Source organism: Epinephelus lanceolatus, chromosome 22, assembly GCF_041903045.1.
Source record: "Epinephelus lanceolatus isolate andai-2023 chromosome 22, ASM4190304v1, whole genome shotgun sequence".
NCBI lineage: Eukaryota > Metazoa > Chordata > Actinopteri > Perciformes > Serranidae > Epinephelus > Epinephelus lanceolatus.
Window position 1 is genome coordinate 13,066,739 of NC_135755.1, and position 72,089 is coordinate 13,138,827.

General features: G+C 40.8%; 1 long non-coding RNA gene across 1 annotated transcript; it reads left to right on the top strand.

Moving 5' to 3' along the window:
* Positions 1–26,529: 26,529 nt before the first annotated feature.
* Positions 26,530–42,186, top strand: LOC144459752 (uncharacterized). Its single transcript, XR_013488560.1, has 3 exons — positions 26,530–26,624; positions 33,031–33,125; positions 42,082–42,186. It is a non-coding gene; the product is annotated as an uncharacterized LOC144459752 (long non-coding RNA).
* Positions 42,187–72,089: the final 29,903 nt, after the last annotated feature.

Genomic DNA, 72,089 nt, shown 5'->3' on the forward strand with positions numbered 1-72,089 from the left:
CAATCAAATAATAATAGTTTGTAAGGACGGGGCTATGACTGAATAGATTAATAGATAAATGACTAAATAAACTAAATGACTTTTTTAGTCAGCTGTTGGGGAAAAAAAACACGCAATGTCACCTTTCTATTGCAGTCAACTATGGGTAATTAAATCAGTGAAGTCTGCTGGAGTCTGCACCCCAAGCAACTCTCTGGAAGTCTGCAGAAAGTCCGCTTCAGGCTCCTTGCAGACTGGATGAATTGTAGATTTGGACAGCCCTAAGCACTCGCAGACTTTCTGGGAACACGCCCGCAAAGTCTGCAAGTCTGCAAGGCCGAACATTTGGATTCAGCCAATGATTTAATCGTATGGCTCTTCTAGACTTTCCAAATGTTATCAGACTGAATGACTCAATCCTGATAGTCAAACGAGTCATTTCGAGAGGGTTGTGACACTAAGAAAAATGTAGCTGTCAATTTACAGACATCTCTAATGGCCGGTATACACTGTGCGATTTTGGGCTGTCCCAGACAAAAGATGACCATCGTGGGAGAAATGTGGCGATATCTTTGGTCGTGGCTCTAAAACAGTGGTCTTACGTCGCACTGTGAGACAGGTTCAAGGACGGCCGCTGTCAACATCTTGCGACCAAAGATAACCTGAGATAAAATTCTGACAGTGTCAGAAATTTAGGATGACTATCTCACAGTGTGACAGCAGCTACGACCTACGTCTACGAATCAACCAATAGAAATGCAGCACGAAATGACACAATGGTCACCGCAACACCGGCGCTAAACCCAAACAGATGATGTCTTGCCATGGAGGTAAAATGAACAAAATTAAGTCTGTGGAACTCCCAGAAAGAGGAAAGTTTGGTGGAGCTGTGGCAGCAGAAGCCTTGTTGATTTGATGTTTCCTCCAGCTGCTATCATGACCACGAGAAAAAAGACGCTGCATAGAAGGAAATTGCGGAGGAACTGCAACTTCCAGGTGAGCAAGCTACGTATGGTGGCGCAGATGGATGACTTACGCTGATGTGGTGCACGCTGATGACGTTGCATATTGACGTACATCGTAACCTGCGATTCAGTAGTAAACGGCCATCGTACAATCTGCACACATCAAACTTGACGTCATACCAAAGTTTATTAGATCCACGTCTCACAGTGTGTCATGCAATGGTCTTATAAGATTGCTAAAATCGCACAGTGTATAGAGGGCATTACCCAGTGTAAGTCTATAGGAAAAGTCTTCTGGGTCCACTGGCATCACTTGACGGACCTGGAAGTTTAAATTCCATGGTTTAGGCATTATTTTGTCTATCATTGTTCCTGGGGACTGGAGATGCTTTTCCTAAACCTAGACTAACCGGTGGAGGTGCTAATTTCGGGAACACCGCGTGGGTCATATAAGACGTAAGGTGCATACAATGTATGGGTTAGAGCAGTGGTTCCCAACTGGTTGGTCCCGGGTCCATTCTGAATGGATCAGTAGTAGTAAAAAACACACTTTATTTTGATGTACAATGAATTTCCAACACAAAGCTTTTATTTTGAAGTGCCGTTTCCTGCCGTAGGATGAGTGACTTACAGAGAGCTGCTTGACTAAGACAGCAGACTAGGTCGATGACATGGCCAAACACAAGTATGATGGTGCATATATTAAACTGTGTGGACCTTGAACTGATGACTAAGAAGAAATCTGGACCCTGTGGGTGGACCAGTTGGAAACCAATGAATTAGAGGACTCTTTGAATACTTACCAATGTCACCATTGTACTGTGCTAGCATGCTAACAGTTGCTAATCAGCACTAAAAACAAAGTACTACACAGGGCTGAATGGAATGTCATTAGTTTTGCAGGTATTAGATCATAAATGTTGAACAAATTAGCATTTTGACTGCATCATGGTTCCAGATTGAAAGTCCGGGGATCAACAGATCATTTGGATACATTATTTGGGAACATCTGTACCACATTTTGTGTTAGCACGGCTAAAAAGATGGATGTTCTGACTAAGTTCATTGACAGTTTTAATAAAGTTTCGGCTAAATATATCTTTTGTGGATGTAGATGATTGAAAGCAACAGTCAGTGAGTGTAGAAACACTTCCTGCTCATCCAACTCTACACACTGTACATCGTGACAGGAACACTTTTCAGCTTTTCTCTTCACTCAGCGAGCCTGAAATAACATCTGGTCCAATGTGCAGTCTCTGATATGAAAACAATCAATTTGGCCACAATGAAATAAAAAATAAAAGGGACATTTGAACAAAAGCAAATTTGCTGTGATAGATTATCCAGCTCAGGAAATTTAAAAGCTGTGGTAGCAGCAGCATGAAACAGCATCAAGCAGTTTCTTCTGAAGGGAAGAAAACAAGCCCTGATTTCTCCAACTATGCTGACTGCATGAAGACAAAGTGGAAACCACGACAACTTGCAGAAGCATCAATATTATCCTTGTTATCCTTTAGTGGCATTGCAAGTGATTGACACAGGCAGACAGCAGAGCGACCTTCACTTTGACAGACTGGAATGTGAAACCATTCTAGTTTGTCTCGTGGCGACTCGTACCGTATGCAGCACCACCTGAATATATCACACGTTGTCATCACCTTCACCTGCCACTGGCGTGCGTGACAAAACACATACGTAGACAGTACATACAGCACACGTGCACACGCACAAGCCGAGCTCATTTCATGGCAGAGCAGAGGCCCATCTGTGTGGCACAGCCGGCAGCTGCTGAGGTGAACGGCAGCAGGATGGATGGCGGTGTGAGGGGCTGTAACGGTCGCATTGTGCTTCATCGAAGGAGGAATTGATTATGTTCACTTGGATGGTTGCATGGCTTCTCGCTGGAGCAGTGGTAGACGTCTGATGGAGCCGGGTGATAGGGATGAGCAGGCACTGAAGAGGTTTGTAAGGGGAGGGTGCAGGGGGTGCTGGAGGGACAGATGGGTGCAGATTGATAGATAGATATGAGAGATGAAGTCTACCTTATGTCTTTCTTATGTCTTTCTGTGTACTTTGGGATTTTTACTCAGTGAATTTAATTTTATTTCTTTTTTAAATTTAGATCGATCGATAAGATTTTACAATTATTTCTGTTATTAAAGGCCTGGTCTTGCAACTCAGTCGGCCGAATAAATGTTGGCATTGTAAGTGTCTTCAAACCACAGATATATAACACTTTTACGTTATTGTGTAGCGGATATGTTAAAGCTTAACATTTCAACAACACATTGATGAATGTGTGGTTATGTTTAGGCACAAAGACCACTTAGTAATGGTTCGGAAAAGAACCATTACTTGGTTTGGCTTTATATATCCAGATTTGGTTCACAATCAAGGCTGGAAATGTCGCCCATGTCTCGCTTACTAAACACTTCTTTTGGTGGCACAGTCACAATTGTAAATGTTGCCAATGTCTTGCCAAAAAACACCCGGTCTCTTGGAACCCTTACGGCTGGAAATGTTGCTGGTGTCTTGCCAAAAAATGCCCAGTTGTGGTAGCATAACCATGGCTAGAAATGCTGTTGTTGTCACATTAAAGAAAACAGTTTGGGCAGCACAATCGCCACTGGAAATGCAGCCAATGTCTCAGTAGAAAACACCAGGATTTGGTAGCACAATCAGAGCTGGAAATGCTGCCAATGTCATGCTAAGTAACACCCACTTTTGGTGGCACAGTCGCCCCTAGAAATGCACTGTTGTCTCGTTAAAAAACGACCACTTTTGGTGGCACATTGACAACAGGAAATGACACCAATGTCTCACTATAAAACACCGAGATTTGGTGGCACAGTTGCAGCTGGAGATGCAGCTGATGTCTTGCTAAAAAAAAAACAGCAGGTTTTGTTGGTACCAATTACTGCTTGAAAACACCCACTTTGGCAGCACAGTCGCCCCTAGAAATGCCGCAATTGTCTATCTAAAACACAACCACTTTTGTTGGAACAGTTACAGCTGGAAACGCTGCCAATGTCTTGCTAAAAATGCTTTGTTTTCTTGGAACCATTATGGCTGGAAATGCCGCTGATGTCTTGCCAAAAAGGCCTAGTTGTGTGGTGGCACAGTCATGGCTGGAAATACTGTTGTCTTGTTAAAAAAAACACCCGCTCTTGGCAGCACAATCACAGCTGGAAAGGCTGCCAATGTCTTGGTAGAAAACAGTCTGTTTTGTTGGAACCATAATGGCTGAAAATGCTGCTGTAGTTTTGCTAAAAAACAAACACTTTTGGTGGCACAATTGCAACTGGAAATGCCAGCAATGTCATGCTAAAAACACCCGGAATTGGTGGCAGAATTATGGCTGGAAATGTCGCTGATGTCTTGCTAGAAAACAGCTGGTTTGTTGGAACCATTACGGCTGGAAATGCCACCACATGTTTCGTTAAAATCGTTGCTGGAAATGCAGCCATTGTCTCATTATAAAACAACCATTTTTGGTGGCATAGTTACGGCTGGAAATACCACCAATACCTTGCTAGAAAACACCCGGATTTGTTAGCCTTATCAGGGCTGGAAATGCTGCCAATGTCATGCTTAGTAACACCCACTTTTGGCGGCACAGTTTGCCCTAGAAATGGCTGTTGTCTCGCTAAAGGACAGCCACTTTTGGTGGCACAGTTACAGCTGTAAATGCTACAAATATCTGACTTAAAAACATCTGGTCTTTTTAGAGCCATTATGTCTGGGAATGCTGCCAGTGTCTCGCTAAAAAACAGTTGGATTTGGTAGCAGTCACAGCTTGAAATGCCGCCGTTATCTCACTATAAAACACTCAGTCCTGGTGGCACAATTACTGGAAATGCCATGATGAAAACCTCCAACTCCCAAAGACAACTCTTCTCATATACATGTCATCAGAACTACATCACTTCAGAAACATACAAAGGTAACATCTGGTTTTCAGAATCATACAATGCCAACATTTACTCCTGATGATGCGTCTGTGGAATTTAAAAATTTCGCAACACAGTCTGTTCAGTCCGTCCTGATCAGTGGATTCATATGTCAAGCAAGATAGATCTGACGTATTCTGGTTTCATTGTTAATGGTGGAATTCACCATTCCCACATGCAGTACTCATGAACATATATTTATGAAGGCAGTGTGAATATGATTACTGTTCTGGTACACATGAGATCACTGCTGAGGCATTTTGTTAACCTCATATTGAGAAACTAACACTGTATTTTCTGTCTGCTGAGCTGCTCTAAAAGCATTTTGAATTTAAAGTCATGAGCTGTGCATCATCTGAAAGGTTAAACTCACAGCTGGGTGTGAAGCAACGGAATATAAAAAATGTAATTCTAGAAACTTAATAAATTGTACAGAAATTGTCATTTTCTTATTCAGAATCATGTACTGTACTTCCCAGAAACACACCCAGGCTCAGTGCACGTAATTCAAATTCAGCTGTCTTGTGCCACAAGTTTCAGTCATACATGGCAATCAAACATTTCTTAAGTTGAATCTTCTATTTGTTCGATTATTTTCAATATGCTCCTTTTCTTGTATAATATTCAGTGTGTTCTCCAGTCACTCTGTTTTATCCTTTTGCTAGCGCATCGACCCATTTTCCCGACAGGGATCATTAAAGTTTCATCTAATCTTAATAAATTGTTAGACTCCTAATAGAAAGATGAGGATTATGGATGGAAAAATGGAGCAACTACTCACAAGCCGTCTGCAGAGAATCCTTGAACTGAAGTCAAGCACCTCCCCTGTCTACAGGCTGTGCATAGTGAATGGAGAATGGATTTCCATCTCTGACTTTATCCTTTTTACTGTCTGCTTTTGTGCCGTTTGATTGAAGGTAGCATAGTTTCGGGGGCTGAAAGAAAGAGACAGCTGCCGCTGTGTCACACAGACTTCTCTACTCCCTGTGCGTTCGTAGAGTGAAAGAAGAGTTTTAATAAACATACTGGGAGCAATGAAGACGGTGCAGCTCTCATTTTTTTTCTTCCCTTTTTCATTAGTGCTTTTATCCATTTTTCAGCAGCTCCTCTAACCTCAGCGTGGATGAGTGCTTCTTCTGAATATGCTTAAAGAAAAAAATGACATGCCATACTATCAAACACTCCAAACATGTCAACATGTTTCATGACTTCTGTCTGTCTGACAGAAAGGGATGAGACAAACATACGGGAGCCTTTCATTGTCCAGAGGAGCTGAGTGTGAGGCTTAGGGAGACAAAGAGGGTCAGTGTGCGTGACAAAATGCAATGGAGCAGAGCCTGTCTGCTGACAACAGAGAAGATAGCACACAGACACCTGTGGGATCATCACCTCTCCTCATGCTATTTGTGCGTATGTGTGCGTGTGTGTGTGTGACTTCAAACATGTCGGATTGCTCGTGCAACGCACAAAAAGCCAGTCAGATCGTAGCAAAGTGCCTGCAGCGTTTTATCATATACCAGCCCCTGTAGAGCTGCAGAAGGCTGTAATTGTTTGGAAATTGGAAGCAGGATTTCAAAGTCAGGTTTTAAAGTGGAAGCAGACATGATGTTTTTGCTTTAACTTATTACAGAGTAAATGTTGAGTGCGGAATCTAATGGCTGTGGAATAATGACACCATCTCGCTGTCAACATGCAGGCTGTTCTCATGCACTGTTCGCACTGCAAAAAGTACCCATATTTGTACATATCCCACATTATCATGAGCCAGTAATTTGTGCATAACTCTCATATTTTGGAGGGGTGTGATCACATGATCAATGCACTGTCCCGAGCAGTCTAGTTAGGCAGGTCAGGGTGGTGGATTGGTCACAAAACACAGGACTTTCCCCAGGAGACCTGTGTCCTGAACCGTGTCAACTTTGAGTCATTTTAAGGTATGTCCTTATCATGTTTCATTTCTGAAACCTAACCACAGTAACGACCAGTCCCCCAAACGTTTATGATATTAATTTAATTAGTAAATTATATATTTTGGGTGGGGCAACACAATGGTTTGAAGTGAAAGCCTCAAGCCTAGGAGTTGATCTTGCTGTGTTTTACTTGCCAGTTTGTCCTGTGTGTTTGCAAGTGGTTTATTTAAGCAATTAGCCCCGTGAGGCCGTGGTTTGCCGGCAATTTTAGCTGTGGTAAAATCAAGGCAAACCACGGCCTCACGGGGCTAATTGCTTTTATAAAACGGTTACTGCATATACCTGGCTAGGTTTCATAAAATAAACAAACATTAATAAGAGCTGCAATAATTTATTAATGAGAAATAATCATTCTTTCACTCTTCTGCCAAAGAAATAGTTCCTCAACAAGCAACAGACGGACGCAAAAACACACAGGAGCTACAGAAACACAGTGGAAAGCATGCTTAAAGCTTATTAACATTTATCTGGGTTGACTATTTAGCTATATTTATCTAGATATCTCCATTAATTGTGCAATTGCTGAAGTAGTGTTCAATTATGTTTGCACTCCTCTTTGCGCTGCGCTGTGCCAGAAGCAAGGATGTTGCTCCAGGATTTTCTGTCATCGTAGTTTGGGCACCAGTATGACTGCAGGGAGGATTCACATTTATGCCCCGTTACTGACATGATTTCTCTCACCTCTAAGCCAGCGTCAGAGAGTTTTTGTACAGTGGTGCTTCGCAGGCAGTGGTTGGTGTAGATGGTCTCAGTGCCGGCTGCTTTACAGATCCGTGGCAACATAGAGCCGAGAAAGTTCAACCCCATGGGCTCTCTAGTATTAGGAGAGAGAGAAACAAGTCCCCTAAACGTTTCAAAGTAACTAAGCTACACTGTAACAAAACAGACGTTACATGTTAACTTACCATACATCGTCAGTGTAGTTTCTCCGCTTTGGATGGAGATAAAAGGACGGTGGATTGGGTGGCAGCAGTGACAGATATTTCTCCAGTGAAGCAACAGGACACAGTGGGGTCCCTGGCTGCTCGAACATAAATCCCCGCAGACTCTCTTTGTTTTGTTCGCCGGCATCCTGGTGGTTTTTGGTGCATTCATTGAATGACAGCATTGCATATTTCTGTCCGTTTTCGTCCTGTTGGATGATAAATGAGTCAGGCTTCATTTGGCGGTTGCCCTCCTTAGCTCAGCTGCACATCAAACCAAACTTTTTTTGACAAGACCCTCAGGTGTGTTTGGATTCAGTGCCTGAGAGAGCTTGATTTTCTGAAAGTCGGCCTGTGGTGGGATGTTTTGTCGCGACCTTCTTGGCGAAGTTTCTTCACTAGTCCAATGAAGACGTTGTTGCTGGTGGTGAACTCGGTATCGTTCATCAGACACCAGGATCGACTGATGGGCGGATCATTAATGTGACGGTTAAGCCCCGCACGAAGGCCAACATAACTGCTGAAACCGTAAGCTTCACCTTTCCCGTTTTTCACAGTGGCATAAAACTAGCGGAGAACCTGGTTTTAGCTCAATCTTGGTGACTGTTTTAAAATCAATAGCCACCTCCTTCTCGGCACACCAGGTCTGAAAACAGTGAACTGACCACAGAGTCTGTTTAACGGTCCCAGCTCCACTTCTTGCGTTTTCCAGCTCTTTCAGTCTCTCTTTCATTAATTTCAGCGTGTCTCCTTTCTTTTTTCTCTTCCTTCTCGATCCCGTCCATCTCCTCCAGCCACTCATCCATGCTTAATCCACCCAGTAAATCAAAGTTCACAACAAAGTCCGACATTGTGATAGGTAACAAAACAGGTAACAGCTGCAAACGGTTTAACAATTAAGTAGGGGGAGTAATACGGTGATGCGGTCACAGGTGTATGGTCACAGTGGTTTTACAACGGCTTCCAGCCAATCACAATCAAGGCTTGGATCGACCCGTTTTATAATAAAGGTCATTACAAACTATCGTGTCTACCTTTGGTGCAATTGGGCTCAAACCTCACCATGAAACCCTGCCTCAGTCAGAATCAGGATGCAACCGTTCTTTGTCCCTCGCTGTGTGACCTTCCATCTTGGCTCATCCATGTTGTTGTAAAGGGATTGTACTTTTATGAGAAACATGGTCGGGGCAGTAGTTTTTGCAATGTGGCCTTTAGCTCAGCTTGTAGCCCCACTTGCTTCTTCCGCTTCTGTTTTTACTATCCCTGCTGCCGCTGGTGTCAATATATTCACGTCAAGCCTGAGGCAAACCTCTCTGCCCTTCCATGTGCCTACATGGACAGCCTAAGGCGGGGAGAGCAGCAGCAAAGACAAACAGAAATGACATAGATAAATCTGACACAGCATGAAAAGGAGGAGCTGGGGTGGAGGCAGGTTGCGAAGCAGCTTGCAGAGGAAGCAGCAACAGTAGGCAGGTCAGAGCAGTTTAAATAAGGCGTCTTGAATGAGATTCACCAATTGGTTGCATAGAAAGGAATCATGTGATCTATCAGCTGACTCCCTTCCATCAATCAGATGTGAGCTGAGCTTGACATCATGTCCTGCCTGAACTAACGCTATGCTCCATTTTTGGTGCAAAAATATTTGCAGGAAAGTATTTAATATTTCATTCATTCGTATCGCTCCCAGTGTGTAAACGTCTTAACCTTGGAAACTCTTCCTGGCCTAAGAAAAAAAGCCCCGTTGCTAGGCGCTAAGGAAAAGTGATTTGGTTATTTTTGTGACAGCAGTGCTGAGAATAATACCATCCGGAAATTCTATGAGGGGGAAAGTTAAAGTTATCTGTTTCTACTTTCACTTGTGGAATTTATCATGTAGAAATAATGTGTAGGTTGGATAAAACAATATCAGTCCAGTAGTATGCGCCACTGTGTTTGACGCTAATTTTATATACCTGATAGTGATATGTTTTTTTTAAAACATGGCAGAAAGCCTGTTAATGTGAGGTGTGGGATTTACACTTCCTAGGTGTAATTCCACCCAGGTGTAAATGCAATGCAATGCAAAGTAAAACACCTGGGATTAAGGTGTTTAATTGAGTTTCATTCAGAGAAACTTAACTTTATTGTCACTATACTGTAGTTACTTTTTACTTTAATGGCTCCCTAGACAACGGAGATCTGTAACGTAGCTAATAAAATGCAATAAAACTGACTTTCTGGAGACTAAGTGAAGGTCAGTGTTGGGACATGGGACAGTGGCATGTCCCGCAGGTGTGTGGGCTTCTAGAGAAAACAACAGGTAAGGAATGTGTTTGTGTTGCCTTAAAGTAGATATGAGCCTAAGAAGGCCAAGAAGATGATGAACTCCATTCTGAAACTCTTATATGACATGGTTCATACAGTGCCTTTGTCAACGTGCTGCGCATATTTATTTTACAGTAGAAGAACATCAGCTTGGTTCATACAGAGGTTTAACTCCACTGCAGCTGCCTCCTCACTGCTGTCTCCAATGTAATCAATCTGAAGAGGTAACTTAAATAAGGTTTTTATTTAATGCATTGAGTGGTGTCCATGGCAACAAGCATCATTAGCTAGCCCAGCAAGGCACAGGAGTATACCTACATGTGAGGAGGTTATAGAAGTAATTCAGCCAAACCATGTAATTTTATACAGATGGTTTTTAAGCTGCTTTGCTAATTTGGTGCATGTTAATGGCTGATTAAATGCAGTATGCATTGTCCTGTCAGGTCCAAACACAACTCATAATCAGACCTGTATCAGTAAAGCTGGAACTGACAGCACAGGCTGTTCTCATGCACTGATAGTGTGTATATCAGCGAAGAGTAATACACCAGGATTTGTGTATAACCATCTAATCAGGAAGGCTGCTATGACGTGACAGGAGTAATGAGAGTAGTGTCAGGGCTGAATGTCTGCGTAAGGAGGCAGGTTGGGATTGTGGAACAAACACATGACATTCCCCCAGGATACTGGTGATCATGTCCTGTGTGAAACAACGTGAACTTTTAGTTATTATAAGGTTTGTCATTAGTAACTCCACGTGCCTAAACGCAAACTACGTAACTTAACTCACCTAAACCTATACCTTTACTTGCCTAAAACCTACCTATATAACTTACGTAAAACTTTCTTACGTAACTTAACTTACCTAAAACTCACCTACATAATTTTACTTACCTAAAACTCACCTACGTAACTTTATTTGCCTAAAACTTACTTAGGTAACTTAACTTATCTAAAACTTACTTTCATAACTTAATTTACCTAAAACTCACCTACGTAACTTTACTTGCCTAAATCTCACCTACGGAACTTAACTTGCCTAAAACTCACCTATGTAACTTTACATGCCTAAAACTCACCTACGTAACTTAACTTGCCTAAAACTTAGTTACGTAACTTAACTTAACTAAAACTTACCTACATGACTTTACTTACCGACATGACTTTACTTACCTAAAACTTATCTACGGAACTTTACTTACCTACATAACTTTCCTTTCAGAAACCTAACCTTCGTAATTTTACTTACCTAAAACTTAACTACGTAACTTTACATGCCTAAAACTAACCTATGTAACTTTATTTACCTAAACCTAACCTAGATAGCTTTACTAGCCTAAAACGTACCTATGTAACATTACTTTTGTAAACCTACATTACAACCGTACATTCAGTACGTAATGTGAAGACACCCAACCATGTTTTTTTCCCCTAAACCTAACCGACGTAACTTCATTTGCCTAAAACTAACCTATGTAACTTTACATTAAGCACATAATGTGACTATGCCCAACCATGATTCTTTTTCTAAAATTAACATATGTAACTTTACTTTGATAATCCTAACCTATGTTTCTTTACTTGCCAAACCTAACCTACATATCTTTCCTTTACTAAACCTAACCTACGTAACTTTACGTTAAATAAGTAACGTGATGACAGCCAACTGTGATTCTTTTCCTGAACCTACCTAAATAACTTTGCTTCCCGTAACCTAACCTACATAACTGCATATTAAGTACATAATGTGACAATACCCAACCATGACTCTTTTCATAAACCTAATGTAATCGATGGGATGCTAATTTGTTGAGGTCTAATTCGTTAGGTATCATATGAACCGTTGTACTAGGACACATTGGACAGCGACATGTCTTTTTGTCATGTCAACCCACAATGTTTATTTTTCATTGCCTCTATCTCCGTTCCTACTCTGTGCTTTGCAAAGTGCGTTTGAAAAATGATCTCAGCACAGGCAGAAAGCACAATACAAGAACAGTGCAGGTGCTGCATGTAAATACAAACAGCATGATTGGATTGTTTACTATTCAGACAGCGTTTAAAAAAAAAAGGCAGCTGTAAATGGGAGCTGTGCATCCTTTGACCACATGTGTGAGCACATCTGTTGTCTGTCTACTGTACGTCTTCCTCCACACACACAATTACACTCAAACCTTTTTTCAACCGAGCCGCAGAGAGAAACTGAGCCCTCATAAGTAAATTCGTGGTGTCAGGTTCTAGCTGGGTGCAATAAATCCAGCCAGGCTGGCATGGACGGGAGGAGAGGGGAGCCGGGAGGTAATTTGTGGCCAAAAAATGGGGCATTTTTCCTAGCCGTTCATAAACTAAAGACACCCAGCCTGGCACACTAATCCATGGACCACCGAACTCTCCCCTCACCAGCCGAAGGGTTGACATCACCTTCGATCATGTGTAAACCATTGCGAAAGGATGGGCTGTCATTTATTTCCCATGATCCCGTGGGAGGCTGCAGGTAGCGAGGGCAAAGATTTGAAGGCAGGATCACACAGAATATTACGACCTTCTTCTCTCACCTCTCCGTCTCTCGCCTTTCTTCTGTCTCTGAAAGGTGGACAGGAGCACGCGTGTGCACATGTGTAAGAGAGTATGAGAGGAGGAGAAGAAGAAGAAGAAGGGCTTTGATTATGGCGAGTGTGTGCGAGATAGTAGCAAAGAGAGAGATTGTGTGGGAGGGATGTCAGTTAGAACCAGAAGAGAAAGCAGTGGAAGGCAGTTTTTCTCATGAATCTTTAACACGTTCACACACAACCAAGTATTTAATTTTACAGCAGCACAAATGAGACCCCCCCCCCCATTAAAACAAGAGACACCCTCATCCGTTTGCTCTTGAGTGTGTCCGCGTGTGTGTATGCAGCACAAGTGCGCACATGTTTATGCATGCACTTGTGTTTGTACGTATTTAAGGCTTGGAATACAAACACACACTTCCTGTTGGAAGGTTCTTTGTGTGTATACATATGCACCTCTCCGGTCAGCGTTATTACCACCTAATAGCTCGCTGGCTGTGGATTTATAGTCATGTGCTACTCTGTCTGTGCAGCCCGTCCCTTCATGGATCAATGCATTAAAGCCCGCTGCTTTGAATACCAAACAAGGCTTTGGCTTGCACCTCCAGCGCCGCTGCACCGAACAGATTGCACGTGGTCACTCTCCTCCCCGCACACCAATCGCCTCCCACAGAAATGCCTTCTTCCCCCCGAGCAGCCCCCGAGAACCACTGTGGTGCTATTTAATAGCAGCCCCAGCCGTCCTCTCTTGGCGCAGCACGCAGCCCTGCCGAGGCTCACTCAGTAAGCAGTGCTCCCCGCGCTCCCACATGCAAAATTTATGACTGCAGCGAAACACAAAAGAAGAGTGGGGATCCAGTTCTGTCTCGCAGAGCAGATATAGGTTTTCAAATCCCATACTCCTATACCCCAAGACATTGTTCAGCTGTGTGACAGTGGCAGAAGGAGTGAGGGGAGAGGGAGAGAGGAAAAGATTAAAGTGTTCCCCGTCTTGCATGTGTCTATTTTCATCCTGCTCTACAAAGTATACGAGTTTCTGTCTTATTACAGTTAGAAGAGGGAGCAGACTCCCAAGCACAACTGGGCTGTCTCTCGTCTCTCCCTGTGTACCCCAGAGAAGGAAGGCTCTCGGATCGTACCTGCGCTGGATGCAGGTGGAGGCTGGGCCCGTTTTTTTTTTTTTTTTTTTTTTCTTTCCAGAGCTATGAAAGCAGTGTTCTCCGCTCGAGCTGACTATCTGAGGAAACAATGATTCAGACACGAGGCTGGAGAAGAATGTTAAAATCTGAATGTTACTCGCTGCCTTTTTTTTTTTTTTTTTTTTTTTTTTACGACTTCTTAGGCCATTATCAGCCATAACCATGCACACACAGACTTGCTTGATAAAACACAGGCAGCAGCACGGACAATCGAAAACTCACAAGTAGAGCTACTTCAAAATAAGACGTCTGATTTCTTTGAGCGCACGAAGCTTTAATGGAAATATGTAGATTGTCATTGCTCTGAAACGGAATGATTTATAGGCAGCATAAAGACATGCTCACTTTATTCTAAGGAATTTAACACACAAAAAAAGCTTTTTGAGATCTTCACACGGTTGTACACACAATAGATTCCTGCCAATGGTTTCGCACTATTTGACTGACAGCTGTTGGTGGTGATGTGCCAACAATGAAAAGGAAGAAGTATTGTCGCCTCACAGCAAGAGGGTTCTTGGTTCAAACCCAGGGTTGGGGAGCCCCTCTGTGTGGAGTCTGCATGTTCTTTTCGTGTAAGCGTAGGTTTTCTCCCACAGTCAGGTTAATTTTTGACTCTAAAGGGGCCGTAGGTGTGAAAGCGAGCGCCCAATGTCAGCTGGGATAGGGATATCCCCCACACCATTACACCACCACCACCAGCCTGAACCGTTGATACAAGGCAGGATGGATCCATGACGCCAAATTCTGACCCTACCATCTGAATGTGGCAGCAGAAATCCAGACTCATCAGACCAGGCAACGTTTTTCCAATCTTCTATTGTCAAGTTTTGGTGAGCCTGTGTGAACTGTAGCCTCAGTTTCCTGCTGTTAGCTGACAGGAGTGGCACCTGGTGTGGTCTTCTGCTGCTGTAGCCCATCTGCTTCAAGGTTGGACGTGTTGTTGGTTCAGAGATGGTCTTCTGCAGACCTTGGTTGTAACCAGTGGTTATTTGAGTTACTGTTGCCTTTCTATCATCTTGAACCAGTCTGGCCATTCTCCTCTGATCTCTGACATCAACAAGGCATTTTCTTTTTTGGGCCATCCTCTGTAAAATCCCAGTAGATCAGCAGTTTCTGGCACCAACCACCATGCCATGTTCAAAGTCAGTTAAATCACCTTTCTTCCCCAGTTGGAACTTCAGCAGGTCGTCTTGATCATATCTACATGCCTAAATGCATTGAGCTGCTGCCACATGATTGTGTTAACGAGCAGGTGATCAGGTGTCCCTAATAAAGTGGCCAGTGAGTGTATAAAGAAAAAGTCTTAAAAGCATTCCATTTAAGTGTTTGATACCTTTCGACACCTTATTTCAAATTCACCCCGAAAAAATCTGAAAAAGGAAACTCCATTTTGTGACATCATCTCAAAGATTTCAACTCAATCTGACACGAGCTGTCAAAGAGCGTTTGAGCTCCCAGTCAGTGCAGGGTGGGAGTTTAGCTCTCTGTATTAGCAAACCAACTGGGGACACTGCTGAGCTGACAGAGCAGAGCAACGCCAGCTGACACTCCTCGCTTTATTTCCCACTTTATTTCCAAAAGCGTGCGGCAGGCATGTACGGGCTCAAAGGCAGTGTCTTAAAACTAAATTTAATTAAGTATTCATCTTAATCAATGCAGTGCAAAAAACAACGTTTAGCAGAGTGCGACTGATTCAGCCATCAGAGCATGAACACAAAGAAGCTATTTGCAGGTGTGATCACCAGGAGATGGCCCATGACAGGTATCATGACGGTGATCACGGTGTCCCATAATACTGCACAAAAGTGTCTATTGCAGATAAGTATCAGTGATCCCACATGTGCTGTAAAGATTTTATATTTTAATAAAGGTCAGGGTGGATCTTAGGAAGGAAGATTTATTGTATATTCTACATATCAGTCATTAAATTACAGCCATAAAACCACAGTAACATCTGACATGTCTTGACATTAATGCCTACTGAAAACCATGGCAGATGGTAAATAAAGTTTGAAGGCTTTTTTTCTTAACAGGCTACTTGGAACGCCCACACACACACACACACACACACACACACACACACACACGCTGCTCTACCTTTTTGATGCCACTGATTTTACGGGTCAGTCATTACATGCTTGACCTCTGTCGCGTGTCTTCACTTCTCTCGACACTCCCGTGCTCATTAATCTGCGTCCCAAAATGCCACTTGGTCTTCCCCTCGTATCGCCGTCTACACAAAGAAAGTGATAAGACAGACAACGTGGGTGGATGAGCAGGTAATAGCTTGCCTGAGTTTGTGGTGTCTCATGTTTGCCACAGTGCTGCACAATTGATTGGCCTTAATGATATTTTCAAAGGAAAGAGAAGCCGAAGGGAAACAAAGTTGGAGAAACAAAGCTGTCCAAAGTGCTGATGGACTTCTCTGCAGTTTATCTGCCAGAGATTCAAAGCAGATGTTTTTTGTTTTTTTTCATTAGCTGTCAAAAAGAAAACACCTGCCCTGTGTGAGTCACAGCTGATTTGCCTGTCACACCTCACATATGTCAAGTATTACCTGTGAATGAACTGGTAGTGTTGTCTAAATATCTTGCATATTTTCTCCTCTTTCTTGTTCACATTTTTAGAGTCGACTTGTGTAAACTACAAACATGTAACGATATGTGCGATAAAAACCGACTATTGGACCTACCTACCTAACATGTCCATGCACACCTTACCTTACAAGATCTATACAATCAGCACAGTTTCAAAGTGGACACCAAAGATTAGTTTCACCAATTCAGTATCTGACCAAATGGCTTATCTTCCGTTCCTGAGATGTGGCGTTAAATAATGGCCAGAACAGTGCTTAATGCAGAACATTATGATGTCACAGTGAAATTGCCCTTTGACCTTTTGAATATAAGACATAATCATTTATCCTATTAGACATTAGTGCGACGTTTTGTCATAATTAGCATATGAACTCTTGAGTTATGGCCAAAAACATGTTTTGTGAGGTCACAGTGACCTTTGACCACCAAATTCTAATCAATTCTTTCTTGAGTCCAAGTGGACACTTGTGCCATATTTAAGGAAACTCCCTCAAGGTCTTCTTGAGATATGGCTTTCACAAAAATGCAACGGGTAGTAGGGTTGTGCGGATGGGCAATCCGATCGCCCATCGGCGATAGAAGGGTTGTTTCACGATGTCAAGATCAAGGCTGAACGGGGCTGAGTGAGAGGAGACAGAGGGAGGCTGCTTAGTGAAAGAGCGGAGGGTCGGGGGAGGGGGGAGATCGATGCCTCCGCCCGCTCGACACTAATGCACATGTCGCGGAGCGGTGAACAAACCAAACAACACAATGTCAGGATTAATTGAAAAGATATGCCGTCTATGTAAAGTCAACTTGCTAATAAAGGAGCCATTACATGTTCAAGAGTTGTATAAAGCTGCTCAAACGCCAAAGAGAGGCTATAAGTGAACGTTTCAGCAGCGACGCATAATGACCGCGACCCCGCGCGCCACACCACCTACCCCACCCCCGCGATGACATCGTTCATCTGCGATTTCACTAGATGCTGATAGGACGATAGGATATGGACAAGATCGCCCACGGGTATGGTCGCAGTGATCTTGGTAGTATTGTCTAAATATCTTTTATATTTTCTCCTCTTTGTTGCGTACATTGTTACAGTCAACTTGTGTAAACTAGAAACACATAATTGTGCGATAAAAACCAACTATTGGACCGACCTACCTAACATGTCCATAACTAAAGAGCAAAGATGTTCCTGTTCAACTTGTGCTGTAAAGGACTTACGACGAACCCCGGTGCACACTATCAAAGAAAATAGAGACTTGACATTGGACAACATGGACATACATATTACCCAGGAGTCATCATTGCATAACTGACAAAGATATCAAACAAAGTAAGAAATCTATCATTTAATTAAATCATTTTATGATATATTTATAGATTTTATAAAAAAAAGCACCACTTGTGCCCCGCTCACCAAAAAAACATCATACTGTTTACTGTATTTTTTCACCTTATTTATTCTCTGAGCCACATCAAAGACGAATTTCCACTGCTTTGCAATGGACAATAAAGTATTTCTGATTCTGATTCTAACAGTAAAAGTGTCTATATTAAGTGTGTTGCATCAGTAGATAAAATCAAGTCAGACCCTGCGGTCCTTTACATGCTTAGATATTCCAAACTACTAATAATTATGATGCCACTGTGTGTTCCTCACAAGCACCAGAGTAAGTGTGTTGTAGTGACCCAGTACGGTTAGTGGCATGAAAAGCAGTTGTTTTTTGCGCGAGTAATTTCTGCTTTTCCAGCACGAATCTTGTCCCCAAACCCAGGTATTTTACAGCCCAATCATGACCTGTCCGCTAGGTGAAATGGCTTCCAAGCTGCAGACCACTGTTTGAGACCAACAAACAAAATCAGTTGTGATTTAGTCAGTAGTTTCTGTGTTTACAGCTGCTTTTTGGGCAATAAACATAGGTGTTTTTTAAGGACTTGTTGCTGTTTTTCCAGCGGATTTTGAGCTTCCAAATGTGAGTGTTTTTTAGGGACCTATCACTGTGTTAACAGCAGCTTTTTAGGTACTAAATGTGGGTGTTTTTAAGGACTTGTTGCTGTTTTTCCAGCAGCTTTTCAGCTCTGAAATGTGGGTATTTTTCAGGGACCCATTACTGTTTACAGCAGCTTTTGAGGCACTAAATGTGGGTGTTTTTTATGGATTTGTTGCTGTTTTTCTAGCGAAATTTCAGCTCCCAAATGTGAGTGTTTTTAGGGACCTATCACTGTGTTTACAGCGGCTTTTTAGGCACTAAATGTGGGTGTTTTTTAAGGGCTTGTTGCTGTTTTTCCAGCAGATTTTCAGCTCCCAAATGTGTTTTTGTTTTTTTGTTTTTTTTCAGCTCTGAAATGTGGGTGTTTTTCAGGGACCCATTACTATGTTTACAGCAGCTTTTGAGGCACTAAATGTAGGTGTTTTTTATGGATTTGATGCTGTTTTTCCAGCGAAATTTCAGCTCCCAAATGTGAGTGTTTTTTAGGGATCTATCACTGTGTTTACAGCAGCATTTTAGGCACTAAATGTGGTTGTTTTTTAAGGGTTTGTTGCTGTTTGTCCAGCGGATTTTGAGCTCCCAAGTGTGAGTGCTTTTTAGGGACCTATCACTGTTTTTCAAGCTGCTTTTTGGTCACAAAAAGCAGTTGTTGTACAACGAGATAGTGCCGGGATAGTGGCACTAAAAACTGTTGTCTTTTACCAAGACGTTTTAATAAGATCTTACAGGTAATTTGAACGCGTTGTTGACCAAAGAATAAACAGATATTAAACAGATGAATGTGTAGAGTTTTGCAGTAAAGCACCAAACTCTGTCTGAAATAAAAGTCTACTTCCTCGCTGGTTATGTAACGTGGATATTTGTGGTTCAGGTTATTTATACAGACCCCTATTATAAAGATGTCTCAGAGGTGGATGATAAAATATTAATGCCACTCATATTTACATTCACTGTATTAAATATTCTAATGTTAACCAGGAAATCATATATCATCAGCACAACTCTGGGTATTATTCCACAGGACTATTATTTTAGCTGCTGCGAGCCGTGGCTCTGCATTATTACATGCTTCAACTCACACCTTTGAAAATACGAAGGCCTTGCCCTTTCTCCAAAAGTTTTTCCCAAAATCTATTAATTATTGCCGTCTGTGACATTCCCTTTTCTATTTTAAATGTATCCAAAAAAAAATATCTTCATAGTTTCTGGCAGGCTCCCTAAAATGCCCATTAATCTTAATTCCGGAGTTGTACGAGTCTGGCTTTCCTCTCAGAGTGATAGTTAGTATTTCTACTGGCGGAGAAAATAGCTTTTTAAGATTGCCTTGATGTGGCAACAAATCACATTCTGACATCACGGAAAAAGGGGTCAAAATCAATCAGCCGCCCAGTGGCCTTTGACATTCAATAAACGTCAGCGGGTATTTATATGCGTCCCTAACCGATGGCTAAAATAACAGGCCGCAGATGACAAAATATGATAACAATTAGACAGGCCGCAGCGTGGGGGCCCCTCACATCTGCATGGATCACTGGCTATACCGCAGCCATGGTGGGGAAATAAAACGAGCGCAGAGACGGAGGGAAAGGAGGAGGACGCCAGGACGAGGAGGGGGGGTAAGACAGAGAGAGGAATCATCACGTTAATGTGGTCATTTACCAGAAAGCATCGTTCAGCCCACACAAACCCAAATGCCACCATCTAAATCCAGCCTTAATTAGGCCCGCGCTGTGTGGAGAGGACAGGAGGCTGAGGGGACTAACAATATCAGTTGTTTACAATAACATCAACCGCCTTGTTATGGCGAATGTGTGACAGGGTGATAAGGTCACACATGGGACTCCATTATAGCAAAGTAGATGCAGCTTTATCTGGTAAAATTGATCCCACCACCCGTCAGCCTGAACACATTCTCCACAGAGGGAAGCTTAAAGATATTCCAGTAAACCTTATTCACAATCCACCGTCGATTCTTGCATCAATGTTGTGCTGCTTATTAAACAATGGCCTCATATGAGGGAGCAAATATGCTAAGCTAAGGGACTGTTCTGTACTTATTAGGGGAGGGGGGTGGCTGGGGTGTCCCTTTATTTACTCTCTCAGTAGCTACAAATATTTTTCCTGTGTGTGGCAGGAAATGCGTGATAAAAGTTGGGGACGAAATCCAGGGGCCGTATTCACAAACATTCTGAGAACACTCTCAGAGATCTCGTAACTTAGCCTAAAAAATTTCAGTAAGGAGTCCTAGCTTAGGAGTGATTTCGGAAAGTTCTCAGATCAACTTTGAGCAAGGAAGAGACAGAAGGTTTTACCTTAGTGAGGAGGCGTGGTTGGTTCAGTGTGATGCATTCTGTTAACAGGTGTGATTGGTTGTCACAGACACACCCTTTTGTGAGCCTGCAAGGTGTGGACACCCAGTGAAAATGAAATGAACTGCTGACTGATATCTTAGCGTTGTGATCATTTTACTTCTGAGGTTATAGCGTAAGGTGGGAAATGTGTGCGTATCCCTAATGAGATCAACCACACATATTATCCCTGCACGATCTAATCTGTAGCATTTCATTTGTGTTTCCACCATTTTCTCCTCTGATTAAGAAACTCTTAAGCATCTTAAAAGTCCTCCTCCATGCTCTTAACAGTTTTCACCTTAGGAGCTCTTTTAAGGTCTAAGATGCTATGTGAATAACTTTTATCTTAACAAGGACCTAGTCTTAACTTTAAGGGGAAATTCTAAGAAAGTGTCACAATTGTAAGAAATGTCTTAGAATTTCGTCACTAGGAGCAACTCGTCGTACTAGGGAGCTTTGGGAATACGGCCCCTGGAGTTGATAAAAGCTTTGGTTTTGGGGATTTTTTTTTTTTCACTGTTGTCGTGTGTCCTGGTTAGTTTGTGCAAACGGTTTATTTTTGGAAAAATTTTAAATGAGACGTTAAGTGATTTTGATGAAATATCACTTTTTTAAGCTCAGGTGTGGGTATGTTTTTTTTTTGTTTTGTTTTGTTTTTTTGTTTTTGTTTTTTTGATGAAAGCATTCATTGTACATGATGTGTTCATGGACCATCAGAAATTAAAAAAAACAAAAAAAAAACAGTGATAATTTCTGTTTTTACAGTTTCTAGCTATGATAAGTATTTTTATTTTGGCAATTTTTAAAGAAAAAATTACTTCCAAACCGTGGTGGGTGTGGAAAGCTGAACAGCGGCAGTATCTGACAAGTTCGGAGTGAGAACCAGCTGAGCTGTGACAAAGGGTGTAATGTTGACGTTTTTTAATAAATACATGCCTTTCAAACCCACATGCAGGTTTTTAGGCACTGAGGGTATTCAAAATAAAGTAAAAATACGACCGTTTAAAGGAACAGTGTGAAAGATTTAGGGGGATTTAGTGGCATCTAGTGGTGAGGACTGCACATTGCAGCATAAACATCTCCCGGTTAGAATTCTTTCAGTGTTCATTGTTCAGGAGGTTTTTACAGGGAGCTGAATTATCCACAGAGGTCTCTTCCTCTCCAAAACAAGCCGATAAGGTGACACTGTTTGGCTTGTCGCAGACAGGCAGCTTACCCAGCACCTGCTAACGTATTGTGACGGTTTTATTGAGTGACTATTTTATTGTATATTACCTTTTTTTTTTCTGGGGTGCCAGTCAGGTGTAACCTGACAATTTCAAAGTTAGTCGACTCAAGGAAACAAAAAAACAACACAAAGGATGCACAAATATACACACTTATACAACCTCAAATAAATAAAATTGATCAACCAAACACCATTCCTCTCTTTTTCCACACTTATATTTTCACAAGAACACAAAATAGAAAGTCAATACACTAATGTTCATTCACCAATCAAAAGTCCAGAACCAAGGAAGAGTGATATTAAACGAAATCAGTCAGTATAGTCTTTTTCTTTTCAGGGCATAAAAAAAACAAAAAGAGTCACTCTTGATATTCAAAGAAAAAAAAAACAGTCGTTTGGGAATGGTAGAGGAGGGATTTTTTATGTTTCGCTGCTCACCAGTCTGAATCCCAATGCTACGTCATCCTTAGAGGGGGGTGAATGAATGCATGATTGAATGTAGTGGAGAAGGGACAACCAGATAAGGATCAGCAGATGATTGTTTCGGTATGCGTTTTTCCGTTCCGTCCATTCCGGTATGCGTTATCCGTTTCGTCCATAGTGGCAGAGGAAAAACGAGGGACTAGCTACCTCCACCTTTTACCTAAGCTGCCACGGGGTGCGGACTAAACGGAAGAGATCCTTCTCTGTCGGCCAGAGTAGACTTGTGCCTCTTTTTCCCCTGAGACGCTGCGTGACGTCATCTTTTAGGGCCATGGGTTGCCAGGGGTAACAGGCGACGCTACATGAGACGGCGGCACAGGAGGGAAGAGAGGGATTTTTTTTTTTTTAGCTCGTTACAGTATGCTCACCTTATTTCTGAACCAGACGTCCAGGAGGTTTTTACCAGGAGCCGAATTATCCGCAGGAGTCTCTTCCTCTCCAAAACAAAACGATTCATTGATTTAAATAAATTTAATTGAATTGTATGTAAGTATGTTTAATATACTTAAGATACAAATGACACATTAAAATTAACAAAAATACAACATAATAAGAAAATAGCACAAAGCAAAAAGATCTTTGCACCTCAACAAACTGTAAAATAAGTAAATAAATTTAGGCCACCATTAGGTGGATTATGCTCTTCTCTATTAGCCAAACACTGGTGCAGGATAAAAGAATATAATGGTAGACTGCTCGTGTCACAATCATAATATCACAAAAATAATAACTGCACATCAGGCAACCTTGAAAAATGATAATCCCTCACTACAAAATTTTGAACAGAACTGAAACTGGTCCTGTTGTTCTACTGAACAAAGTACCATCAGTAACCTTCACTCAACACAGCGACTGATGTGTTTTAACCCACAGACAATAAGCTGATTTAATGTGTTTGTTAAGACCTTGTATATTTGTTTTACTTACTGCTTCCTCCTATGTTGTTTAGTGTCTTCTATTCTAGTCCGCCATTCCTTTCCAATAAAAACTGGTGTTTTTCCAAAGCTGTTTGGCGTGTCGCAGAGGGGCTGCCGACGTGAATGGCCCTGTCCAAAGCCAGTGTTTGGTTTGTCTGTTCCAGGCTACTGTAGAAACATGGCGGTGCAAAAAGGGTGTTCTCTGTGGATGAGGACCTGCTCCCTATGTAGATATAAACATCTCATTCTAAGGTTACTAAAACACAGTGATGCTTATTTTCAGGTGATTATACACTAAAGAAAACACGTCTCAAAGCTCCTCTCCCGTGTCCCTTAAAATCTTTTGAAGTGCCTCCCCTGTTTTGCACCTCTGTCATAAATAACGAGCAGTCCCTAAGATGGGTAAAGAATGAGAATAAGGCCTGCATTGAGCTGTTGGGCATAATTCATGATGTATGTATTCAGCATGACATGTCGCAGTGAGTGGAGACATTTACTGCATGGAGATTAAAAGAGCTCCCCCAACAACTGCTGCTCTGTGTATGTGCTGGTGGCAGATAATGGCCAGTGTCCAGTATGTCTGACTGCATTCATATTCAGCTTTGCTCACACGCCCCAGCTATGCCCTTCCACAGGTGCGGAAATAACAGCCCCACCACTGTGTTAATGGTCTCGGCACACTCTGCCTGCTTTTTTTTTTTCCCCTCTACCCCTCCCTTTGATTGATTGTTTTAATTTAAAAATAACCCGAGTTATCTATTTATTTTTGGTTTATTTATTTCACTGAAAGGGCTCCTATCGGTCCCTGGCAGGTCGCACAATTCCAATTTCCAGAGTCGCTTCCTACCAAAAAATGCAGAATGAGTCTAATAATGGTCTTTCGCTCTATCAGCTGCTCCCCTCCCTCCTCCTGACACTCTTTCTTTACCTTTGGCTCCTGCAGTCAGTCAGTCATTGTGTTCTTCAGAGCGGGGAGATAGGTCAAACAGACAGACATTTGGCATTTCATGTGAAGAAATGTGGTGGAGTCCAAAGATTAACTTGGCCATTCAACTGTCTACATTTGGGTGGAGGAATGTATTCAGCCTTACAAACGCAGGATATCAGGTCAGTGCTTCTTAGAAGCCTGCTGGTTTTGTAAAAGGTAATGTATATGTAGAAACTCCAAATTTCACATTAAAGATATACTACACTAAAAGAAATGTATGGACTCGTACAGAAGTAACCCCTCTCAGTCGTCACTTATGAGCCACTAGAGGTTTCGGGTGGTGTTTATCTGCCCTCTGCCTGTATTTACTTACTTATTCTTATTTTCTGTGTCACAGACGTTTATGGGTGTGTACTGCCACTACACTAAGGTGAAGTCAGGGCTGTTTTAAAAGGTAGCAGCTAGGGGTTTGGAATTGTCTTTTGCTAAGCTCCACCTGTTTGTGATGGTCCGACAAGCTGTCGCAGTAAGCATGGAGCCCACACTGTAACTAACTGCACTCCCTGAAGACATATTATCATATTTCTGGAAAACTGAAAGAGTGATTGCAGAGAGAAGCAGACAGAGGGGTCTACAGTCTGTGTTTGAAGGATATATCCAGGATGTCAAACTGACTCAGCAGCAACAACAGGTTAAAAAGACAAAGATAGTTAGAAGCTAAAGCCGAACTATAGGCTACAGATCACAGTGTCAAAGTGAACCACCACATCACTGCTGATCGCCACACAAGACAATGAATATAAAGGGAAACTTTGCTGATATTGAACCAGCTGTGTGGCATCACAGTGTGTGCAGATGAACTGTGTTTAGATTGGATCTCCAGGAGAAGTCAAACAAACTGCGATGACACAGAGCTGGTTGAATATCAGCAAAGTTTCCCTGCTTCCCTTCACTGGTTCCTGTACAGCAGGGTCAGTCTTTTTTTCACGGTTATAATCATTACGAAGCAAAAGCAGCATGTGTATACATTCAGTAGGCTATATCTTCAGTAGCTAGGTAGCTAACCCTACACTTTTCAGGGTTTGATTTGGTTTTGGAACAGGGAAGAAACGTATATCTTTTTCCAACCTCTCCAGGTAACGAGTATCATTAATACACGACGTGCCCCAGGCACAACATTTAGCTCCAAATCCACAAAACCAGCCTGAAAATGAAGAAAATCTAACACGACTGCATTAGAGTCAATGGAGCACAGCTGTGTTGTTGGATATGATATCATTACGATACTTAGGATACGATATTTTTGCGATATGCTGACTATTGTGATGTATTGCAATTTTATCATCTTTATTTCCAACTGCAAATTAATTCCTCAGAGGACAATTTGTCAACATCAGTTTTACCTCATAAGATAAAGTTCTCAGTCTGTTCATCTGACGTTGGGGATTTACTGTTTTGGAGCCAGCCTCTAGTGGTCATTCGATGAACTGCAGTTTTTGGCACTTCTGTGTTGGCTTCATTTTTCAGTCTTGGTGACTGCCGTTTGGTATTAAGCTGGTAAAGAGACAGAAATTTTCCTCAGGATTTGAAGTAAACCAAAACAGAGCAAAAGGAAAAGTGAACGTTGGATTTACATGGCCAGAAAAACAAAGAGCAAAAAAATTTGGTAATATGTAATGCGTTTCCCTCAAGACTTGCTGGAGGGGAAAAAAAGGTAAAATTTGATTTACATTCATCAGATGGCAAGAAATACAAACTTTATACTAGGGTTGCAAGAGTACACTGGTTTCAAGGTATGCCATGATAAAAAAAAAAAAAAATTACGGTTATTTTACTGTGTACATTTGCTTATCTACGACACTGAAAAAACAAAATGCAACAGGACAGAAAATCTCAACTTTATTTTAGTTATTTTTACACATGGTTCCATTAAAAATGATATCAAGTTTCAAATATACTGATAAAATGTTTGTTTAACCAAATAAAATAGATTTAATTCCTGTAAGGGTCATTTAGACTGATAATAATAATTCTCTAACAACGTGATACCGCGATATTTTCTGAGACCGTGAAAATCTCATATAGTTGAAATCCTACTGTGTTTGAATGCTGACAATATAAACCCCCCTGTTTCTGCCGCGACTTGGAACATTCCAAATCACCCCTGCTGCAGTGGCAGTAATGGTCTGACCCATATTCCACCTGAGCTACTGACGGAGGATGATTAGGGTCAATCCACAGTGAACTGTTCGAGGACCGGAGATGTTCTGAGATGTGGACATGTGTTTGCGTGCATTAAAATGTAAGTTAGCACATATTTGTTCTTGCTACAGTTAAGTAAATGTGTGGCCATGTCCTAAACACAGCGGTTAGGGTTAGGGTCCACAACATGAGGCTAACAGTTAGCTAAATGTAGCACCGGAGAACACGGTGCGTCGCTGTTGGGAGAAGTTTGCTCTGCTCGGTCGGGTTCAGGGAAAAGATGGCGGCCGTGTGTGGTCGTGTTATTCTACTGTTTTGAACTTGACAACAGTTTTAATTGGTCCAAGTGTATTTCCTGTTGGGATGTTCGGTAGTGCGGTAACATTAGCTGACGGAAGTGAACAGGCACCAGAGCTGTTGCCATAGCAACAGCATTGGAAAGGAATGGCGGACTAGAATAGAAGACACTAAACAACATAGGAGGAAGCAGTAAGTAAAACAAATATACAAGGTCTTAACAAACACATTAAATCAGCTTATTGTCTGTGGGTTAAAACACATCAGTCGCTGTGTTGAGTGAAGGTTACTGATGGTACTTTGTTCAGTAGAACAACAGGACCAGTTTCAGTTCTGTTCAAAATTTTGTAGTGAGGGATTATCATTTTTCAAGGTTGCCTGATGTGCAGTTATTATTTTTGTGATATTATGATTGTGACACGAGCAGTCTACCATTATATTCTTTTATCCTGCACCAGTGTTTGGTTAATAGAGAAGAGCATAATCCACCTAATGGTGGCCTAAATTTATTTACTTATTTTACAGTTTGTTGAGGTGCAAAGATCTTTTTGCTTTGTGCTATTTTCTTATTATGTTGTATTTTTGTTAATTTTAATGTGTCATTTGTATCTTAAGTATATTATACATACTTACATACAATTCAATTAAATTTATTTATAAAGCCCAATATCACAAATCACAATTTGCCTCAGAGGGCTTTACAGCATACAACATCCCTCTGTCCTGTGGACCCTCACATCAGATAAGGTTAAAAAAAAAAAAAAAAACGTGTGTCAAATATTTTTTAATTCTGGTCTGACTTTCTTCTTCTTTTTTTCTTTTTTTTAAATTCCTTGTAAAATTTATAGCACTAGCTCTCCTCAAAAATTGGTGCTGTAACTGATTTATCCCGAGTCAAATTGACATTGAATTGGAAATTGAATCAAATTGGACCCTTGTGAATCAAACGAAACGATTCAGGAAATCAGTGGTGATACCCAGCCCTAGTGAATACAATTAGCAGTTCACTGCAGACTCAGCTACCTCCATGTTGAGAGCAGCGTGCAAGCAGTCCCATCCCAGACTCGGAAGCTTAGATATGCTGTGAATATCGTATATTATTACCTTTAATTGACATTTTACGTTACATAGAGTTCTCAGTCTGCTGTGCTGTGTGTGATGTCAGTGGCTTGGCTTTAAATGCATGTGATATTGTCCTGTTTTGTGAAAGTGGGGGTTCCCTTAGTTTATTGTTATAGCAGTGGTTTTCAAACTTTTGTGCCCAAGGCAGACTTAAGGGCAAGCCAAGATCTCAAGGCACACCTGTATTTATATCTGTGGACAAAAGTGTCTATAACGTGTGTCATCACTCTTATCATGACATAAGACAATAAGGCAGGTAGCTTTTGTGATACTGTCTCTTTTCTTTCGGTGGTAGGTCGTCCTCACTGGTGCTCTGTTGCAGTTTGCTCAGTACAGTAAACCGATCTATTTTCCCACTCACGGCTTTCTCCTTTTAAATGTTATCATCCCTCACACTGGCTGCCAGTCAGGGCTTTTCATGTGTCACACATTTATAGTTCCCACTTGCAAACGGCAAAAAAAACTCCCAGTAAATGTTTTTTAAATTAAATTAATCACATTTTTAGCTCGAGTTTGCCTCCTTATTAGGAAATGGGTGCACATGACATACTGATACAGTCAATTAGAAATGAATTAATAACTTTTACAATGCAAATATGTATTCAAATTTAAAATATTTGTTGACAGCCCTAATAGTACAGTTGCAATCAAATTTATTCAACCTCCATTGCATATTAGGCCTATTGGCAAAATATACAATTTCTCTGCTGTTTGCAATAAACAAATTACACAAGAACTGTTTAAGTAGTTCAGTGAAACTAATATTACAAGGGTTTTGATCCAAATTCAACACAAAATGCTACTTTTAATGACTACTGCAGTCTCAAAATTATTCAACCCCTTCATGACAAGCATCTTCAGTACTTAGTAGAGCACCCTTTTGCTGTTATGACCTGCTGCAAACGTGATGCATAGCCAGACACCAGCTTCAGACAGCGTTCCTGAGGAATCTTAGCCCATTCCTCATGGGCAATGGCCTCCAGTTCAGTAATATTCTTGGGTGTGCGTTTTGCAACCGCCTTCTTCAAATCCCACCAGAGATTTTCTATGGGGTTCAAGTCAGGCGACTGTGACGGCCACTCTAGAATCTTCCATTTCTTCTTCTGAAACCAAGCCTTGGTGGACTTTGAGGTATGCTTGGGATCATTGTCCTGTTGGAAGGTCCAATGACGCCCAAGCTTCAGCTTCCTCACAGACGGCACGACGTTTTTACCTAAGATTTCCTGATACTTGACTGAATCCATCGTGCCCTCCACACGCTGCAGGTTTCCAGTGCCAGAGGCAGCAAAGCAGCCCCAGAGCATCACTGAGCCACCGCCGTGCTTCACTGTAGGCAGGGTGTTCTTTTCAGCATATGCTTCATTCTTCTTCCGCCAGACATACCGCTGTTCCATAGGCCCGAAAAGTTCCAGTTTTGTTTCATCGCTCCACAGAACAGAATTCCAAAACTTCTGTGGCTTATTTATATGGTTTTGAGCATACTGGAGCCGACTTTTCTTGTGCTTTTGGGTCAGTAGTGGTGTACGTCTTGGAGTCCGGGCATGGAGCCCTTCGGTGTTTAGTATGCGCCTTATTGTACAAACTGAAACCTCAGTGCCTGCTGCCACCAAGTCTTGCTGCAGGTGTTTTGCAGTCACTCGAGGGTTTTTGACCACTTGCCTCCTCAGGAATCTGGTGGCAGCCGCTGATAGTTTCCTCTTTCTGCCACGTCCAGGTAGTGTAGCCACTGTTCCTTTAACTTTGAACTTGCGAACTATGCTTCCAGCTGTATCTCTAGGAACATTCAGAGCTTTTGCTATCTTTTTGTATCCTTTTCCTTGTTTGTGCAAGGCAATGATTTCTTCTCTGAACTTTTTGGACAATTCTTTTGACTTAGCCATATTTCTAACATGCAATCAAACGTCACTCTCAACAAAACCCTAGCCAGTCCAGGTATTTATGTGTCCTGTCTCAAGCACACCTGAACTAATGAAGCCCTTGATTAGTTGCACCAGGTGTGCTTGAAACAGGGGGTTGAATTATTTTGAGACTGCAGTAGTGATTAAAAGTAGCATTTTGTGTTGAATTTGGATAAAAACCATGGTAATATTAGTTTTATTAAACTATTTCAACTGTTATTGTCTACTTTGTTTATTGCAAACAGCTGAAAAATTTTACATTTTGCTGATAAGCCTAATATGCAATGGGGGTTGAATAATTTTGATTGCAACTGTAAAAAGACTGGATGCACCCATGACGTTTAAATCTGTGTTATAGCCCAGCTTTCACCCAGTCTCCGTACGTGTAGCCTACTTTATGTGGAAAGTTGCACTTCCTCAGATTTTTTCTGCCCTGCTGCAATTATTACCACCCAGCCAGCTAAATAGTCTTGGGGACCTTACGGAATGTAATTTCCAAAAGACGCCCCGAGAGTCCCGGCTAGGTTGTGGGAATTGGTAAACACACAAAACGAGCCGAGTCCCCGAGGCCCTGCAGTGCCTAAGAGAAAGGGTAAGTGAGTGTGGATAACACTGCTATCAAACAATGAGACAGCACAGCCGGCCAGTAAGGGACTTAAACTCATTATAGCTCGGCAAGGCTGGGCCCACATGTTGGGTTATAGTTGTCTACTTATCGCTGGAAAATTTCACTTTTAGTGCTTTCAGTTTTAATGCTGATCCCGCTGTATATGAGGTGCATTGCTTCAGACTGGGTAGAGCCTGTATTAGATTGTGATGTTGTTTAGTGCAGCTGCAGAGTTAAATGGAGCCCTGCCAGTCTTCATTTATTAATCTATCAGATACATTTATCTGTTTAATAACAGATGAAGATGATGAAAAGACGTTATAAATAAGGACGGATGTTTAAGCCTCCAGTCAACTGAGCAAAACAAGGTCTGCAAGGCAACATTAGAGAGGTGATCTTATGTTGTGTATGTTTCCGCTCACCAAACGATTTTCACTCTGCCCAGGTTCAAAGATCACAAAATAAGATTTGAAACCAATCTACAGAGTTTCCACCTGTTCTTTTAAAAATGGGTCAGCAGAACAGTGAGAGCTGAACTAAAGTAAATCCTTTATTAAAGCAGAAATATATAGGCTAATTGGCAACTTTCAAAGACTTGTGAAATGCTTTGCATTTTAATGAACACAGAGAATATTAATGTAATGCTAATTAGTGATGAAGAAACTTAAATCTTACTACAGGAGAATATTTTGTATCCTACACATCACAGCTGCAGATTTTAGTATTACAAGGTCGGCTGAAATTACAGTTAGCGCATGGCTGGATAAAAAAGGACTGTAAATGACATGAGGACTTTCTCATTGGTTGTTTTGCCTGGCCTTGCTCTCTATCCCTGCTCACTTCCCTCAGGCCATGTACTTTCCTCACTCCCCAGACCTGCCATCCTCAAACCATCTACTAGATACCCTCAGACTTTCTTACAGGTCCTGGTCACCTGACATCCACTCACACCTGTTCCCACATTCCTGAAGTTACCTGACTTTCCTCGCCGACTCTCTCATCTGTTTCTGTGTTCCCTCATAGGGATGTTAATAATTAACCAATACCGCTGAGCAAGGCAATACACTGCGCTCGGCTTTACGGTGACATAAAATTTCACCCAATTTAAATAGTAAAAAACAGTAAATAGTCGTGCAGCCCCACACCTCACACTTAATGAGGGTTGTCTATCGATCAAAAATAAATTCTACATTTGCATCCCCTGTCCCTCATCAGCCTTGCACTTTATAACCGGCCCTTTTTACATTTGATCTCTATAAACAGATATCGGCATATGTCTGCAGAATCTGAATTTTGGCAGGTGTGTTGTAGTAAAGACCTAAACCTAAATATGGCAATAAAAAACTGGTAATGGAAACACCTACATTTCGAAATAACTCTCAGATATCGAGAAAAGGTTTTTACGCTCTCATGAGGTGGTTTTTCAGACGTGTCGATATAGAAGTATATCGCAAAAGTGTAATGGAAACACTTTTTCCGCAAATGTACGTCACCGGACCTTCAAGTCCTCTGGGAATTTCTCGTTCACGATCATCTCCCAGAAATCCTTTATCCATGGTCGCAGCCACATAAGGACTTTGCCTTTGGAATACCACTCGCTCTCTTCATCTTTGGTTGTAGACTACTGCAACAGCAGCAGTGGCAACTGGGATGATTGTTCCAGCTCGCAAGAGATTTGGAATGTCCATCTTACTTCCGCAAACAAAGTGGAGATTTTACGAGAATTATGGCTCATACGCAAAACACCTTTTAATGGAAACACCTGCAAGTCGCAATTGTACTTTGTTGAAACTTTAGAAATATCGCATTTATTTTTGCGCAAAACTAATGAAAATGCAATTTATGACACACCGGGTCAAAGGGCACCATGAAACGTGATTAGTCAGTGTTAATTTTTTGTCCATTTTATTTTTTCTGCGATTAATTGATCAGAAATAACATGTTATTTTGACAGCCTACACAGACACTACAGGAAGTTTGCCATCGCTTATTGTCGTCAGACATTCGTGGATGGGCTCTGAGATAGGTTACCTTCAGCCTAGCTTCTTAAATGTGTTACCTGTCTGTTTGTATCTCTACCTGATCCTTGGTTTTGACCCTTGCCTGCCTCATGATTCCTGTACCTGTCAGTAATAACTCCCTGAAACAGTCTTTGCACTTGTCTGCTTTTCTTGGGTCCTATCTCTGTTACCCCACCCACACCAGCCGTGACAATACAAGTCAAACCCAGTAATAATTTGAACTTCTGACAACATAATTTGTAAGAATTTAATCAATGGAGGATTCTTGAATCACTTAAATATAATACTTTTGGTTGTTGGGAGCAGGATAATGAACAGAACGGTGTGATCAGCTGTCAGTGTTTGGAGTTAACCACCAGTAAGATATTGTCAGAGATCATCAGAGTATGTCACAGCCCACTTGCTCTTTAATTGCTCTTGGAGAAACCTCCGCTATGTAAGACGTATGAAACGACTTTTGAGGGGACGGCTCCCCTTCTCTGCTGTCATCACGCCCACGTGTGTCCAGATCTGTCATTGTGGTCGAACTAACTGATCCGTCCTCTTTTTTTTTTTTTACAGATTACCGCTGCTTTAAAGCTCACTGATGATGAACACAGAGACGAGGAGCAGGAAGACGCACCACAAAGGTCACTGGATGGATTTTATTCGACTAGGTAATCATGTGAAATGTGCATTAGCCTCTGATGATACCTTTTGAAATGTCAGTTATATACAGTCTTCAAAGCCATTCAACATTGATTATTTGTATTTGAAGTGACGCATTTTATTCCAGGAAATGTTCCCATGGTATAAACGCATACTTGAAGACCATCAAGGCCTTGAATTAAAATGTGTAATGATGACAGCTGGTTGTTTTTAGTTGGAACATAAATCCTGTTTCAAAGGTTTCATATTTTTGATACTAACTCATCATTTAACCTTATTTAGCCTTAATTGTAACTGTAAGGTGTAATTTCACAGCGAGGCAGTAAGATGTGTCACCCTTAATAATTTCATACAAATCATTTGTACCCCTCAATTAACTCTATCAAGCGATTGTGACGGTCTCTCCCCTCCCACCACCAGAACACACCAGAGAGACAGACAAAGAGAGGTTATGAAATGATTTACTGTTCCTTTCATTACAAACACTCGGTATGTGGATATCTCATAACCTCAGTAATTTAGACTTAAACTACTTTTTAAAATGACTGTTTTTGGTGCAATATTCTCTCTTCGTGTTACCGTCCCCACGCTGTAGCTCAGCAGGAAACACTGGGCAGTAATGAAGGCAGAATAAAGCTTATCATGTAGGGATACCTAATTGTGGATTTTTGCCAGTATCTGATTTATGACTCATGGCCGATACAGACGTATTAACATATTTTTTGTCCACAACCTGCAATGGACATTAACTCTCCTGTAGTGGAATTAACATTATTATGCCCACTTTTATCGTGATGGCCCACTGGCAGATGCAGCAATGCTTTTCAAAATGTACACTTTCACTGGGCAAAGAAAGAAAACTACTTTAATTTAGGTTACGTGCAAAACATGCCATATTTATTTTCATATAACATTTTCAAACAAAACTGTAAAATTCATCCCACTTTTACAGGATTTGTTTATTTTTATTTCTTTACTTAACCAGGAAGTCCCGGTGAGACTGAAAATCTCTCTCCAATAGAGACCTGGCCGAGGTAGCAGCCAATCAAAACACATTTAAAATGCAACAAATGCAACATATAATACAAAAATCCACAATAAAACAACAGCAATTCAAATGTAATGGCCTCTCAAGAAAAACAAGCACGTCTCTGTCACCACAGTCTTTATGATGCCCTTAAATTCATCAGTGGATATAACGATATAATCGCTGTCCGTCATCTCTGAGGGCGATCTGTCGTGACTGTAATTAGCTATTGTCTAGGGGTGGGAACCACCAGAGGCGCCACGATACGATATTATCACGATAGTCACAATTCAATATTATTGGGATTTTAGATATGTCGTGATATGCTTAGTTTTGCGATAAAACATACTGCGATATATTGCAATTCATTAACTTTTTCCAATTGTAAATTATCCCAAAAAGAAAACTTTATTTTATGTAATAACATAAAGTTTTCATTCTGTTCATCTCACTGCTGAAGTTTTTTTATTGCAACAAAATGTGTCTACTGGACTGAAAAAGTAGTTGGTTTTATTTTTATTCTAGAAGGCTAACAGAAGTTAAATTTTTATCAGTACTATTAATAATTTATATCATAAAAATCGATGCTTGATGTCCATGTAGCGATATGATATTGTCAGACAAAGAGATCAAGATGCTGTGCTGTATCGATTTTTCTCCCCACACCATACTATTGTCTAGTCTTGTCTATGATCCAGGTGCATGACCTCACTGACTAGCTGGCTGTAGCCATCACATTGGTAGGCGATAGCGCTACACGCAATTTCAAAATTTCAGCTGAATGTATAAAGCTTCTCTGTATAGTTGGTGTCTTTATTTATATGTTCTGTCCTTGCACTTATAAACACGGGTGTAGAACTGCTGCTGGAGCCACCTGAACAATGTTTCGCCATTTTTTTCTCCAAGTGATTAAATAGAATATTCACCAAACGCTGGGCGATATGGCTGAAAGATAGTATTTGATGTTTATGGCTATATCACAATTCACGATACACATCTCAGTACTTTGAAATCTCCTCTAAACTACGGTAGACTACTAAATTACAAAATAATTAATTGAACTACAGTTACAATAAAGTTAATAAAGTACTTTTTTTTTTTTTTTTTTTTAGAAATTTCAATAAAGAACTGTTCTAATAATGTAAATTAAAGTACTGTTTTAATAAAGTTAAGCAAAGTACCATTATAATTATGTTAAAGAGAGCAATGGTACAGAAAACTAAATAAAGCACTGTTATAATCAATTAAATAAAGAACTCTTTTATTAAAGATAAAGAAAGTACTGTTAAAAAGAACTTAAATTGGATACTGTTTCATAAATTTAAAAGCAAGAGAGACAATAAAAAACAAATGGAATGGTCAGAGTTGTAATATTAACATTAAAGGTGTGTTGAATGATTCACCTCAGTAATTATGTCTATTAATAATTGCCTGTATATCAATTAAAAGAATAGAATAAATGAATGAATAAAGTTAAGTAATATTAAATATATCTTATTATCGTTAAAAGATTACATAAAAATCATGAGTAAGAATAGATTTTGGCAGAATTTTTATTACCATGTCTGTCAAAATGACAAATACAAATTTGACCCATTGAATTAAAGTTGCATAATTAAAGCCCCAACTTATTGGCTCGTCATATCTGCAAATATGTTCATTTCCAGTCGATGCTGATATTTCATCTTAAAGCTTTTTTCTGCCTATAACGATAATGTGCCAATGTTATCATGCTTCCTTAATATCTTGCGTTCTATAATAACAGGTAGGGAGGTACAACAAAAAGACTGCTTATCAAATCACTGTGTTATTAATGCTCTATTAACTTATGATCACGTTTAGTTGCCTAATATAAGAATAGAATAGATTGTGAGTATGGAAACATAGCTTTTGCATGGACGTTACTGTATCCATGATTATTACCCAGTTTAACATCTTTTCAGTAGAATATTAACTGTAAATGAAAATGTGTTTTATCCCAAAAACATTCTACATACTCTCCCAACAGCCCGCACCAGAGAGGTGAAACCCAGGTTGGAAAAGTCTGAGACATTTGCTGTTGCTCATTTATTTTATTATTATTAATATGTGGTTATTATAACTGTGCTTGCTGCTGTAAGTGTGTGGTAAAACTTGAAAGCAGCCTCAGATGAGCTCATCAACATTTTTAGCAGCTCCTCTCTCGTCTGGATTTTGGCAGCTGACTAGTTTGCAGAGATTTTAGTGAGTATATCAACTTGAAACTTTAACTAGGATTTTGTAAAGCGAGGAGGACGTTCCTAACTTCTCATCCCCAGTGGAAATTGCGCTCTCGTGTACATATGCTAATAGAACACAGACAATGAACAAATTTAGCTGCGAGTCAGGCCCCTCGGGTTTCAGCCCATGTAGACAAGCCCATGCATTTATTTCATGTGTGACCATTACCTTAAAGTTAGAGTTTTAAACTCAGAAGAGAAGCGCCGGTGCTCCCTAAATTAGGTCCCTGTGGCCATGTGTTTGGAATGAGCAAGGCAATGAGACCAGCCAACAGAGGAGGGAAAAAATAACACATAACAGGACTCAGCATTTCCCACTCATATCTCAACATTTAATAAGAACCCTGTCTGACCACCAGAGGCCATCCCATAACTGAGAGGTCATGTGCTTGACCATTTCTTTCTCCCCAGAAACATGATCCTAATTACACTGGGTGGAAATCGCTGATTGAATAGTTCCTTAAAAAAAAAGTCATAGCAACCTGCGAAGTGTGCTCCAAATAAACTTCAAAGTAGGTCACCTGAGCAAGTTTGTCCCTTTAAGACTCCGGTAAAAAAAAAAAAAAAAAAAAAGTCAAATTGTACTTCTGAGGTTTTAACTTTTTGGGGGAACATATAATTTAAAATGCATCATTCAGTATTTCTGCAGCAAGGACGTAAACAAGCCACAAAAGTTATTATCATCTTGTGTAATTCTCGGAGCTGACCTTTTTCTTTTTACTTTTGTTCTTCTTTCTTTTGTTATTTTTCAAACTATAAAAGTTTCCACATATTTAAATGGAATTTTGTTGTTGCTTTAATGCCTCCCCGCTGGCGATAGCCACTGGCAAAATCATTCTGTTTTCGGGTTGTCCGTCTGTTCCATTCTTGTGAACGCAGTATCTCAAGAACAACACAAGGGAATTTCTTTAGATTTGCCACAAACAGGTACTCAACAGTAAAGGGATTAAATGTTGGTGGTCAAAGGTCAAAGTCACTGTGACCTTGCATACTTCTCAATCTCGTCAATGTGACATCACAAGAACACCTTGAGGGAGCTTCTTCAGATTTGGCACAAACATTCACTTGGACTCAAGAATGAAGGTCAAGGTCACTGTGTCCTTGCATGTTTCTCGTTCTCATAAATGTGACAACACAAGAACTCCTTGAGGGAGCTTCTCAAAATCTGGCACAAACTGATACGATTTTAATGGTCAAAGGTCAAGGTCACTGTGACCTCACAAAACATTTTTATGGCTATAACTCAAGAGTTCATATGCTAATTGTGACAAAATTTCACACAAATGTTTAGTAAGATATGATAAAGTGATGACACTTTATATCCAAAAGGTTAAAGGTCAAAGGTCAGCTTCACTGTGACATGTTTTTTCTGTAAAAACACTTTTCTTGCTGTTACCCAACATCGTACCTCAGGAACAGAAGGGAAGACATTCTGTCAGATACTGAATTGGTGACACCACTCTTGGGCGTCCTCCTTGAAACTGTGTTTATCGTAAAAGATCTTTTGTTCTGCCTGGGGGGAAGATACTTTCCATTTTGAAAACATAAATAATTTATATAATAAAAAAATAATACTTGACATCCATGTAACGATACCACCATATTCTGTATTGACTTTCTCCCCACACCCCTGGTGAATTGTAGTTTTTCCACTTTGGTTTTTGGTGCTGAATACTGCAGATGTGTTTCAGACATTTTCTGGCCTGAACTGCCTTTACAGTCCATTTCTTGCCAGCAGACGATGTTTCTGTGTTTTTGCTCAGCAGTTGAGTGAATTTGGCTGAATGTGGTGTTTGCATCATCTAATGACACCTGGATGTGTCCTTGTTATTGTAACAGTGCCTCTGCCTTCATATTATCATGTGCACCTGTGCAGCTAACAAATGGCAACAGGATGCTACCAGTGTTCCTCAAAACAAAGAACACGGACAGGGAAATATCTGGAGGGTCCTCAGAGGGGTCTCTTTAGCAAAACACACAGTATGATCAGTAGCTGATGTCCTTGGGTTTCCATTCACTCTGCTGCTTGATAAATGTCAACAGCTCTTCACTGGAAAGCAGCATTGTACCAGGTTAAATGGTCCTCCATCCATCTCTCTGTGTTCCCCCTCACAATGATGTATGTATTTCTTGTACTTGCACACTTGCATTCTCATCGTCACGTCCTCCCTTTCCTCTCTTTCTCTCTCGTGGACAAACTTTGTTCTCTCACTGCTGCTGCGATCCCTCTTTGTCACCAGACTACCCCCCTCCTCTCGAGCTTTCTTTATCTCTGTTTCTTCTCATTGTTCTTTGTCTTTTCATTGCTCTCCATCTGCCGCCAAGTCCATCTTTTTCTCATGCTGCTTGGTTCTTCCACTTAGCTGCGTTCATTTTTTACCCATTTATTTTTCTCAGTGTTTTCCTCCAGTTCTGCTCCATATTGATGTTCCCTCTGACAACAGCAGTATTTAGAGCTATTAGCTCAGTCAGCTCGGTTGCAGAGTAGCTTGTTTCTAGCTTGATTTACAAAACACACTAGTCACATTCTGGCATCTCGCTGTCATGCTGTATATCATACACATGATAATGTCTTATCACAGCTAATTTTGCTGCAGTGTGCTGAAAACAGTCCCATGCTTTGCTTTTTGATACTAGCAGAGGTATAACTGATGAATGCATAACGTAATCTGATGTGTAATGTAAAACATACTGACTCTTCCTGCAAAAATCACAGCAAATATCAAGTTTAACCTTGCTTATATTTGTAACCAAACTCCTACTGCACTAAGGACATTCCCTTCAGCCAGCATCAAAGGTATTGGTGCTAATTAGCAAATGTTAGCATGTTAACACCCTACATGAACATGTAAATATAACACCTGGTAGACAGCCTGTCAACACGCTGTTCCAAAGGCCAGTCTCACAGAGTTGCTAGCATAGCTGTAGACTCTAAAGATCCACACCAAGAACAAGAACTAAAATGAAAACAATGGGAGCAGGCGCTGCACGGTCCAGCTGAGGAAAATGGATATTGATGATCTGCTTCTGCTGAATGCCTTTTCATCTCTGTTTATAATAATAACAGAAGACTTCTTGTACCTCTGCACCAGCAACAGCTGTGGCCGGAGGCATTATGTTTTCGGGTTGTCCATCTGTTCCATTCCCGTGAACGTGATACCTCGAAAACTAATTAGAATTTGGAGGTTCAAAGATCAAGGTCCCTGTGACCTTACATCCGTATTATTCTTGTGAAAGTGGTATCTCAAGAACCCCTTTGAGGAAAGTCTTTTAAATTTGGCATAAACATCCACATGGACTCAAGGATGAACTGCTTTGACTGTGAAGGTCCAATCTCAAGATCACTGTGACCTTGCATCTGTCTCATTATTGTGAACAAGAACACTTGGAGGGAATTTCTTAAAATTTGCTACCAACGTCCACTTGGACTCAACAGTAACCTAATTAGATTTTGGAGGTCAAAAGATTTTACTTCCATCATATTCTTGTCTAACTTGGACTAAAGGATTAATTGCTTTGACTGTAAAAAGTCCAAGTTCAGCATCACTGTGACCTTGCGTCTGTCTCATTCTTGTGAACGCGGTGTCTCAACAACACTTTCAGTGAATTTCTTTTAATTTGGCACAAACATCCACCTGGACTCAAAAATGAACTAAGTAGATTTTGGAGGTCAGAGATCAAGGTAACTGTAATTTTTCGTCTAATTCTTGTGAACGTGAGATATGAAGAACACTTAGCAGGAATTTCTTTAAATTTGGCACAAACGTCAACTTGGACATAAGGATGAACTGCTTTGTTTTTTAAAGTCATAGGTCAAGATCACTGTGACCTTGCATCTGTCTCATTCTCGTGTATGCAGTGTCACAAGTGCATCAAGGGAGTTACTTCAAATTTGGCACAAACATCCACTTGAACTCAACCATAAGCTAATAAGATTTTAGAGGTTCAAAGATCAAGGTCACAGTGACCTTACATCTGTCCCATTTTTGTGAATGCAGTATCCAAAAACAATTCACTTCTCATGTCAGTCAGTCTATCTGAGTTTTATTTCAGTGACATCATTTACTTCATAGAAACGTTGAAAATAATCTAGAAACTGTTGTTAAGGTCTTATTTTTAGCAATTTTATTTCAGTGAAGCACTTAGTGAGCTTACTCTAAAAGGTGCTAACTTGACATACTTACTAAAATGTACAAGTAACACAGAAATGAATTGAAAACATATAATTTCTTAAGTTAACTTAAACCACTACGTTTAGCTGTTCCTTGGACTCAAGGATGAACTGCTTCAAATTTAGAAATCAAAGGTCAAGATCACTGTGACCTTGCATCTGTCTCATTCTTGTGCACACAGTATCTCAAGAAAACCTTAAAGGAATGACCTTAATTTTGGCAAAAAAAAAAATGTCCACTTGGAATCTGCAATGAACTGATAAGATTTCAGTGGTCAAAGGTCAAGGTCACTGGGACCTCACAAGTCATGTTTTTGGCCATAACTTAAGAATTTTTGTGTGTGTGAAGCATTCACTTTTTTACAGACAAATAAATTCCCTCTGACACTGTTTTGCAAGAGCATTGTTGCTGTGTTTATGGCTTATTGCTGCCCAAGATCATTCTGATTGGTTTTAAGAAATACAAACAACCCAGAGTTTTTTCCCCTTAGTGTTGAATTACGATGGGTTCAGCCCGACTGTTCTCCACTGCATGTCCAACACTAAACCAAAATGTGGACATAAGTCTGGCTGTGCGAGACTGCAGCTGCAGAAACAACCTGATTCAATCATGTTTGTAGGTGGCCCAGTTTAGCCTCTATCATTTGTCTTTGCCACTGGTTACTGTGAGAATTAGTGACACTGATGAGCCATAATCTGAAGCAGTGGACAGTTTTTACCGTCCTCCCACCTCCAAACACAGCCCAGTCACTAATCTCTGTGTTTCAACATAGATGACAGAAGTTTTTCAAGGCCATGTCTCTTGAAGAGCACTTTTCAAAGATGTATGAGGGTGCAATAGATCATTTTGTGTCCTGTTCTGTGTAATCTGTCTTGACCTGTCTCGTACTGTTGGATGGCCACTGTCCCCTGTTGGACCTGGGTTCTGTGTATTTTGTCATTTTCTCAGCCTTGTCCTTTTAGAAGTGTTCTTCTACAATTACTTTAAGGGTTCAAACTTAACATTATTAACATGGAATAAGTCTTCTTTTCAACTGTTTAACTGATCGACTTCACATTTGGTGGGTGAATTGCTGAGGACCCAAGTATGTGTAGTGTTGAGGAAGAGCACTTAAGATCTATGGGACGTATGTATTAGTTGGGAGATGTGGGGCCCCTGTAAAAGCCTTTTCACAAGAGGAGCGTGACAAATAAATGACAAGAAAATGTGCAAATACTCACTATTCATGACAGTGATGCAGACCATCCGAGAGCCATATCAGTGATCATTTGGCATTCTGAATTCCATCAAACTGCATGTCATACGGCAACCAATTAGGAACAAGTTTGGACAGATTTAACCAACTCTGGGCTTAAATCTCACCAAATCTTTATGTAAAGCGATTACCTGGCTTTAGTGTTTATACATGGAGCAACTGCACTCAGTTGTGAACCAGTACCCTGCTTATTTTTGCACATTTTCTTTTCCCATCTTCAATTGTGCTTCTCTCATCCATTGCTCTCTTCAGGGCTGCCAGTAAAGATGCCAAACCCTCGTCTCAACCCCTTTGCACACACCCCAGCATCGTCATCAGAAAGCTTGGATCCTGTTGATCTAGAGCAGTCTGTCTGAGGTAAGTTGTTGTACATAGTCTTAGCTAAGCTATTTTTATTCTACTTTAATTGTGAAAGGAAAGAACTGAAGGAGCCGATGTCAAGATTGAAAGGAGTAGTGAAGTTTGCTGTATTGGTTCAAACTATGGAGCTTCCATGTTGTTTTTATGTGCATTATATTTTCGGGTTGTCCGTCTGTCCCATTATTGTGAAAACAATACACGCTCTGCAGGAATTAATTCAAATTTGGCACAAACGTCTGTATCATACACATCTAGAGACTGTATCATGAGACATATTTCCAAAAACAAAAACCATCTCATGTCAGTCAGTCTTCCTTACTTTTAATTCAACATCATATACTGCATAGAAAGTGGTATATAATCTAGTAACTGTTTTTTAAGGTGTTCTTTTTAGCTATTTTATTCCAGCGAAGCACTTCCTGACCAGTAAGGTCACTAAGTATTACTAAAACGTAAATGTAAAACAAAATAAATAAAAAAATTATATGCTTTTTGGAGTAAACTTGAACTGCTACATTTAGCTGTTCCTGCAGTGTTTCCCATACGTTGATTTATCTGTGGTGGCTGCCATAAAACATTGACCTCCACTCATTGATTTTCAATTTTTTTTTATTTATTTATTTATTTTTTTTTAGTATTTGAAATGGGTAGAATCTTATTTCTAACTAGCCACAGGCCCCCACGAGAACAGCTCAGCCTTGCAGCCAATTGTTCGTAGTTGCCATTCGATATCTAGGTGTTATTAAAATCTATGGCTAGCCACCCCACGGTCCCTCCCCTTCTTCCTGCAGTGAGGAGACTATTCGCCAGGAGGAGAGCAGCTGGAAGCTGTGGAGACAAGACCTAGCAACTTAAATAAAGCCAGCGCAAACCCCAGCGCGAGGCTTCACAGTGAGCAGGGTCTTTCTGTGAAGGCAGCAACAGAAAGTCTGGGATTTTGCGCTGGGCTGGTGGAATTTTTAGTTGAAATTTGAACATGTCCTCAGACTGTCTGCTATTTTCTTTCTCGTTTCGGCTTTGTTTTTTGTTACTCAAAATTATGGATAAATAGATAAAAGTGCCAACTTCTTTCCACCTCTATATCAAAATTATATCAATTCAAGCATTAAAAAATCATCTAAAAAAATTGTAAAAAGAAAAAAAAAGATACCTAATTGAATCGACTTCTTCCACCCCAAGTAGCTGGACGATAGCATTATCAAGCATTAGCTTTAAAATAATAATATTAGGGACGCAACAGCTACATTGATGGAGTATAACGCAACATTATGGAGTTTATTTATGGAGAAGAATTTAATGTCATAAGTCAGAGACAGTCTCAGAGACAAAACAGACTGCCTCATTTCCTGTAATTCATCATGTAGGCTAAATGGCCTCCTTATTACCCCCACCTTCAGAGGTGTTGCCACAGTGCATCATACATAAAACCGACTAGCCAGTGATGAACTTCGTTGTCAGTAATTTTTATAATCAATTTAATGGATTAGTTGTTGTAGCCGTATTTGAGTGACATGTCTCAGTCCGAGCAGGGCTGTATGTTGGACTCCCTCAGAGAAGGCTGGCATATCGGCGAGCAGCTCTGCTTTTTCCCCAGAAATCTGCCAAACTGGCTGCAGAGGCGACTGCTAGTGTTGAATATTTAATGGACAGCATTTTCCTCCACACTTTCCATGGTTCAGCCATTATTGTATGTACTACAATATGCTGTTGAGGGGATTTTGCAAAGGAGGTAAGCACGAGTGGCTGCTGAGAGTCAAGCAGATGCCACCAGGGAGGATGTCGTGGTGGATGGACGGGCTGAAGAGGCAAACAGGGATTGCTGGTTATTGTGAAGCCAGTGTAAGACATGCCCTGTGTGAGGACAATAACTAGGAGGCAGCTTTATATATATTGCAGAGCAGCATTGATAAACAGAAAAGAGAGATCCAGTTGTGGGACCTTGTTGTAGTCGGCAGATTTCAAATATCTTTTGACAATCCAGTGGTCCAAGTTATGAAGATGTCGTTGTCATGACGTGATGGCGTTGCATTACTCTTCTTTTATCAAATAAGTGACATGCATATACACTCAAATGTCACATTTCAGTGCAGAGACAGAGGTAGAAAAGCAGAACAGGGTGAAATAGTGTGTGTTGAGTCATCTCATTCATCCATGGACGTCAGGTAGAAATGAAATTATCCACTCGACTGTGGAGTTGGAGATGTTTTACTGCTCATTTAAATGGCTTTACCAGTTCGGCTGTAGTTTATTTCTAACATTTGTTTTACTCTGATGATCATAAATCACAAATGTAGACATTTTCTGGCATCGATTGTAACGTCAAAGGCACCAAAGCCCACTCATTCGTCATCTAAATAGGATAAATAAATATTAACCAGGTTAGGCTGGTCGCACACACTTCGCGTGTATTGCAATTTAAAAAGACCAAACAGCTTCCATCCAGGAGGTTTTTGTCTTTTCATTGCCTCTGAAATATTTTAGTATTTTTGTGTCTGCTGCGGATCAGATTGGCCATGGAAAGCACAGGAAGCAGCCCGATGTAGAAATCCTCAGCGGGTCGATACAAAAGCCCCTAAATTACCTCAATGGTTCTCACTTTTGAAATTGAATAGGCTTCCTGAATGATTTAAGGGCTGGCTTTATGGGAATAATGGAGGGCGAGTGCGGTAACACAGTGCCAACAGGGTAACAAGCTGAAAACAATAAACACAGACGTGGGAAAACATAATAGCTGAGCCTATAAATGGATGCCCACGCATACGCCATGTGAAAGACACATAAGAGCTGAATGCATCTGTGTGTATGTAGTGAAGTGCTAAATCTTATAAACAGTGTTGTGTATTTGTAACTTAAGGCTTATATTAGGACAGGCGAAGGCAGATCTGCTCTTTTTTTTCTTGTGTCTTTCTTGTTACATTACCTGCTGTTTATACAAAGAAAGAAAAGGTCTGATCCTAGACCTCCTCTAAATGACCATTTGTATATCAGTTACTCACAGAGTGTTACACTGAATTCATGAAGAGGGCTTTGTTTTTCTTGCATGCCTCCAAGGTGAATGAAGAATCCAGAAAAATGCTCAGTTCCTTCAAAACACACTAAAGGGCCGTCCACACCAAGAACTATAACTATAAATATATAGTTTTAAAAATCGTTCTAAACTCAACAACGATAGCGGTGGACGATATCGTTCGGATCACCTTCAGAGCGATTTGATGAACAATAGAAACACTGACAGCCAATCAAAATCCATCCGAAATGAGAGGTCACGTCACTCCGACTCATTCAACATGGCGGACGACGTAGGAGAGTGGCTAATCACCGAGGTACAAAAAAATCCACCCCTCTATGATAAGAGTGATCGACTTTATAAAGATGCGACCAAGAAGAGGGACATCTGGGACGCAATTGGGCGCACCCTTGGCATAAGTGGTGAGTGTTTTTGTTCACGGAGATAAGACGTTTATGAATAGCCAATGCTAGCTGTTATGCTAACTAGTATTACCTCACGTAGCTAAACATGAATGACAACAACTGTCTCGCCTCCTTATGATTATTATCACCACCGTTCACGGACCAAAATTAGCACCATTTAACGTTACCAGCTGAATGCTGGTGAAATATGCAAGTGGCTGGTAGATTTGCTGCACTCATCCCTCCCCTGCCGACCGCACCGAGCAGTGTGTGTTTGGCGTAACCTAGCAACACAACGATATCGTTCATTGGTGTGGATGCTGCCATTGTTATCATTATAGTTAATGTTACAGTTATCTTTCTTGGTGTGGACGGCCCTTAACACACTAAAACGTCAGGATTTATTTCCCAACCTTTTTCCGTAAGGCGACCCTTGACTAAGTGATATATTTTATGTCTGTCCTATCTAATGAAGGCAAAAGGCCCAGAAAATAATCTAAACAATAATAATAATAATAATAAAAAAGAAATAAAGTAATTTGGAAAAATAATAGACAACATGAAAACTAAGGGCACTTTCAGACATAGAGTTGTCTTGCTTTGGTCCAAATCAGGATCTAATTTTGTCACAAAGCTGTATAATTGCCTAGAGTTGGTTTGTGTTCTCACGGCAGCATTTACAAGTGGACCACATCAAATACCTTGTGTGAGAAAGCTGCTCTTGATTGGTCAGAATTTCTATGTGGGAAAAATCCAGGAAGTAAACAAAACGTTGAAGAAGAGTACACTTGCAAGATAAATGCGACACTTTCTAATGTCACGATGGAGGGACAACTACGCAGGTTGATTTTAGCGCTGCTCATCGTGGACTATATTGCTGTCATTGTTCACTGGACCGAGACCACCTCTTCAAGAAGGTCTTGGTCCGGTTGTTTTGGTGCACACCCGAGTGCGATTGCTATGTTCACACCTGCCCCAAACGAACTGCAGTTAGGGGGCAAACTAACTTGAGTTTGATTGAACCGAACTAACGAGGGCAGGTGTGAACGCACTCTAAAGGTCACTGCACTGCACTTTTTTTTTTTTTGGATTCTTTGTTCACTTTGGAGGTATGCAAGAAAAACAAAGTTTTCTTCACAAGTTCAAGGTACCACGTGATGAGTAATTCATACAAAAATGGTCATTTTGTGGGTGAAGTGTTCCTTTAAGGCTCATACTGTAGCATGTTATCACCCTTGTGGATTGCAGCGCGCACACTTGAGGGAGCATTATAAGGCAGCTCTGCTCTCTTTGTTCTTGTGTCTTCCCTGCTACGTTAACCTGCTTTTAATACAAAGAAAGTCTGATCTTAGACCTCCTCTTCCCCGCCATTCACCTTTCTATAATTCACACTCTTTTGAGCTTAAATTTTAAAATAAGCTCTTAACTCAGAAAAAGGTAATTTGACATTTACAATGGTTTTCATTAATGTCTGTCTTTTTCAAAAGACCATTCTTCATCTCATTCCTCATCATTCATTCACACCTTCTTCACTCTTAAACCACCAAACTGGTAGTGAAGCTTTCTCCTTTTCTTCCTTTACACATTGCCTTTACTTTTCAGAAACACCAGCGCTCAACCACATCACCCCTAATTTTGTCTCCTTGCACTTTTCCTTTTTGTCTCTAAAACCAACCTTTCGCTTTGTAATTTTTTTTGTCCCTCTCTCATTCTCTGTCTCCACTGGAGGGAACATGAATGGCCCGTGGAGCAGCTGTATTTTTGACATGACTAATAAGGCTGATATTTTACCTTGAACGAGGCCGATGCTGCATTATACCTGCATTGATCTACAGTTGCTGTGCAAGTCAAGACACTGACACCAAACTGTAGAACGTGCTTTACTGCTGTTTCAGTGAAGATTAACATTCACTACACATACTATTTGCTGGCTGCTTTTATCACCTCTTGGCGCGGTGTGTGCGTACAGTTTTATCACGCATGGCCACAGAGGGAATCAAACCACTAACCCTGCTAGTGTTACTGTCACGCTTTACCCACTGAGCCATACAGAAAGCTTTCTACTCGCATGGGATTATTCAAAAATATTCTGCAGCACAGGGCCCAATGCTAACACGAATTCCTCGACCGCCTCACTAGTTCATGAGTTCATGAAAAGTAGAACACTTTCCCCCATTTTTCACACAGCCTTCAAGTGCGGAGCAGTCTTTTGGTGCGAGCAGGACCCAATCACAGCGCAGTCAAAGGAAATGCTAAACAAGATGATTGGTCAGGAGCGGGCTGTTTTCAGCAGGACATTTTTCACTTCACAGGCGACAGTGAGAAGTTCTGATTCTGTGAGAGCGGTGATAATTTTCAGGTGTGCACCTTGAAAAATACAGGTGTGTACTTATACAGACACACACACAAGAAGAAGTCTGTAGAATGGCAAAATGTAACTCTGAATAGTAAACACAGACCTTGTAAAAGCTGGAGTACGAGTTGAAGGGTGCTGTCTGTGAGGAACTAGAGTTATGTGTGATCATCATTATTTAAGCTCACAGCCAAGTGATTTTGCCTTTAAAGGGGTGCTCATCAATTTTACACATGAAGTTCGCTTTACTCGGCACAAGAAGTACTACACAGTTTTAAAAAGAAGCCTGTGTTACAAAGTGTAGATGTGAAGTTTAAAGGCCCTGGAAAATAATTTTGTCAATCACTTTCTGACTCCGAATAACTGCGTCCTACATGACCACACTGTTTTCTGCCAAAGTTACAACAGTTTTAGTTATTTCACATTAGGTCAGGTTACACTGACCAGCCACTTTATTAGGTACACCTTGCTAGTACCAGGTTGGACCCCTTTTGCCTTCAGTTACTTAATTCTTGGTGTCATAGATTCTGGAGGTGCTGGAAACATTCCTCAGAGATTTTGGTCCATATTGACATGATAGCATCACACAGTTGCTGCAGATCTGTCGGCTGCACATCCATGATGCGAATCTCCTGTTCCACCACATCCCAAAGGTGCTCTATTGGACTGAGATCTGGTGACTGTGGAGGCCATTGGAGTACAGTGAACTCATTGTCATGTTCAAGAAACCAGTTTGAGATGATTTGAGCTTTGTGACATGGTGCGTTATCCTGCTGGAAGTAGCCATCAGAAGATGGGTACACTGTGGTCATAAAGGGATGGACACGGTCAGCAACAATACTCAGGTAGGCTGTGGTGTTTAAACCATGCTCAGTTGGTACTAAGGGGCCCAAAGTGTGCCAAGAAAATATCCCCCACACCATTACACCACCACCACCACCATCCTGAACCGTTGATACAAGGCAGGATGGATCCATGACGCCAAATTCTGACTCTACCATCTGAATGTGGCAGCAGAAATCCAGACTCATCAGACCAGGCAACGTTTTTCCAATCTTCTATTGTCCAGTTTTGGTGAGCCTGTGTGAACTGTAGCCTCAGTTTCCAATACAAGTGGTTATTTGAGTTACTGTTGCCTTTCTATCATCTTGAACCAGTCTGGCCATTCTCCTCTGACCTCTGGCATCAACAAGGCATTTGAGATTTTTGTATTTGTTTTGTATTTTCTTTTCTCTGTGTTCCTCTTACCTGTTTGAAGAGGAATACGCTCTTGACAGTTGGTGGGTTTCCTGGATACTGTCAGTCAGATCTGATCAAGTTAGAGTTTTTGAGTGTTGCTCGTAACAAGTTATGGCATTATGTTTTTGGGTAGTCCATCTGTCCCATTCTCGTGAACCTGATATCTTAGGAATGCTTTAATGGAATTTCTTGAAATTTGGCACAAATGTGCACTTGTACACTTGGATGCTTAAGCACGATCTGATTAGATTTTAGTGATGAAAAGTCAAGGTCACTGAGACGACTTATCACCTCAGGTGTTCGTCTATTAAATGTGCCAAACGAAAAATGGCATCAAATGAAGCATTCTATTTGTATCGCTATCACTTTAAGTGTACTGGTATCATGCTTTTTTAAACAGTACTCAGCACTACTGCATCCCGTTCTTGTCAAGCTATAATCTGAGGAACGCCTTGAGGAAATTTCCTGATATTTGGCACAAACCTTTACTTGGACAGTTTTTGAGCAGTTTTTTGGTGAAAGGTCAAGGTCACTGCAACCTTATATGCGTCCCATTCTTGAGACCATGATATTTCATTACATCTTGCACAAACATCCATTTGGACTCAAGGATGAACTGATTAGAATTTGGTGGTCAGAGGTCAATCAGAAATGTCATGAAAGACACTACTGAGCCGCATTTTGGGAATCCAGGCCTTTTTGTGAATTCCCCAACTTTACTGACACACAGGGCTGAATTGCTGAGGTTCCCCTTTACCTTTGCTTGATGACACGCTAAATGTCCATGCCTTATGCCCTGCATTTTCTCCACCACCAAAAGGATTCTATTAATATACCATTTGTGAGCTATTCAAATGTAAATGTGTATTAGATATTCAGTTGGAGCTCGTTTGTTTACTGCCGCGGTCAGCTAATCACCAGGATGATTTGATTTGAGCCAAATGTCCATGTTGACTTGATTTGATGGTGCTGTCTTAATCAGGAAGACCGAGCAGCAAAGTCACTCTGACTTATACTGCAGCTAGCAAATAGCATAAATGCTGATTATCAAGACTATTTATAGTGTGTACTGTAGATGCTCCTTTGTTCTGTCATCAGAAAGCAAAATATTCGAGAAAATATTTGCACCAAAAGGATTGTTTGCAGTTTATGTCCAACTGTATGAAAGCCCAACTTTAAAGGTGAACACACATTCACATTTTTGACTTCTCGACACTTGATAATGTGGATGAAATGACATTTTAACGATCCCCCATGGGGAGAATCTGGGACAGTTTCCAAGCTGCATGCATGCTTCATAAATCCAACACTGTTTTCTAGTACTCAAAAATAAATACAGCACAAAAACGTTAACCTCTTTCTGTCCATCCCTCCTTTCTTTCCTCTCTCATTCACATTCTCTCTCGGATACAGTCACACACACACACACACACACACATAGTGGTGGTGTGGATATGGTAGTCAGACATGCCAGCAGCAGGTTCAGTGTGTTATCTGAGTCTGAAAACCTGCAAAGGGCAAGTCTGCCATCTACTGAGGAAGAGAGGAGAGGTTCAGCTTCTCCTGGGAGGCTCACAGGCACTGATGCAGATGCTCATCTTAATGTTGGTGTGATTTAAACCCATTATCTGCTGAATCTCTAATGTTAAGCAAACAGTTGGCTTTTTTTTTTTTTTTGCCAAGCAAAGCTCAATATTTTGACGCCTATATAGGTAGTGTTACAGCACATTTGTCTTGTGAATGAGTCGGCATGAAAATCAAGGCTCTCTTTTGACAATAAGTAACAATGCTTTTTATTCTGCTTCTTCAAAAGGAAAAAGATGAGATAAAGAAAATGTTCACAGAGCAATGGATTCAAGTGATTATGTGCAGGATTACTGTGAAACAGTCATACCATTGAGCTTAAGAGCATCTCCTAGACTCTCAGCAGGGTCTGAAATTAGCACCTGCCAAATGCGGGTGAATTTTTGGCAGAGGGGTGTGAAATCTTCAGGCTATCAAAGACGCATCATAACTGCTAAAAAAGACAACACTATTGGCTGTATTCTTTTTAAATGACAGTCACAGTTTGACAGATTCGAACCAATAACCATAAAAAACAAAGATGGGCACACACATACTGCACACTCATTGCTCTGTCAACTTCACCACCTCAGGTGTCAATTTCATCTGAAGGAATGGCTCAGGGCGTAGCTTATTTCTTTCAGCTGTGGAATTACGAGTTGGCAAGGTTTTGGTCATCCAAGTTATAATTTACCTTTTGGAGGCTTTTTTTTTTTTTTTTGCCTCATTATGTTTTTCTAAATGTTCATCTAAATTTGGCACAAACATCCACTTATTAAAGGCAAGGATGAACTGATTAGATCTTGGTAGTTAAAGTTCAGCATCACTGGAACCTTATTCTTATTAATGCAATATCACAAGAGGACCTTGAGGGAATTTCCTCAGATGTGGCACAAACGTCCACTTGTCAGTTCAGTTCAGTTCAATTCAATTCTGTTTTCATTCTCTCTATACAGCAGCATACACTGAACAAAATGTCGCTGAGGAATAAATACTGCATAGTAATAAACTAATAATACAGCAAAATGATGACCTGGCTTACAATTAAAATTAGTTTCAGTGTATATTAAAACCACTTGGACACAATGGAACAGATCAGATATTGGTGGTTAAAGGTCTCTCTGACCTCTTGTGTGTCTCATCCACTCAGTGTATTTTTTCATTTTTTTTAAGAGGCGGGCCATTTTTGTACAGCCGCAATACACCTGGGACGCAGTTTAAGTGCTCACATGAGTGCCTGTGGAGAGTTCACGACTGCAAGTGACTGTCTAGTAAACCAAGAAATGATTACAGGTAGGCTAATAATCAGTGCAGGTAGAGGGGTATACCCACCTCTTTCTGGATGCTGTAAGCTTCTCTGTTGTTGTTGAAGGATACACTGAATATTATTTGACCAATATAGACTTATGTCTTGTAGTTACCTAAAATTGCTCCATATTTTCTAGTTCAACACATTTTTTAACTCATTTTTTATTAACTTAAGTGTTCTTTACAAGCAATTCAGTTTTTAAAGCTCACATCGCATTTTGATTATTGTCATTTTATGATCATTATTCAGGTTTAAGACAAGTACGGTGTTCAAGTGCTGTAAGATGTACCTGAGATTCAAACTTCCAACAAAAAGAAAGGAAATGAGACACCAATAATAATTATAAATACATAAATGTGCATATGTGTACATACAAACATGCCTCAGCCTGTATGTTAACTTTTTTAGCCCATAGCACTGGTGCTACAGAGGGTGATAATTTTGTAGCACAGGCCAGAAAGTTTGTAGCACACAAGTATAAAATGTCCATTACCACCTCTACAAATTTTTCGTCATTTTTCTCTTTTTCTTTGGGGTTTTTGTCGAGGGGCTGAAAATAGCTCTTCATTTTCACCGCCGTCTCGCTGAAGTGAAGTGACGATGGGAGAGGCTAGAGGTAACCGCACAGGAATTGTGGGAATTGTGGGCTCATGTCATGTGTCAGATTTTACGAGAAAAAAAAAAACAGACCGCACACAAGCGGCTCGCAAGCAGTCTGTCGCATGCGTGCTACTAGGCAAATAAATTCATCGCACAAACATTTTTTTCCATTGCACGTGCAACATATATGTCGCACTGTACAGCCCTGTACCTTTTTGTCGACATGACATGTAAAAAGAGAAGAAAAAAAAGAAAAGAAAAGGAAAAGCAAGAGAATAGAAAAAATGTAAATTAATAAATAGAGTAAACTTAAAGATATAAAAGTGGGATGGGAATAGAAGGAGGATATGGATTTTGGAGTTCCCTCACTGCATTAGCAAACTCTTTACAAGGCTCCAGCTCTTTATACATTTTGGTCAACCTCAGTGCGTATGTGATTTTCTCCATTTTGTACAGTTCCCATATTTCTTAAATCCAGATGATGTACGTTGGAGGTTCAGGATTCGGAGGTTGGAGGTTATGTTCATCAAATAGTGATTTCTGTGTGACTTCAAAATGACCAGCGCCCCGATCCTGACTACATTGCCTGGCTCTGCCACTGCTTTTTTTTCATTCTCCATATCAAATTAAACAATATTATTTCTTCACTCAGTGCAGATATTTCAGAAGTGGCACATAAAATTTCTAAGTGGCAGGCAAACAAATAAAAACTTTCCTGCTATAGTTGCAGGTAGTGAAAAATAATTAATTTCAGATTTCAGCATCTGTATGCTGTGACAATCACTATTGCTAAAGCAAAACTTCCTTTTAGAATATTTTATTTTATGTCCATTTTTAATTGAATGTAGTTTTGAGAAATGGTGTTAAAACATAGATTGCAATGGGCGTAGTACGCAGGATTGTTGGATACTGTCTCTAAACATGCTTGCCAGTGAAAGTGAAAGTAAAAGCCAACCTCAGATCTACTCTCAGATTGCATTCGTTTCTATATTTATGGGGTTTTTTTGGTGCCGTGTGTCTCCTGGATGCCTGCTGCTTACAGTCCGGCACCTGGTTGCTACTATTTTATTTTATTTCACCAAGCCCTGACTTCATCTGTGGGCTGTAGGGGCACACGCCCATAAACACCACCACGCACTCCTATTCCTCTAAGTGGTGATTTGGAGGAATGAGTGAGTACTTTTTTTTTTTTTTTTAGGTAAACCCTGCATAGTATATTTTTCTAACGATGACATGGCATGCTAACATTAGCTAATTATCAAACAAAGTTTAAAGAACCACATTGCCATCCCTGGAGCCACGCTGCTAACACGACTAAACTGCAAGCACTGTTGAGGAGTGTTACATTTTAATTACACTGACTCCATTTTTACTCTGCTATACTGTTAAAATACAAACATTTTAAAAAAAAGTTACATTAACAAGTTTGGGCCCCGAGAAACACCTTTAAAGTGTTGTTTCAAGTGTTAATTGATGTGTGCTAACTTTGCTGTGTGTTTCCTCATCCAGTACGTCGTGTTTCATCTCTTATCTCCTTAGATTATAATTACAAAAATGTTATTGATAGGTTAATGCGCACTGGTTTTACTGGTCCACTTAAAAACAAGCTGTGGCTCCATGAAGTAAAATGAGTTTGAAATCACTGCCTTAGAAGTTTAAAAATTATTTTAAGTATTTTTGGAAGGATGGAGGCGGACTAGAAAGAGATTCAGTGGGAATATTATTCCACTACTATTAATGTTGCTTCACATCTTAGCAGCAATTTAGCCGCCTTCATGCAGAGTAGCTCAGCGCTGACAAATAGGCAGGACAGAATATGAAGAATCAGCTTTAATAATTCCACGTTGGTGTCCTTTTTTAAATTTCCAGGCCCAAAGCTGTTCATTCCACTTGTGATTGATTATGTTAAGAAAAAGTAAATCCCATTTCAAATACTAATTTGACCCACAGCAGCTTCCAGCGCACTTAAATATGTATGAATGTCACACACACACACACAGTCACTAATCACAGCGAGCCTGCGAGTGAAACTGTGGATTAAGGAAGAATGTATATATTGTGTAACTCCCACGCCGTCTTTTTAATCCTTACATATCGCCGTTCATGACAGATGAGATGGAATCGAAGATCAACTTTCTTTTCTTTCTTTCTCTTCAAGTGCATTATTCATCAAAAACCGATCCAGAGTCAATCTCTATCATGTCCGCGCGTTGCACATACCTGTATGTATCTCGCCGTTTGTGCACTTATCTTTCCTCGCAGCCAAAGCTGAAGATATACAGTAGAAACTTCATCTTTTCTGTTTCATCCTGCGCAGGGGTTCCTGCACTGTGTCACCACCGAGCTCAAAGGGGAATCTGTGACTTGATAAGTCCGGGTAACATCAAGGAGAAGCGATGTTTTATTCATCGGCACAAAGCTCCTGAATTCACTCAAATCAAATTCGCCTGCCTTTGTTTGAGAGATCAGGCTTGAGGTTTGACACATATAGAAATGATTGGATTTCTTAAGACTTATAAAAGAAAAACAAGAGGCTGAGGGAGAAAGTTATGAGTGTAGGAGAGGACAGCGTGATGTGTTTTTGGAGAGTTTAATGAGAAGAGGAGAGTGGGAATTAGCTTAATAGCTGGACATGTTTATTTTCTCCCTCACAAATTTATGTTTTCCATCAAATCTTGCAGGGCTCCTTTCATTCTTCTCAGTTTTTCACTCTTTCACACAATCCGCCGCAGCATTGTCTCCCCATAAGTCAGCCGCTCTCACATTCGGGTGACCTTGGCACCCTGCTGATTCACTTGTTTTGTTGCGATTCTTTCATCCTGTGTGTTTCTCTCTCCTCTCAGATTGCTCCATCCCTCCTCTCTCCCACTCTGATCCCCTGCTGTCAAAGAAATTCAAATACTTCTTGAGCGGCGTGCACCGAGGTCAGATGTGATTTGCAGAAATTTTGGATTTGTTTTACTCTCAGATTGTACAATGCAATAATTGCCAGGAAGGTCTCATCACTCGATAAGTGCTCAATAAACCCCGTGCCGAGCCCTGCAGGAATTTAAAATGATTAGGAGTGAATTTTTATTAAGCACGTTTTAGTTTTTTTTATCTCATCTGCTCAAATTTTCTTTCTTTCTTTTTTTGTCTTTTGTTCTCGTTTTATCTTCTGTCTTGTTTCACTGTGTTTCATCAACTAAAGTAAATTAAACTAAACCCCTAGACTCACTTCGCATATCACAGCAGCGACTTCGAGTGTCAGCCGGGCTCATAATGCGATCCAGGTCACTGCAGCAATGTCACAGAGCTACAGTGCTGTCGAGTTCTGAACTCTCACTCAAGGTTGGAGCCGTACGCCTCCTGTGCCAACCAGTTATTGTAGTAATGTGCCTGATACTGCAGCCACAGTACTGTCAGTACACACACAGGCTTCCTTTTGATATGTGAAATAGAATGATTTCACTTTTCAATAAGAGCTGGAGAGAAGCTGCAGCTTAAACTTCCACCAATCATTTGGTCAAAACAGGTCTCAAAGAATAAATCAGACTCTTGAATAACATTTCAACAGCAGAACTGAATTCCCTTTAAAAGTATATAAAAATGTACAGTCTATATTTTTGGTTAATATGCTAATCTTGGTGGTGATTAACCTGTATTTAGTTTAGCATTCAAAAGTTCTGCCCATGGAGTGAGAAAATTCCTCTTCTTATTGCAGACTTCCTCATTTTAGACATTTTCTAAAAATGATTGTCAGTATCTTGAGAGAAGACAAAGGCTGAGGCAGACTGCTGCAAGATACTGTCTCCTGTTTCCTGAAAATAATGAACATTTCTTTGGGAGGGGGTAAGATCTTACGACTAAAAAAATTAGTTAAGATGTAGATTTTTTGCACCCTCATTGACTCTATTCATGTTCTGAAGAAGCAGCAGATAAACTTTATTAATCCTTGAGAGGAAATTCATTTTTTTCTGTTGTCATAAACACACAGACCTGAAATACACACATGCACAAACAGGACCTGGGCGATGTAACGACTATGTACAATATATCTATATATTTTCAAGCAAAATATAGATTTAGATGATACAGTTTATATCGACATAGGGTCAGGTTGCACTACACAACGCCATGCCAGTGTGCATCTCTCCTCTCTCACTCTCAGCACAGCTTCACAGTTTTTCCATTTCCATGTTGTGCAGCTGTATATTTTTAAACAGGGAAAAAAATCCTGCCTTTGAATTTTATTTTGATCTCAGTCTGTTTTCATAAAAGTGCATGTGACATCTCAAATGTTGCTTTGACCTGCAGCTGAACATGTAGATTATTTTGTAGAAAATATCGAGATATATATATATCGAGTATCGCCAGTCAGCCTGTAAATACAGAGATATGAATTTTTGTCCATAGCGCCCAGGCCGAAGCTATACATGCAAAAAAATGGAGAGAAGTCAGAGTGAGGGGGCTGCCTTAGATAGGTGCCTCAAGCAGGTGGGTTTGCCAGGAGGCAAACTGGCATTTCTCCAGGTGTCACGCTCAATACTTGAAACAATCGACCCTCCGGTTCCCAAGCCAAGTCCTTTACAGTTCTTAGGGCCTGTCCCAATACCCGCACTTCCCCTAGAAATACCCACTTACACTTGGTTGTGCGCGTTCACGTTTAGGCTAGTGGTGTCCCAAAACAGAATTGAGGTAGTGGAAGTGGTTTCCAACACTTAAAACCCGCCCTAGATTCCAAGGGAGCCCCGACCCACACTTTCAACAAAGTGGAAGATGAAATTTCCCAGAACACCTTGTGAAGTCAGCAACTTCGGCAAGTTTTGGAAAAGAATTTGTTACTGTACGATCGGAATGTAGGCTATACAAACAACAGATGGTTGGACTAGCGTAAACTCATCAGCAACTCGGTTGAGCACAGTGTCAAAATATTTAAACAAATCGACTTACCCGAACAAAACCGATCAGAACTAGAAGACGTCGTAGGCGCCTCCTGTTTTCAGCATTTCGTCTCCGTTGATTCATCAGATGGAGAAGAATAAACATAGCACCATGCCACGGCACAAGCGCTGGAGACAGCATTTTCAAACCTGAATGACTACCGGTATCTTGCATTGCTACTACGCGTGACGTATACCTGTATGTCAGCCACGCCGATTTGCATGAAGTGGTGTCTCATTTCTTAGGGAAAGATCTCTACCCTAATATTTCTCACTTCCCTCATCAATGGTTATCTCACAGACGAGGGCACTCAATACCAAGTGGGAGATTTAAGGGGTAGAAATGGGATTGGGCCTTATTGTAGCTGTAGTCCCATGCTACCCACCCAGTTACACACTAGTTAGTAGTGATGTGTGGATCAGGGGTTTTTGAATCCTGAATCAACCAGGCCCATTATGAGAAGCAATCCACCCCACCTGACCTGAAAACAAAGGATTTCAGGATTGCACTCAGAATTTCAGGTAAATAGGCATTGAGGTAGCGTAGCAATCTGCTGCTGCGCTCTTAAAGGCTGGCATAAGATACAAGACAAGAGTAGCACCCAGCGCCAACCTTGTGTTTTCCAGGCGGTTTAAGAAGTGGTATGTGTACGCCCCCCAGTAAGACGCAAATATGTTGTACAGCTCCAGACAGAAACTGGCTCTTTTGACAGTAAAGGTTGCTGACCCCTCTCTCAGCTGTAACTACACACACCTGTGTAAGCTGGTTGTAAGAACGAAGGCAGCTTTTCCTCTTTTAAAAAATCGTTTTTACAAATACTGTCATATGACAGTATACCCAGTGAAATGTAGGGAGGGTATGAAAAATAGATAATGGCCAAGCCTTACACCAATATCGGTAGTGCTTTGAAGGTCTCTTTTTGTATATTCTGATTACATTGCTGGTGTATATAATGAAATGAGAAGCGATTATCATCAGTTGAATCTGTTTAATTATAAACTTGGTGATAGATTCTCATGACCAAAGTCATTACCAGGTGAAGTACCTGGTAATGACTTTTAACATTTTGTACAACAAATGGTGGATACTGTAGTTTATACGCCTTATACATGAATATTCAGTAACTGTAGACAGAAACAGACATAATAATTCTTTAGTGTTTTTGTCCTCTGATCAAACATCATTATGTAAAATACAACTCCAGGCCCCTCATTAGCTCTGCATTAAGTATCAGGAACAAGGCACAGCCAATGCAGATGGTCTAAAAATATGTATGTATATGTACCCTGCCATCAACCTCACAGTAAATAATCAAATGTGAGCAAACTGGTAAAGAGGAATCAAACTCCTTTGAGGCTGCTGACTGGTCTCTCAACGCTTCACCCGCTGGCATTTTTTCCGCCTCTAAGTGGAGGTGTCCTTGTTAATGGACTAGGTGCCGCAGTCAGTCAGTCAGTGGTGTGTCACATCTGTTAGACCTCAGCGCGGCTCAGCACTAACTGTGTTTGGACTTCATCACGTCTTCTGACACAGTGTTGACACTGCCTCAGAGAACAAGCTGACACCCATTAGAATACGCACGCTCCCTTCCTGGAAGATGGTTTGTGATATTTGGTTGATGCTCACTTGATGTCACTCAGAGAGCTTGGCTGCAACTATCAAGAATAATTTTAGGTGACAGGCAAAAATACTACAATTAGGAGTCAGTAGAGACACTATTGCTGGGCCGGCTGGAGTTACACAGGACAGAGTTTGTGGGCAGAGGAACAAAATAGTCATGAGAAACATTTAAAAATGTAGGAAGCATCCTTATAACAGCCTATAAGTTAGGTTTCGGCAACAAAACTACTTGGTAAAGATTAGGAAAAGATCGTGGTTGATGTAAGTCACATCACTCATGACTCACACAACAAATGTTGACTTGTGACAAAGTAACTCAACATTGACTTTTAGTTTTACTTAAGACACGACTACTGGTCTCCTGGGTTAAAGTCCTGTGCATCTGCCTTCTCCTACTTGTCCTAAGCGGACTTCTGCACTCTGTCTCTACGTCCGTTGCTCTGAACCAGGGTTGGAAATTAACTTTGTGGCCCATTTTCCACTTGGCTGGTGGATTCCTACCATTCTACCAGCCACTTAATAGATTACCATTGTCTTTTTGGCCGGTGAGGTCAGCAAATCTAGCAGCCACTTGCATATTTAAATAGCATTTGGCTGGTGGCTGGTGCTTACTTCCAACCCTGAGCAGGGCTCAACAATAAGGATTACCCGGGGCAAGTAAAACTCACGGTCGGTCCCGATCGGGCAAGTTGCTAAAAATAGTGAAAGTTCATAACTAATTGATAAAATGAATGTATTTTAAAATGTGCTCTTCTGCTCTGATGCAGCGGTCTCTCTGCCTGAAGTCACAGGCACAGCTGTGTAACAATGTCCTGCCCACAGCCCTCATTGATATTATTTTTGCGCGACTGACGCTTCATATAATAACATAACAATATACTATTTATGGTGTTATGCCATCGTGTCATTTCTGTCTCTACATGGTCACGCCTTAACAATTCTCCTCTGCTCTCTGTATCACGCATGTCGGAGTTCCGCCACACACACAGCTGAGCACGCTAGAGCGGCTCGGGCCGCATTTTCCTGACCAAACCTGACCCCGAGCCCGGTGCAGTTTGTCAGCTGACAAAGTTATTGAAATGGACACTGTGTAAATAACCAACAGACTGCTGTTACACACAGACAAACAGCTGCTCGCACAGCAGCGTAGTGCGGCACTCGTGCTGAGCTTGTGTTGCATTCAGGCGTTGTCACGTAAATAACAACTTCCAACACTTAAATAGATCATAGCACAAAACAGCAGCATGTCATGTGACTTTTTACTTTTATTATATTCAATAAAATTGTATGTTCCTAAATCTTGAGAAACCTCATATGTAAGCTAGACAGACATTTCACCTGCTCATACTGTGTAAACATGTACTGTGTGTACTTAGGCCTAAAGAGCCCTTCTGGTGCCAGTAGATACATAGAAACATCCCAGCAGGCTGTGCTTTGCAAGCATACAAAAAAGTTTCACACGTGAAAATTATTTTTCATGTGTGTGCTTCACCTCCGCTGCTACAACTCCATCCTAGGGGAAACACTGCTGTGTGCGTTTTGTGCAACGGGTGGATGTGGTAGTCTACTGGTCGAGTAGAGAGAGAGCTAAGTAGCGTTGAAGTAGAGTAGAGCAGGGCAGAGAGATGGAAGCAAAATATATTAAACCCGGTGTTAATACAGCAGAACTGGAGAGAGGGGTGAAAAATAAATAGAGGTGGGCATGGCTCAAGTAGGGCGCAAAATTATAGACGGAGAACGATTGACAAATTTTTCACTTTAAGCCCTGACACTGTCATTTTTGTGTAGGAATTAAGCTACAATACATGACATATGTTGTTTTAATTAATAAATACAGTGTGAATAAAGATTACATAACATGAAAATAACTGCAGTCTTTGTTATTGGATAGCTGCTTAAATTAAACAATTTTTATAGGGCAAGTAAAAACTGACTTCGGGCAAGTAGATCTCTGACCAACTTGCCCGACCGGGCAAGTGAAAAAAAACCTTAGCTTTGAACCCTGCTGAGTGTCGGATAAGGTCGTAGATGACTTTGCATTGGAGTTGCTTGATGGCCCGATGCTTCTCATAGAGATGCTAAAGGGTGTGCTTGGCCACCGACCAAGCGGTGTTTTTTGATGCCCTGGGAGTTAGACCAGTCTGAATTTTTTTGTCACTTTAGTGGACGATTAAGTCTGTCTCTGTACTTACTCACATTTTGCTTTTATCGATACACCAACTTTTCCACCTCAGCCTAGCGTACAAACCAATTGGCAAAATTTAGGGTTTTTCTTTTACGCAAATGGATGACGTGTTTAAAAAGTAAATAAAAACCTTCTTTTCCTAAATGAAAATGATTTCGTAAAGGAAGGAAATTTTCTCTTTACTGTATATCAAGAAACTGAGCTTTTGTCTGTAGGGCTGCCCCCTAATAGAGGACCAAACTTTCATCAACCAGAAAGGTTATTAGGTGACAAGATTTCATTGGTCGCTTAAAATGTGAAACTCTATTAGGAGCTCCACCTTGTCAAAATAAATCAAAACCTATATGACTGGAACATGTGGAACTTTAATTTGAAAGGACAGACACAGGAAGTGTCCACACTCAGGTTAATCTCCAGGGCTGGTACCTGCGGTTATTCCACAGGCTAGTTAATAACATGTCGGGCAGGAAATCCAAAGTGTGGGATCATTTTGAGAAGGTGAAGGACGAACCCAAGGTGATATGTAAACTCATCTTCATTGGTCGACTACAAACATGACGTATCATCTGAAACATGGAAGTAGCTACATGCCCATTAGCCCACAGCGTCATTAACAGGCAGCTCGCTCAGTGTGTGACGTGCACTTGTAGATAAAATATAGGCCTATATTAATGAAGGTTCATGATAGGGATAGACCGATATGGATTTTTTTAGGGCCGATGCCGATACCGATTTTTTTCCATCACCCTTAGCCGATGACCGATTATGGACTGCCGATTTTCTTGAGTCGATATTTGGGGCCGATACTGCTTTTGCTCCCTCTATTTACATCAAAAAAATGACACAATGATAACAAATATTACAGGTCTCAAGTTTAAAATAGGAAACATTTATTGAACAGCAAAAAATACTAAAACAAGATGGAAAGTTGAGGTAGAACAGGTAGATTGTTATTATTATTATTATTATTATTATACATTCAAATAAAAAAAAGAGTTCAGTGCTCTTAAATCTTCCAGTAATGTCTTTATAAAATAAACAAATATTTAAGCTGAAGCATAAATAAAACAACAACTACTGTACACAGTAGGATTCGCTGCATGTGCGCTGCAGGGTCTTCCGGCAGCACAGAGCTGCCCGTGGATGCCTGTCTGTAAATCATGCCAGGGAAAAACAAATCCGCGAACCCACGCACGTATCGGCCGATGTCGATACAAGTAAAAAACTCAAATATCGGCCCGATATATCGTCCGGCCGATGTATAGGTCTATCCTTAGTTCATTAGTATGGTTTTGTATTTCTCTGTAATGTAGCACAGTGTTAACTATGTTACTGATACTATTCTTTCTCATACCTTCAATTCAAACCACCAAAATATATCATTTAATCATTAAATTAATATCGTAAACATGCGGGCGACTAGTCGGCTAATGGACCTAAATGACGACTATTGGTTGACTAGGAAAATTCTTAGTCAGGGTAGGGTTTTTTGTCATGATGGCAGCAATATAGGTGGATGGGTATAGGTATTTCTAGAGTCTTCTTGATTTCCAAACTTTGTTGTAGTTTTGGAAACCTTTAAGTTGGGAAAACTTACACACCTTCATGACTTCTAAGTATAACTTTGGTGACATCATGTTGACCTTTGTCACATGTCCCACTAGGTGTATATAATCAAATGAATAATGTCCTTTTAGCAGTTTCAGTTCCAGGGTCCTGGTATTGTGCGTGCCGGCTCACTATCATTGCCATAATCCAAATATTTACACTTTGCTTTCAACTTAAACATGAAAATCACCATTGTTAACAGTTCCAAGATTTTATCCAGCTTCAGTAATATGTTGTCGAGTTTCATCTCTCGCTCTGATCTTCAAATATGTCATCTTATTGCCGGCACACCAGGCGATTCACCACTCTCAATTAATTAAACATGGAATTCCCCAGCGGCCATGCAGTAAGATGCTTGGTTATATTTTGCAGTCATGTTTAGCTCGACAGGCTGAGCGTGGGGTCGGGAATTTAATACGCATTAAATATGAACACACTCACGATCCCAAAAGGTGCTTTGGATAAAACCGTCCCACCTTTGTCCTTACAAGTGCTTCAGGAACTTGAACGCTGCATTAATCAGACTGCTTCAGAGTGTAAACTGTGAGTCAGGTGTTAGTGTTGCAGGGTTATCGTGCATGATGAAGTCACACTGCTTGTTTGTGTCAGCTGAAAGGGAAAGGAGGACTAATGTTCTGTTGATGTGATTCCTATGATCGCCTAACGCAGATGTGATTAAGCTCTGTTCAGTCGCAGCAAATCAATCAGAGCTGTGTCATTCAAGTTGAAAGATACGTCGACAAAACATTGTTATGATTTGTTCATTTATATTAATGAGGCCTTTGATCTCTTCCAGCTGCTTGAGGGCAGACAAATTAAACTCGTAATTGCTTAATAAAAAGATGTGTGCAGCGCTTAAGTGTGGTGATATTATTTTTAGATGCAGTTTCTAATCAAGTCTACCTTTGCTAAAAAAAAAAGAAAAAAAATGAAGATGAATTTAAAGCTGAGTTCCCACTTATGTGTGTGCAGGCAGGGTGTGTGTAGACAAAATTAACCATGTGCTACATATCGACTTGTGTGTGCTAATCTAATTTGATAGACTGGTGTGGCATCTTAAAATATTGACGAGTATATTTTTTTGTACTTTTGGGGAGCAGGCACTTTGTCTGAATTTGTCCTGGTTGTTTTTTGTTTTTGTTTTGTTTTTGTTTGATGACCTTTTCACAGATACATTTCTCTCAGCTTTAATCTCCCAAACACAAGTAATAATGGTGCTCAATTTCTATGAGTAGTTTAGTCACAATCCGTTCCCGGTAAGCATCATTATGGTGAATTGTGGGTCAAAAGAGGTCAAGACTGGGCTGAACTTGGATACTTTCTCTTTAGATCTCTGGGTTAAGTTATTTCAGCAGCTTTAAAATAACTTCATTTCAACCAGTGATGGACAGTAACTCAGTACATAAAGGCCCTCATCACATAGAAAACGTTCTGCGGGTTGCAAAAGGCAAGGCGCACCACATTGCCTTTTTCTTTAATTTTTTTAAATTGAAAGCCACCAGTTGAAAAAAAAAAAAAAGTTTGCTGCGCCTTTTTATTGTTGCCATCACCTCCTTATCCTAACCTTTTCCGTGTAATCAATCTACCCTTTATTTATTTATTTTAGTTATTTGACAGTAATTAGTATCTAGTTCCTAAAATGTTGAGGCAGAGGGTACTTGCTGTAGCTCTGGTTCAAAGTGAGAGGCTGTCAGCAAATAGCTTGTTGGGCACAGGGAAACAGAGATCTGTGTGGGTACATGAGACCCTAAAAAAGAGGGTGGATCAAGGGGAGTACCACCAGTTGGTCCAGGAGCTTCTCCTCGGTGATGGCTGTTTCTAGTCACATTTTAGGATGACTTTGGGACAGTTTGACAACCTGCTGTCTATCGTCGGGCGTAAAGCTCTGGGTATCCAGCAACTGCTACCACCAGTTTCTCCTTCATAGTTTACCAACTATAAACTTGTTGTCGTGACCACCACAGAAGGCCCGCCTCTCAAATCATCCCATTGGACAATGGAAAAAAAGATTACGAAAAAAGAGAAGACATGGGGCGTTTTTTTCTGCAAAAACGCCAGGTGCCAAGAGCCAAGAAACGTGAGGCACATCGTAACCCAATGAAACACATGCAAAAAGCTTCATTCTCATTTTAAACAAAACAAAAAACTACATTCAGCTGCTAAAACACTTTCTGTGTGATCAGGGTCATATTCAAGCACTGTACCTAACAACAGTTTTGAGGTAATTATGCTTTACTTGAGTATTAGCTTTTTCTGCTGCTTTATACTTTTACTTCATTGCATTTATTGTATAAATTTACTTTCTAATTACTTTTGAATTAACCCAATTTAATTAAATCAAATAAATTGACTACATTAAATTAAATGTTGTCAGTACCTTTGTTCACAAATTAAATTTTTGAAATGAGTAAAGTTTAGTTTTATTTAATTCATTTGAAAGTTAATCATAAGTTAAACTAAATCAATTAAATTAATGTATTTTAAAAAAGTTAAATAAAATAAACTGAAATAAATTGCCGAGTGTGAAGCGGCTGGGATGAGAATCAGCACCTCCAAGTCTGAGGCCATGGTCCTCAGCCGGAGAAGGGTGGATTGCCCACTCCAGGTCGGGGGGGAGGTCCTGCCTCAGGTGGAGGAGTTTAAGTATCTCGGGATCTTGTTCACAAGTGAGGGTAGGATGGAGCGGGAGATTGACAGGTGGATTGGGGCGGCGTCAGCAGTGATGCGGACGCTTAACCGGTCCGTTGAAAAGGGAGCTTAGCCAGAAAGTGAAGCTCTCGATTTACCGGTCAATCTACGTTCCAACCCTCACCTATGGTCACGAGCTCTGGGTAGTGACCGAAAGAACGAGATCGCAAGTACAAGCGGCCGAAATGAGCTTCCTCCGCAGGGTGGCTGGGCTCAGCCTTAAAGATAGGGTGAGGAGCTCAGACATCCGGGAGGGACTCGGAGTAGAGCCGCTGCTCCTCCACATCGAGAGGAGCCAGTTGAGGTGGTTCGGGCATGTGGTAAGGATGCCTCCCGGATGCCTCCCTTGGGAGGTGTTTCGGGCATGTCCAACTGGGAGGAGACCTCGGGGCCGCCCCAGGACACGCCTCAGGGCTCCCTCGGAAGAGCTGATGGAAGTGTCTGGGCTTCTTTGCTGAGAGTGCTGCCCCCGTGTATAAAATACTCATCACTTTCATTTGTCTATAATCACCTGAAAATAAATACCATTGTGTTTTTGTTACCTTAGAATGAGCCGTGTATATCTTCATCTTCATACAGTAGCCCGAAATGGACTATGGCCATTTGTGTTTTCACATGGGCCACTTATAGTTCTGTTGGTTGCAGTCTGTAAACTCACCACTAGATGCCACTCAATTTTCAAATTAATTTAACTCAGTTATTTTATTAAACAAAATTTAAACTATTGGCATTGCTAAAATATCACCTCAAAGACCCCCTTGTAAGTCAAAATTGCAACAACAAAAAAATAATAATGATAATAAATAAATAAATAATCATGATAAAGTAAATAAAAGAATAAATTAGTGATTCACACTAGGGGTGGGAATCTTTGGGCACCTCACGATTTGATTACGATTACGATTCGGGGGCTACGATTCGATTATAAAACGATTATTGATGCATCTTTAATTTATGTATATTGATGTACTTTTTCACAACACACATTTCTTTTTGTCTCACTGAATAAGCATTCAACACTTGCAATTTTTAAAAACAGTGCATTTGTAATAAGAAAGAGTTGAATTCATTTCCATTATATTTTATTAAACATATAAATGGAAATGCGTGCAAACTGGAAAGTTACAACTTCGTTGTACGGAACCAAAGGTAACAACAGGTATCTTAAATCACAAGATAAAATGCACAGTTTGAGTAACAAATGATTCGGTGGCGACAGACGTCCACGCATCACGCATCACGTTCCTACCTGCCTGCCTTCAACAGTGAGGCCATGACTTCTGTTTTGGTTTGATGGTAGAGTGTCGGTGAAATAGCGTTGGGATGGGATGGTGTATCTGGGCTCCAGTGTATGCAGCAGTGCTCGAAATCCCTGATTTTCCATGACAGAATAAGGACGCAAATCCTTGGCAATAAATGCTGCGATGGCCTTCGTAATTCGCTTCGCCTTTTCCGATGAGGGTGGCAGCTTTCTAATTGCTTCCTCGATTGTTCTCTGGTCTAGTTGCCGCAGCAACAACAGCCTGCCGTCTCCCTGACTCCTCTGTCAGGTGGAATCGAGTTACATGGCTTCTCATGTTTGTTGTGTTGCCAAAGTGTTTTATTTTAGCACGACACAGCTTACATATAACGTGGCTCTTGTCCAGTTCGCTCCCGCCGTCAACGTTGTAGAAGGAGCTGTTAAATTAGAAGAAGCTGTTCAGCTCTCACGGCGAGGTGGGTAGCGGTCAGCCATGTTTGTTTTCCTCTGTGTGCGTGTCGGCGTGTCTGCTCCAGGTGCGCATCCCAAAGTGTCCTGGAGATGACACGTACCGCGCTTCTTAGTTCCGCATTATTTACAACCTTCTGTATTACTCTAATTAACAGATTTAAATAATCGAAATTTGGACGTTTGTGAATCGATTCAGATTCGTCCACGTCCGAATTGTGATGCATCTAAGATTCGGAAATTTCCCCCACCCCTAATCACAGTAATATTGGCACATTGTAGGTATGGGCCGATATTGGCTTTAAAATGAAATATTGGAATCTGCCATCACAATTCAGAGTATGCACACATAATATGATGTTAATTCCACCACAGAAGAAACTATATGATATCGATATCAGAACCAGGACTTGTTACATATTGGTATATCGGATATCTGCAAAAATCCAATAACTTGCTAACCCCCTTAAGTAACAAAATTGTCTTAAATTAATCAATTTAAGTCAATTTCGTTACTTAAGGAAATGAAATGAAATTGAATTAGCTCAAATAAAAGTGAATTAATTATTCAAATTGAATTAAAATAAAATGAAATATAAACATTTTTAATTTACACCTTAGTGACTGTTTTTCTGCGGTTAAACCTCTTAAGTCGAGCCTTAAAGATGAGCTCTGATGGCTCTCTTTGTTCAGATCCAAACTCCCTCTCAGGTAAAGCCTCCACTCTGTAAACCTCTATTCTGGCTCAGCTCTTGCAGACGCAGGAACACCACAGTCCCGACTGAAATGGCTTCATTATACTGTACCACAAACTGGCTGCAGGTCTCCCTGGCAGAGTTTTGGAGCAGAAACATTCATTTGCGCTGAGCACGTCTGGTGCCAAAGCTGACTCTGTCTGTCCCAGTCTGGGTAAACATGGCAGCTATCAACATGGACTAGCCGGGGCTGTTGAGGGACCTGACTCCCTTCTGCTGTTTATTGTAATAGTCGTGAATGTGCACATCTGCTTTGGCGATCCAGGACTCACAGCTCTGTTCTTTTTGCTTCAGTCTTTGGCTGTGATTTTGTTTCTGAAATGGTCTTTCCCTCTTTCATTAGTGCTGCCCTTTTATACCTAATTCCTGTATTGCTCCCCTTTTTAAAAACACTCCACCTTTTCATTTTTCCCCCCCATGAAAAAGGTAGACGGGAAGCCCCAGTAGGTCACAGTGCATTAACCACACTAATAAACCCATTACATTGCAATGGAATGGGATCCAAACGAGAGGGGGAGAGGGTGCTGAGTGATGGGGATGAAGGAAGGAGAGTGGCAGATTTTGGCAGAGAGGAGTGGTAGACTGAGGAGGGAGCGATGAAGCACAGTGGCAGGTTGGGTAAAAGCCTCACTGATGCACACTCACTTTATGTATAAATATATATATATATATGTGCCTTTAAGCCCCTCTGTCTATTCATTACCTTTTCCTACCAGCGTTCATTAAGGAGAGGATCTGCCATCTTCTGCCAGAGCATTGCATCACTCCCCGCTCCTACATGACTCCTCTTGCCGAGCATTAGCTGCATTGTGGGGCCAATTACAACACTGCGGCGCGGTTCAGGGGCCATAAATATCCACAGCATGTCCCCAACCTGCAGTGCTCCTGTGAGGAAAGAGGCGAAGCACAGAAGAGGAACGCGGGAGGAGAATGTGGGACAAAAGAGCAGCTGAATGCAGATTTAAATGTACTGCTCCAGAATCAAATCACAGTGTTTGTTTGAATAGTTGTGGGACTGTGGCACTGCAGTGTCACAGCAATTCATAATTCACAAACAGTTCTGTAACACTGGTGAAGGAACGAGTGAGGAATTCGTACTGAGGCATGCTCCACTTGGAGTTATTCTTGGAGACAAGAATAGTAACTCATATGTACATTATAAGCAACCGTTAAACAGTTATTGGAAATTTTAATTTTCAGTTTTTGCCTTATTCCTACAAAGACAATATTCCTACTAAGCTGTTTACATGGCTAATTAAAATTAATTTTATATTTTACGTCTTTGCATCAAAATTAGATTTTTTCAAAGTTTCCTACTGATGGCAGACTGTATGAATACGAATACTTCTCGAAAAAGCCAGCATTGTGATGTTTGCGCATATCCAAACACCTGTTGAGACTCCAAGTCTTTGGTAAATGTTTAACAGTAGGTGTGTTTCTACCTTTGACCAGAAATGTGGGCTCTTCGTTTGGGCATTCATCCTTACCCCACAGCCTAGAAAACTGTTGACGAGTTGGTTTGTGTACAATGAATCCATAATAACACACAGAGCTGACCATAAAAAGGAATTGGGAGACTGCAGTAAAAACCCCAGTTGAAATGACATATTCCAAATGGGCATTTATACACACCCAGATATTAATAATTGGGAATATTGTTGTAGAATAAAGAGACTCAAAACACAGGACTGGACATTTAAGGGTTTACTCACGAGAAAGCCAAAGAATTAATACATCATGACAATTTATAGTGTCTGACAAACAAGCAGTATCAGATGACACACCTACAGCTTTCCAGTACACATTAAAAGGTGTTTCCTGTCACTTAAGCTGCTGTTTCCCTGTCATTCAGACAACCAGCTCCGAGAACAATTGCATCTCCTCACATCACCAAATTTGACCAGAATCATGCCAGATCATAAAAGCTGAAGTCATGTTAAGAAAATAAGTTTATGTCAGGTCATCTACTCTATAATATCTAAAAGAAATATGCTGTTTACAATACCATATCATATTCAGAATCAAATTCAGAATAACAGTGGAAAAACGAAGCCAGTGATTCATGAATAAACTGATTTATTACACTCAAAAGTGATAGTTGACATCTTAAAGGACAACTTCGGTATTTTTCAACCTGGGCTCTATTTCCCCATGTGTATGTGTGTGTATGATTCATGGGTACTACTCGTTCTAAAATTGGTTCAGTATTGAGCCGCGAAACGAGCTAAAACGGTAATGGGGGCAAATGCGTCCCGTACAAAAGTGCTTTTTTTGGCCACTGACCGGTTCAGATCGCCAGTGCTATCTCTGTAGATAGCATATGGTAGCGGCCCTGTGAATGAGTGGAGTCAGCTGTCAGAGTATGAGTATGTGTGCGTGAAGTGTGTGTTTTTTCGCCACTGACCGGTTCAGATCACCAGTGCTATCTCTGTAAATAGCATACTAACTTAGCCTTTCCCTTACCTCTGGGCTGTGTGATGTCACGAGCTTTGCTCCACTGTGTCTGTAGCTCTCTCTACTCGTGGGACAGCCGTTTTCTTGAGGAAGAGGTGTTTCGGGATTGGATGTCTTCTCTTCTTCGGCTGGCAGTAGTCATCTTGGGAGAAGTGAGCACTGCAGACCCGATGGTCTGCAAGGCGCAGTGTCTGGACAGGAGTGTTAGCATCCATTTGTAGCACAACTAGCCACAACTTCAGCATCTCGCCGTCCGACAAAGGCAGCCTATGAAAGCTGTACGGGGTGTTGCGTGACATCCTGTTCTTGCGTTCGGGAAAAAGGCCCGTTTATTTGAGCACTCCAAAAACTCCGGTAACACTCCAGGGGGTAGCACGTAAAAGACTCCGTTCTCTGACTCTCCTAGCGTAACACACACTTCACACACACATACTCACTTACATTACCAAGCGGGGACAACTTCCGCCTTTCTGCTCCAACACTGACTGACAGCTGACTCCACTCATTCACACTCACCACTGCCCCAGGGCCGCTACCATATGCTATTTACAGAGATAGCACTGGTGATCTGAACCGGTCAGTGGCAAAAAAAAGCACTTTTATACGGGATGCATTTGCCCCCATTACCGTTTGAGCTCGTTTCGCGGCTCAATACTGAACCAATTTTAGAACGAGTGGTACCCATGAATCATACGCACACATACACATGGGGAAATAGAGCCCAGGCTGAAAAATACCGAAGTTGTCCTTTAATAATAACCCTGGTTTTGGATTGAGGTAATCAGTAATAACAGAGCTAACATATTGCCCAAATACCTTTAGTCATTTGGCACTATACCTGAACGATAAGATGATACATGGTGCATTCAGTGTCTCTATGGTCTGATCTACATGTCTCTCCCCAATGAACCGAAGTCACAGTGTAGTATGCCCTAAAAAATATAATTTAAAGATCATCAGAAATGTACCTTAAAACGTAACTTAAAAGTCTAGTTCCAATTAAACGCCCAGTCCCTTTTTATTAGCCTAGTGTAGCTACACATTTTGACAAATAAAGGCCCGGTCTGGTTGCCAAGCAGTTCACTCTGATAGAAGTTCATTGGATTTATAAAATCACTTGGGCTAACGTTAGTCAACGCATACAAATATAAAAGTTTAAACTTCTGTCAGTATGGACGTGCTACACATTGTTAGCTCAGTTAGATTCTAGAAAATATTCTAGTATTTTCCCACAATGGAAGGTGAAAGTAAAACGCCAGATGAAGCTTTGTGTTTCAATTTTTGAGTTTCTTGTCAGAAAAATGATTAAAAGGCTGAAATGTAATGTGTACTTTTGGACAGTTTTGTTTTCAGCTCTCTGAGGCCACCACACTTCCTTGTCAGCCCACACTCCTATTTAACGTGGTTCAGAGGGCTGTGTTGTACCAGTGACTTTATCTAATGAACGAGACTTGTTTCTCAACACAGGCTCTTTGTATTCTCTC